Source organism: Amphibalanus amphitrite, unplaced genomic scaffold (assembly GCF_019059575.1).
Source record: "Amphibalanus amphitrite isolate SeventyFive unplaced genomic scaffold, NRLGWU_Aamphi_draft 001290F_arrow, whole genome shotgun sequence".
NCBI classification, from domain to species: Eukaryota; Metazoa; Arthropoda; class Thecostraca; order Balanomorpha; family Balanidae; genus Amphibalanus; species Amphibalanus amphitrite.
The window spans coordinates 40,069-104,402 of NW_024882783.1; the positions used below are offsets into that span (position 1 = coordinate 40,069).

General features: G+C 48.3%; 1 protein-coding gene across 1 annotated transcript; it reads left to right on the forward strand.

The window, feature by feature from the left end:
- The first annotated feature begins 6,197 nt into the window (after positions 1 to 6,197).
- LOC122371899 (nephrin-like) lies at positions 6,198 to 57,161 on the forward strand. Its single transcript, XM_043348670.1, has 13 exons — positions 6,198 to 6,625; positions 42,684 to 42,816; positions 43,286 to 43,494; positions 44,396 to 44,503; positions 45,384 to 45,587; positions 48,140 to 48,294; positions 49,594 to 49,738; positions 50,024 to 50,154; positions 52,185 to 52,356; positions 55,506 to 55,663; positions 56,019 to 56,140; positions 56,503 to 56,806; positions 57,132 to 57,161. The coding sequence occupies exons 1-13, from the start codon at positions 6,529 to 6,531 to the stop codon at positions 57,159 to 57,161; spliced, it is 1,968 nt and encodes a 655-aa protein (XP_043204605.1). The 5' UTR covers positions 6,198 to 6,528.
- The last annotated feature ends 7,173 nt before the right edge of the window (positions 57,162 to 64,334 follow it).

Sequence of the window (64,334 nt, forward strand, 5' to 3'; positions counted from 1 at the left end):
GAACAAGGTGGCGACGAGCTGCTGCTGCTGCTGGAACCTTACAAAAAGCTCATTGCAGTGATGCCCGGTTGTTTGCAGAGCCACTTCCTATCACATTTTATCTAGAACTGGCTTCAGTGTTGAGGCAGTGCAAAAGATGAAACTTGACACATTGACAGCGCATCGGTTCGTTAACTGTACCTAAGTAGGAAGCATTCTTCACCAAACAGCACTGCACAATCCCAATGCTAGAGTCAGTGGAATGATAGTGCATGTAATATGTATATTATAATATGCATATTATTTATTGATTTATAGTTGTTTGCATCTAATAATGCCATGCATTTTTCTACTAAATACCATTAAAAATGATACATCAACCTACGATAAAAATAACAGTCAAATTTGATAAACTTATATCTTTAGGCTTTATGTACTTCAGGGTATCTTCAGGTAGAGGCGAACTCCCACACACCAGACAAATAATGTTAGGCCTTGTTTGTGAGAGACCATGTGGTAATCTGTCAGTACTCTCTGGGGACCAGGGCCACTTACCATGGTGGCAGTCCCAGCTGGTCAGAGAGTCTGCCATTTGGGGACAGCCATTACCCCATTAGCGTGGGACGCAGCGGTCATATCTGCCCCGCACCCGACCAAGGCATCCGGACGATGGTATGTCCTATAGTCTGAGAGACCGCAGTGATGCCCAGGCGGTTACTGTCTGCCGGTGTCCTACCGTCCAGAATGAGAAAGCAATGTGCAACATCATTCCAATGCCAGTATATTGTGATAATTGTCTAAATGATGACTATGAAAAGCTTTATTTTATTGACGACCAAAATCGCATTACAGTTACTTGCTCTTTAGCAGAGAATCAGACTGTAGCAAGGATTACCATGTTCACGGCATTTGGATGGCATCCCACCTAAAATAAACTTGATATTTATCAGTAGCTTCCCTCCCAATTACCAAACGTCATATTCCAGCTTTGTTAAGTTAACCCTCGCACGACCAGGCCATTTCTCATAACACGAACGACCAGGGGGGGGGGGGGGTTGTTACGACCCCCCCCCCTGGCGTTTCGAAACGGAAGGTCGTAGAGCTTAGCGGAAAAAATCAACGGATTGCTCTCAACGAGACCTCGCGATTGGTGGTATATTTTTGGGTCCTAGGTCAACATTTGACCTACTTTTGACCGGTCAAAGGTCAAATTTTCGGAAAAATAGACTTTTTTCAACTTTCGGCGGCGATTGCGGCAAAACAGTGGGAGATATCGACTTGAAACCTTCACTATCGTGTTCCTTGATCAATTCTCTATCGTTTGGTATGTATTTCGTTTCCCTAGCTCTAAAAATGGCGCGTTGGGAGCGCCGGAAGTCGGCAAGGTCACAGTCGGCGGCAGAAATTCGAAAAATCAAAATTTAAATTTTTGAAATCTGATTGTATTTTTGGATTTGGGAGGTCCATTTGCTCCCTATAGAAGCTAATATTGCTGCATATTCCCATTGAGGTGACAAGAATTAGCAAAATAGTGGTTCGGGCGCTTTTCAAAAATAGTACCGGACGCTGTTCCTCTTGTGACGTCATAGCTCCGTGACCTGACCTGACCCGGTCAAATTTCTTATACCATATGATAGCCAATACTTGCCCCAACATGCATGGGAAGTTTCATCACGATCCATCAACCGATGTCCGTACCACCGGCAGGAAACCTCGGGCGTTGGCACTCAGTTTGTGAAAATCCGGCCGGAGGCTGTACCTCTTATGACGTCATAACTCCGTGACCTGACATGACCCGATCAATTTTTTTCGGCAAAAGATGCGCAAAGGTTGCCCCAGAGGGTATTGAAAATTTCAGCCCGCTACGACAAGCCGTTTAGCGTGCACTTCAAAAAACCTCAGGGGGGGGGGGGGTTGATACAACCCCCCCTAGGCGTTCTAGGGTTAACACAGACGCGTTAGGCGGCACGGGCGGACATCGATAGCAGCGCCTCTATCGGTCACTAGGGAAAGCTGGGCTGTAGGCGACGAAATACCGGCTGAGTTGTCACACGTTGAATGGGTTTATAGACATCCGTCTTGTGAAAAAGTTGAACTTTTGCCTTCAATATTTCTACAGGCAATTTTAGAAGTGTCTTCACATAGATTACAAAACCGTTTAGATTATTGTATTCACTTCAAGCCTTCCCTATTGTTCTTGATGATGCGGGAACTATTTCTAATTAGTGTTTCTAGCTTAGTAAAAGAGCATATTGTGCAAACAACGAAAAAAAGCATAGATGGAAGATTTTAAATGCAATTTTCTCTAGCAATTAATGGTATATTCTCTAAAGATCAAGGAAAAGGTGCATGCTAACTGATAATTTAAAGTTCTTGGGGCCAGTTGTTTTCTTCTTTTCTTACGTCGCCCCAATGGCCGCGAATGCACTTGTGATAACGCCTATCGGAGCTTTTCTAACCGCCCGTGCCCCGCTGCAGAATGTGTTTCCTATTCATTGCTCATGCATATTTGTGCGTTGGTCCCTCTCGAGACCGGCCCTGGATGCGGTTCCCCGCCCACCGGCAGCCGTTTGCCGTTCATCTAACGTTGTTTTGATCTGGCCCGCCTTTGGCGTTACTACACGGGGTATGAATTATACCCAGGTCAACATGTACGAATTCAACTCCGGAAAGCACCATTCGCTTGATAAAGGGCTTTGTTTTCACTGCATTGGAATTTGTAGGCACCTAGGGTGCCAGTCGAAATGGTTTTATTGGCCAGAGACCGGTAAGAGTTTGCGAGTTTTCGCAGTCAGGGCATTCAGAAGTGGAACTGAGCTGTATTGCAAGGCGATTGCAACGACGTTGGCACATAACATTGGCACTTGACATTTGACCTGGTGCAAATGTTCGGTGTGTGTGTGTGTGTGTGGAGGGGGAGGTCATTTTGGCAACATCCTTCAGGCTGTTCGACACATGCAGGGAAACACCTTTCGTTAGAATGGTAAACTGAATGGGGAAAAATAGCAGAATAGTTTCTTGAATTTGTTTCCTGAAACACTATCCGATGTGTTAGAAAATTATCTAGAAGCTAAAACTGTTTGCAACGTCTGGCAGCTACACTCGCATTCTCTGCCGTGAAAGCTCGCCTTTCCCTCACAGATCTAAATCGACGCTGACATAGAAAACCACTCGTGCAACTCCCCGCGGGCGGTTCTATTCAACAGCTCTGTGAATTTCGTGGTCTCCGGTGACGCACGACAAAATGCTGAGAAAGAATCGGCTCAGAAAAGGCTGAAGGCTGAGTGTCAAGAAATTAGCGGAATAAGGTCATTGGCGCACGGTAGGGTAAAATACAACGTGTAAAGTTGTTGCAATGGGTGCTCATTGTAAGGTTCATCGTCAGTAATGTGGAAACACTTGATGCATTTCTTATTACGCGGTGAACTAAATGAATATGGGAGTGAAATCACTATAGGCTCTACTAACCATGTCTCCAGTCTCTAACCATGAGATAGCCAGGATAAAATCTCGCGATTTTTCTTTTATTTCCGCCCTGTAGTGTGCCGAGGGATTTTCCGGGTACTTGCACCCAATTGAGTGTTCCCAGTACTCCATGTGTTCAGAAGACGCGATCCAGGTGGGGTAAGTGTCAGCTTCCCGGTACCATGGCACGTGCGGCACAATAATAATCGCCTCTTTTCCCACGCCACAGAGCCCTGCATCCCGGATGTGGCTATCGAATCGAATCCTCCCTAGTATCGGCAGGTTGACCCGCGCTCGGAACCAGCCTACACCGTAATTAATTCCGCACAGGCTCTGCTCGTGGCCATAATGAATCTCCGGCCGTTCGAATCAGCTTCAGGGCGAGTTATTTACGACTGGCCAAATGGATCACGGTGTCAGGCCATGTCCATGTCGTGCGTCGGTCGGGCGCGGCCGACCTGTTCTCGACGACCCCGAGTCAGGGACGGACTGGAGATCAGTGGTCAGTGCCCGGGGTCAGTGGGATGCAGGCAATCTTCCAATTCAGTTATCATGCGTGGATGTCTTGTTATAGTTATTTTTTAGGCTCGACCCTCACTGTAAACATCTTTTGAACATCTTTTTTTTACAGTGAGGGTCGAGCTTAGAAAAACGAACTATAGTATGGAAGCTGCAATAACAAATTAAGTTGTTTTATGCTCGATTAATCTTCCAGAATCTACACATTTTTTAATTCGTGTGTAACTGATGACACGTTTTGGCTTCTATTGAGGCAAATTTTCAATACAAAACTGAACTGCAAGTGATTTTTTTCGACGTTCCTTGATGATGGCCGAAATTTTTGCCACTCTCTACAAAAGTATAAACAAAAATACTCAGGAGGCATACGAGCAAAAGTGATTAAGTTACCCTCATAAGAAGAAGTATTATGACTTATTGTCCAGTACTTTACTTTCTTTCAACATTCCAATTATCCTTTCCGAATGAAACTAACTTAGCATACGCACAATGCCAGTTTTGCCGAGGTCTCTTTCCCCGATCGCTCACAGTCATGGGCCATTTGTTGCCTCGACATCCACAGTGTCCGGTCCTTGTTCTAATTTCGTTAAGTGGTAGCTCTAGGTCCAGCAACATTGAATAATGAATGATGTCTTGCAACGTTTGGATAAAACTGTAACTGAAGGCATTTTCTAAATGAGTTTATCAGCCAAGTTGCATTTATTTGATAGTTAATTTCAGCTGTCGGTAAAATTATTGGTGTCAAAACTGTGTGTTAGATAGCTAATTACCTATGCAACATAGGTCATAGGTGTCGTACCAACAGAGTCCCATAGACTGTGCACTGAGCAGTGTGTATCTCACCGCCGGGGTCGCTGGAAGCCTGCCGCACCGCGCAGGTCGCCGAGGACTGAGCCGCGAGGAATGCAGGCCGCCGCGCCGTACGTCACACCTTATTGAGGGAAGCGGCTCGTTCCACTTTTATCACCAATTTCAAAGGGACACCATTCTTCTTCCGTTCCATGTGTGACAAATGAACTGCCGCCGTCGGAGCAATAAACGGCGACCGTTTGGCGGTGCTGTGAGGGACGGACCGCCGCCGCCGCCGCCGCCGCGAGCTGCCCGTCACGGTACAAGACGCGTGCCAACCCTGGTTGGACACGAGGAAGATCATTGGCGTAGGCTTCCCGAAAAATAATCTAGAATGCATAAATCTGATATGTTATAGGGGTCAGGGGATCAGTAATAATTTGAATCGTAAGTGGTTTTGATTCGAATTGAAGAAATGTCCACTTATAATAATCATTGTAATGGAAACAAGTTGTAGCCTAATTTTGAGCCCTTCGATTATTTTGTAGGTATGTTTTTTAGGGGGGGGGCTAGGCCCTTTCGGTCTGACGAGACCATTTCAGAGCCGGAAGGATAGTAAGAATTAGGAAGAGACATTGGTCTAGGCGGGCACCCTAGTGAGTTACCTGGGCGCTGAGCCGCCATCCAATTGGACAGGCCACCCAGCCCACTGGTAGTCACTGCACCCGGCTACGGGCGTGCTCCTATGCAGAGCTCCCCGCATGGGACAAAGTTGCCCGTCTAGCTCGGAGCAGGGGTTTGAGGCTTGGAGGAGAAGGATTTGACTATCCTGAGGATGGAAAAGACTTAACGGTGGTGACCATTGGATTAGGCTGCACATTCTGATTGCATGGATAAAGTTGTTCTTAGGCTAGTTTGAGGTTCTACATATATTTTCTGCCATATGTTAGGTACATTATTTGCCTCCGCGGGCCAATAAAATAGCCTACCAATCCTCCTTTCTGCTAATCAATTCCCTTCACTGTCTTTCCTCAGTTTGCCTATTTTTCATATTCTCCAATTTTTAACGCAAATGTAATGCGAGCGGTAAAGCAGCACCACTGAAGTCTGCGATCAACCAAAACTGCCCACTGATCCCAATCGCGATAGCTAACCTAGTCACGCGCCTGTGGATATCGGCTAATGTGTCCTTTATCCCGGATGATAGCCTCAGTCGGCTCTCCACCAACCACTCGCTCTGAGGCAGCCGGCTTTCATCCTCTCATTTCTGAGCATCTTCCAGCTAATAACGGTGTAGTTAGTCCTAAGTACGCGCCCGGAACATACCGAATTCTAGCACCGCCGCCGACTGTGCTGCCGCCGCCCAGTGGCCGCGGACGGAACTATCCAGCCGCTCGGGCTGGTTGGCTGGTTTGCCTCCAGGCAGTGTTGCGCCCGCAGCGGCCGCGACCGCCCCCGGCAAGACGGGTCATCCCGGGCGCAATCAGGTGGACCCGCTGTGACCTGCCGCAGTCATCCCAGGTATCCAGAGGAGACTGGAGTTTGAAGACCGACAAGCGCAGGTCTTTATAGTGGCTGAGACTTTTGGATTGTTCGGCGAGGGCAGTTTGCTCCGGACCACGTGTTTTGGACATGAGTAGGAAGTGTCAGATGGCTGGCAAGGTAGGGTGACCAGGTTTACGGTTACATACTTTTTCTGGACCAGGCTAGGCTCAGGAGATTGACTGATTGATTGACCTAGAGCCGAAGGCTAGACGTCAAAACGAAGACGGAACCATGAAGCAATCTGCACCGGGTCTCCCTCGCCGCAGCCTGGCTGTTCTACACGTGCTCGTCATCTCAGTCATCGGCGTCGGTGGCATCACGGATAACGGTGAGTGACAGTTTGCATCCTGATCTCTCACCGTCGCACCGTCCCCGGAAACTTCGCGGGGAGTTACCGAACAAGTTCTTTGAGACGTGTCGAGTGGCCCTTCAAGCGTCCGTTCGCGTGGCCTTTCGGACCAAAGGCTCGCCGACCGGCTTAGTACGTGACATGCCCGGTCCGGACCAACTTTGGTTAGATGAGGCTATCGAAGTGGCTCTTTGTAGGGCTGCATCAGGTTCGGTGGCCAACTTTCTGTCGTTGAGGCCCGCTGTGGTCTGGTCATTGGCTCCGGGGAGCAAGTTTGAGGTATAAGAGGGTCACCACGATAAGAGAACTAGGTCTAAGTGATAGGTAGGGTCGTTAGTGCTAGTGCTAGAGCTGTTATGATTAGGAGATCGACCAGACGGCTCATGTGATTCAAAGTAGCTTAGTTAGGTGCGTTTGGACGTTTCTGATAATGTAAATTGGCGCTAAGTGCTAGGGTACGTATTGCGTACACTTTTTTGTTAACTTTTCCACACAGCTGTCTTTTGGGATCAGTTCAACACGCCGCATAACTCAGCTTCTTTCATAGGGAATTATGCTGATTCGGAAATCGTCAAGTGACTGTTCACGGAAAAGGTACCGGGACGGTGGCCGTTGGGAGGGCACCCTGACTCCAGCAGACCCTCGGACATTTTCGAGAGGTGGCCACATTTTGCCTCCAGTCACGCCGTTCCCATGCTACTTCAGATGCATTAAATGATGGCATTCTTGTGGTTTAGTTGATCCAATCGAAGCGTTATGTCAATACTTTTGTATCCATTCCCGTTTCTGTAACAGGTGACAAAGGTATCATTTGACTTTGAGCTTTCGACGGTAGCTACCGGCTAAATTTGCTGCGCACCTGTAAAATATGGATATTGGTTAGGTATACCTATTCTGACTAGCTGCCAAAAGCAGCAATCTTCAACTCTCACATTTACAATGTTTGCTGTACGATTCATCAGAGCGACTATATCAACATTCAGTGCAATATTGAGTCTGTAAAGACAAGCACTAGCAAAGCCTGGACATCTAGCCTATCCGTGAAAAGTCAAAACCTTTCGCAACCGCGTTGCCGTGGTTCCCGTCGCCCATCTCTGTTTTAGCACCGGAGCGGGGTCCACAGTTCTACCAACTTGACCGAAACGTTTGCTCTCGACGCTGATTGACACTACAAAATTCATGCGGGTCAGATGCCGTTCCGTCCGGTTCCCGGTTCACATGTTCCGTCACTTTTAGAGCCCTAGTTAGACTGGTCGATGACATTGCGTTGGCTGATTTTATCTTTCTGGGTATTTTTAGAGTTCTATCATCGTTGGATTAATAAGCTCGTCACGCTGCGTATTTATGTAATAGGGTCATATATGCAGATTGTGATAAGGCGTGGGTGCCATCACGACATATTTACGGCTGGAAAGTGATAATGGCATCGTTTGAAGCGGATTAACCTGGTTCAATAGTGCTGTGAACTACGTCACACTTTCATTTAAATATATGACTTGAAAACCAAATGAAATGCTTTTAATGATAATAAATGGTATCTATTCCATGCCGTCAACCACAAAAATTGCTTTTGAAATTCACAAACAATAAGCTATTTTACATTATGAAGCCGTTGGATTGAAAAAAATGATGCCAAAGTTTTAGTTTATTATTGACAACTTCCTGCATCCATCAACGTTACTCGACGCAATTAAGGTGCACTCGGACCTCATGAGGTCGCATACTGCAGTATGCGAACAAAGGCGAATGTTGCGTAGCGTAATTAACTTTGAAAGGATGTTATCTCTGTAAGCTTATTGTCGAGGGTGCACTGTGGAACGGTAAACGGTTACAACAGCATATTCTCGGGAGGCATCCTATCACACTATTGGGCATCATAACATGTCTCAGCGACTGGTAACCGCTACCGGTTTGTGTCACGGGCAGCACCATCGGCAATCGCCGCGGGGCTCATCGCTGGCGCTCCATCATTACTTCTGGCTGTGATTCGGCTTCAGAAAATCCGCAACGGCCCGCGAAACAGCGCAGCATTTGTCGCCATCGGTCGGCACAGCCCCAATATCGCCCTGATAGGCCGGCGTCATGAGAATCCCAATGGCATTACGTTCTCGGCGCCAATTCATTGAATGCCAGGCAGTGTGCCTGAAGTGATCCATATGGCAAGCCGCGAGAGACATGCATTGGTTTCGGTACGATGAGATAATTTACAACTGCTGGCTGGGGTGCAACGTTGCAAACTAGCATGAACTGAACTCTGCCGACTAGAAAATCGTTTTGGTAGGTGCAAGTATGGTTACAAGTTTTCCTAGTGTCGCTGTGGTAGAAATTGATAAAAACAGGCCGCTGTGCCCTAATTACAGTAAGTATGCTTGCGTTTTGTCGTTACTCTTGCAACTGGCTTGATGGGGTATATCTAAAAGCAAATAAATATGGGTGGAAATGCTTTATTTAGGAACTTTATGTAGAATTCCTTTCAGAACATATTCGTGGTCACCCAATTCATTAGACATAAAAACGTGTCCTTGGGAGAGTTACTCGCTCGTTACAAGTGCTAGCCCGGTTCACATCGCTGTGTGGCTTCCCGAAGCCTCGCAAAGTTCGTGCTGTGTCGACACATGTGTTAACCTTTCGGGGACTGCGCACTGGTCTCGTCTGTCAAGAGAACGTCGTCCACAGGACACGGTGGCTCCTCATTATTATTTAGAGGCGTTTCTGGCGAGTATGAGTCGCCAGTGAGTGGACTGGGAGTTTGAGACTCTGCCTCTGCTCCTTTGGGCATAGAAACTGGACAAGGGTTGAAGTCAGGCGGAAAGGAAGATAGCGACATATGGTGAGTGCGGGTCAAAAGTCCAGTTATGTCATATCCATCCATGGCTACAGTTTTCTAGCTATCTTTTTGCCAACGGTGCCACCTTTCGCCTCTTTTAACGGACTTAAATGCTCGAATGCGTCATTGTTTCTTATGTGTACAAAAGCATATAGAATAATGAGCCCTGGACGCACCGATCACGGCCAATGAAGTGACGTCAAGGAGCACCGACAGCGGATGTGAGGCGTGTCGAACACGTCCAAACTTATCCAATCTTGTCGCGGGACTGATGTTTGATGAGGCAATGATGACAGCGAACGCGGCTGGTGAACGTCCATAATGAAGAAACTAGGAAGGTGAAAGAGCATGAGACCTACCTCTTCTAACATTTTGGCATGCACATTGCACACATATCTTTTCTTAGTTACTGTGACTTTTCATCGTGTTGATTTTCATAAATGGTCAGATATAAATGTGAGTGACTTTACTATGGATGATAGCATGTGTTCAAGAAATAGAACTGGCTATACTTTAGTGGTGTAAAACTGCAAGACCGCGTTTGTCTTTGCACTTTAGGAATGTAATTAGCAGGTGGGAGTCAAAATGAAGCAAATCGTCGCACCACGCCTTCTTAGTTCCAATTTGGGCTAGCCCTACACATGCCTTCATTAGCCAGAGCTACTGAAGAGCCTCCGACGCCCCCAGACTCCGTCTCAGGTCGTTGTCGCGTCGGGTCCGGGGTCAGGGACGGGGACGGGGGCGGGGACGGACCGTGCCGTCACCGGCCACCGCCGGCTCGTTGCGACTGATGGTGGCTCGTCGGAACGACACCTCGCCGTCGCTCCGTCCGTGCCCGGCGGACGTACGTTTGGGCTCGTCGGCGTCGACAGCCCGTGTCGGGAACGACGACCGGTGTGTCACGGACGGCCGGATGTGGCCGAAGCGCGAGACGGAGAGCGGGAGGGGGAGGGAGACCGTAAACGAGTTCTAAATACAAATGGATCCGCCTGATCCGCAAACACTGCGTGAAAAGGTGTCATGGACATATTGGATAAGGATGCTCCATTGGAGACCCTCATCAATATTCCATTTTTGGCGTTAATTTTATATTACGTTTCTTAAGGCTTTCCCAAGGTTTTCTTACTACTCAACCAAATTCCGCTTTTTAATAAAGATTTATGTCAGCTTCACTATGTATTTGAGCACAACTGAAAACAAAAATACCTGAAAGGCTGCGCAGACAGAAATATAAATTTCAATATTCTTGCGAGCTGTTCTGAATTTAACTTCCGGAGCCTCGTCATCACATTTGAAACATATGAATCACATCTAAAGCTATCGTTTTGTCCGTCCGAGTTTAAATAAGGAGCATCATCGATTTATGAATGCAAGGTAAAAATCTTCTCGAGAAAGTGGTAAAAACATAGCTGGAGGCCATTGCTCTGAGTTGCTGTAACTCTTTAATATCAATAATATGGCTTTCAATGCCGACCTAATGTCCTTCAAATATGTTTTCGTCGTTGTCTTGCCTGAACTAGCCCGGTGTATTTGGGTTATTTTTCAATTAGGACGAATTACTGGTCGTCGCATAAAATACGACGGCGGCATATGGGACGAAACGATCCACTATTACCATCGAAATGAAATTTTTGGATCGTCCCATGGCCCAATTGAGATCAATATGGAATTTGCTATGACGCGGCGGTGCTATAGGTGCAACATCGTCCACATAAATCCCCGGCCGCGCGGCTAGAGGCCGGATATTAGGCCCACCTCGCCACCGCCGCTGACGGCAGCTCGGTGGCGACGGGACGGGTCGGACCGGGACGGGTCGGGTCGGGACAAACCCGCGGCCAATGGACGACTGTGCCAGTCTGAGTAATTTGTCTGGACACTAACAATAGTTGATGGAGACTGACTTTTTGTATTGCGCATCAGCTCGGAGAAAATAGTTTTGTCAAATTTCCTTGAAACAATGCATTCGCTCAATCGATACAGAGAAGTCTCTGATATATATTGGTCTACAAAGTCGAATCAATAATAAAGAAATGAAAAGACATACCAACTGTGCTTTCCCATTTATGTTTATACCTATCTTACTAAATCAGCAACACACTTGAAGCATTATTACGGTAGTTAGGGATCAGTGAAGAATGACAGCCCATCTCTCTGACTGACTCCGGCGGTCAGTCCTGCGACACGTGGCCTTTGTTAGGTGGCATTAACCGGAACACTCGCCTGCCGCGCTTGGAGCGAACGAGCTCCACGGCGCCGAGCCGCGGAATATACCCGAGGGCAATTTCGAACTGGCGCCGCCGGCGACGGGCGAGCCAGAGCGCGAGTCAGACGGGCCATCGCCGACATTTGAATCGGCCTCCGGAGGCTGACCGTCGCATAAGTTCCACGTGCAGAGTGGCCCGCACTAGAACCAAGGATGGAGATCACTTGGCGCAAAGAGTGGGGATGTCCGGTAACTTCAGTGGGATTTAACCTGCACTGGGCCAATGAATGAGTGACCGATTTCAGTTGAACCTTGTCCAACGCACTCTACATTACTCAGTTACATAAACTTTAGAATAGCTACATAAAGCCATGCATATATCTTGGAAATGAAAATATAACCGTGAGCATCGCGACGCTAACATCGTGTGAGAGGTATGTATCCATGAGCTAAATCCGTCGAAGAGCTGGGTTCGGCGTGTCGTTAATGCCTGTCTGACCTGGCGTTTTCCGCGGTCAGGTGCAAAGAGTTAGCTGGTAGGTCGGTGGAGCACCCCACTCTATCCGGCAGACTAACGGGACACAATACCGAGATATTCCTCCTCAGAGGAGGGCCACCTCCAGGAACTGGCCAACAGAAGTTAGAGCAGAAGTTAAACTGGACATTAGGGTGTTCTGTGCTCGTGTGACCAAAGGATCAGGCGTTTTCGTGGATCTACCACCGATGGATGTTTTTATTTGATGTCATGTTAAATGCAAGTACGTTCATATTTGGCTTGTGGGTCTAATGGACTGTTGAAAAGATAAACAGCACATATTATTTGATCAGCGATTTTTGTTCAAGGTTGAACCAGTAGTTGTGTATTATAATCTTCGAATATCAATAAGCTCTCAGCCAAGTTATTGCTTAGATCCTTTAGTTAACACTTTACAAAAAGACAGCCGTAAAAAATGCATTAAAGAAAAAAGTAATGCATTTGTTGAAAAAAGGATTAACAAGTAAATGTAGATTAGTAAGTGGTAAAAAGGGACCACCGCGTAATTTTGCCACCACTTCCTCATCACAGCTTATCAACAAGTAATATTAACGAGCAGTCACAGACGACACCAACAGAACTGGTTCATGGGAGGTGCTCCTCGGCTCAGACAAGCCAGCTCGTAGCTGCGAGCGTCCAGTCCAGTGGTCATCGGTGCGAACCAAGGTGTCCATCGAGCCTCAACCAACCGGGCCGGTCAGGACAGAACTTACTGTGGCATACTCCGAACTGGAAACTCCTTGGGGAAAGGTTCCGGGCGCCCGGCACATAGACAATGAAGCCCAGTCAATATTTGATGCCCGGAACAGTGTGGTCGATGCTAGGACAAATGGGTAACTGGAGAAGGGGCGGATGAAATATGTGCGAAGTCGTCACAGGGAGTTTGGGTGACACATCACTTGGTGTAAGAACTAGAGGAGTGGCAGATCTGTACTTACATGTGCAATTTTGATAAATTTATACCAAATTTTCAGGCGTTAATTGCATCCATTATCATGCTGTTGCCGTGATTAGCGTGAAGCGCTGGAGCGTTTTAATTTCGCTGAAGGGTCGCTAATTCGCATGAAATGTTTACTGTAGGCGAATAGGTGTCACGGAACGGACATATTTTTAAAAGGCCTGTTACATGCGAACAATGCAATAGATCAATCCTTTCAGCTTGTCATTATGGTCAGTCGGGTTACTCTACCCACTTACTCATTAAATGCTTCAGGGTTGTTACATGAAAGTACACAAAACAGGAATTATTATCTTACCAGTGACTGCTTTTAGCAACAGCATTTCATTCAGGGAAAATGATTAATAATACACTTCAATGCATGCAATCGTCTATATTGCAATCGATCTTACATAACAATCGAAGTGAAAATCGATTCGGTGAGTGCATTCATTTATTAAATACAGCACACTCTTTGTTTACCATATGTGTGGTATTTTATATCACCGACACATTGTACAGGGTGTCCCAGAAGTCTTGAAGCTTTTTTATTTTTGTCGTGTGACCTTGCTATGGCACCGATTAAGGCGAATCATGCCTCAAACGAAAGAGAAAGAACTGAAATTTTGTATTTTCATGCGTAGAGCACCACTTTAGTCAGGTGGCCCCCGTTGTGAGCCGCACAAGATTGAGCACGAGAGATCACGTTCTTCGCTGCCGCCAAGATCGTCCGGTTTGCGAAACACCGGTGTTGCCATGCCCGTTTCTTGTCAGCTTCAGAGTCTTATTCCCTGAAGCGAGGGACATAATATTAGCGACATATATTTCCGACGGGTTGATATTTGTTTTAGCCCCATAATAATGCGACGAATCGAAGGATTACAACGGGCTGTTGCTTAGCGTGCTCAAGCAGCTGAGCCTTATTTCCGTAATGGATGCGTGCAAACATGTCAGGAGACTTTCTGATCAGTAAATCATTATGTTGCTAATGTTTTCTCGGAGATCCAATACTCTGTTTCCTGGCGGCTGGCTCGCTTCATGAAATAAGGCTCTGAAGCTGACCAGAAACGGGCATGGCGACACCGGTGTTTCGCAAACCGGGAGATCTTGGCGGCAGCGAAGAACGTGATCTCTCGTGCTCAATCTTGTGCGACTCACAACGGGGGCCACCTGACTAAAGTGGTGTTCTACGCATGAAAATACAAAATTTCAGTTCATTCTCTTTCGTTTGAGGCGTCATTTGCCTTAATCGGTGGCATAGCAGGGTCACACGACAAAAATAAAAAAGCTTCAAGACTTCTGGGACACCCTGTACTTACACACGGCAATGACATAACCTACATGGCAATTGGCAACACTCCTGCCGAGATGGTCTGTTTAGGAGAGGGGGAATATTACATATTTGAAGTAGGGGCTTATCTAGAAGTGCTATTGCTAAAAGCATTGATGTTGCACTTTTAATTCGTTTAGGTTGTGTTTTTGTAAGTCATTTCTAGACGAACATCACAATGAAAAGTCGCAGCGGCAGGCGCGTTAGCTGTCGTTGTCTAACAGATCGAGTTAGTCTCGCAACATTAAGGTACCAAAACATGCGCAAAATTAGAATGCATCACATGATTCTAAAGCTTTCCAATAGCGCTTTTGATAAAACAGGTTGCGCTTGCGAACAACCGTCTTTTTCCAGGAATGAGAACGACTTCAGCCGGAAACGCTTTACATCAGCCAAGGAATAACACCAGCATTTCGGGTGTTGTTGCCTTTGTGCTTGATGCCACGGTGCGCCTCAAGTTCGACCATCATCGCAGCCATCGCGACAAGTAGTTCTTATCCGCCCTCCCTTTTTGCCTCTGTTTTGAACTGGCTCGAGCAAAACGACAACCACTTCGAGGCACCGCCTCCACCGTCGGCGGCGTGCCAGCGAGCCGGCCGATCGAGTCTTTTAGTCCGATATGAAATCGGGCTACTCTATTCGCCCTCTGATCCTGCCTTTGAACAATCTGCCACCACTGAAATATGGCTTCATAACAGCATACGCAATCGGGTGCTGCCACCAAGGACGCGATGGCTCGATGAAATCTGGATTTCCAAGTCGGAACTGACGCCAGCGAAAGGCGTCGAGTCCACCGGGCTGTTTGCATCTGCTCCGAATTTCATATCGCTGAGTGCGGCGCGCCCGACCCTGTCTGATGGCTCATCGATTCTGGCTGCCGTGGTAGGCTGTGGACCCGCATGACTTCGGCTTTACGGCTGCATATTTCAATAGCGTTTGTTCGAATGATGGGAATGGTAAGCCGCGCTATGGTATTAATGAGTGACACCGATATGTTAATTTGTTAATTATATCGATTCAGCGCCGTCATGAGGTACCATTGAATGATCATTTCAGCTCATATTTCCCTATAGCTCGCCATCTGAAGCGAACAGTTTGCAGGACCCTTTCCTCAAACATGGTGGTGAAGCCAAAAATACATAATTATTGCCTTCTCATTGAAGTTATTTTTTAAATGCATTTACCTTACTATCAGCAGCACGCATTTCCGTTTGGAATTTTCAACTCAAAATAAACCAGATTGACAAGCTTATGGTCATGATTCCATCAACAGAGAAGCCATTCCAACGGGAAAATGGCTATATGGCCATCACCAGAGATATGAGTTGCACACGAAGCTCGACCTTTTCTTCTAGATGTCAGTTAAACCAGCAATGGCCCGTTTCGCTGCATATTTATGTTCTGATTATCTCTCAGTGGTATAGTGGTTATGCTTACACCACACAAACGTCTTCAACAAATGTATTACATTGCTATGACCTACTTGTAAGTCGTCTATGGAATTTCTACGAATGGGTGATTGTTCGAAATTGACTTAACCCGCGCACCGACGGGGGGGGGGGGATATCCGCCCCCCTGAGGTTTTTCGCGAATAGCGGGAAAACCGCGGGAAATTTTGTATGCCTATTCCCTCATCAATTTTACACATGCTGTGCAAGTTTGAACCTCCTACCTTTCAAGGTCAGGTCACCAGGTCACTTTGAATGACCCAACCTCAAGTCACATTTTTGCAACTTTGTCACCGTGCCAGAGCTACAGTAGATGTCGGAGGCCTTTGAAAGTCGCAGGATGTTATTAGGTCATTAGTAGCTACAATTTGTTTATCTCGGAATTTTGATATCGGTGACCTAAGGTCAGGTCAATTTCGCGACCTCCCCATTATAAGTCAAAGGGGGAAAAATCAACTCCCTGTTTTTACCACTAAAACGGGTCAGAATGGCCCCATATACCATACATGACTTCATATACGATCAACCTTCACTACCTTGAGGTATGTTTTGCTGTTGGGCAGCTGTGAGGTCATGTGACGTCATCAAAGGTCACCAAAGGTTTTTGGCCAATAACTCCGTACAGGAACAAGATACAGACGCGTGGATGGTCTCATTGTGTTCAGCTCGTCAAGACGCATCGAATGATATACATGATGACCTCGAGGTCACGTGACCTGAGGTCAACCTTTGACCTTGACCTTTCGAGGTCAACTTATATATCATTCGATGCGGATTGACGAGAGGATTACGATGATGCCCTTAGTTTGTTCCTATCTTGACTAATTCGAAAGTTATTCGAGAAAAACTCTCTCCATATCTAGCGCCGCCATTTTGACTTTTTCGACCCCTGTGACGTCATCTTTGACCTGACCTGAAAATGACCTTAGTAAAGGTTGTAGATCTTGACCGTGCGTATCCGATGCCGTTTACCGCTTGTCGCTATCTTGCTTCCTTCTCGAGATCTCAGGGGGGGGGGCGGTCGTCCGCCCCCCCCCCGTCGGTGCGAAGTTGGCGCAGACCCCCGTCGGTGCGCGGGTTAACCCGCGCACCGACGGGGGGGGGCGGATATCCGCCCCCCCTGAGGTTTTTCGCGAATAGCGGGAAAACCGCGGCGCGTAGCGCCGCGAAATTTGGTATGACTATAACCTCATCAATTTTACACATGGTGTGCAAGTTTGAACCTCCTACCTTTTAAGGTCAGGTCACCAGGTCACTTTGAATGACCCAACCTCAAATCACTTTTTTGCAACTTTGTCACCGTGCCAGAGCTACAGTAGATGTCGGAGGCCTTTGAAAGTCGCAGGATATTATTAGGTCATTAGTAGCTACAATTTGTATATCTCGGAATTTTGATATCGGTGACCTAAGGTCAGGTCAATTTCGCGACCTCCCCATTATAAGTCAATGGGGGAAAATCAACTCCCTGTTTTTACCACTAAAACGGGTCGGAATGGCCCCATATACCACACATGACTTCATATACGATCAACCTTCACTACCTTGAGGTCTGTTTTGCTGTTGGGCAGCTGTGAGGTCATGTGACGTCATCAAAGGTCACCAAAGGTTTTTGGCCAATAACTCCGTACAGGAACAAGATAAAGACGCGTGGATGGTCTCATTGTGTTCAGCTCGTCAAGACGCATCGAATGATATAAATGATGACCTCGAGGTCACGTGACCTGAGGTCAACCTTTGACCTTGACCTTTCGAGGTCAACATATATATCATTCGATGCGGATTGACGAGAGGATCACGATGATGCCCTTAGTTTGTTCATATCTTGACTAATTCGAAAGTTATTCGAGAAAAACTCTCTCCATATCTAGCGCCGCCATTTTGACTTTTTCGACCCCTGTGACGTCATCTTTGACCTGACCTGAAAATGACCTTAGTAAAAATTGTAGATCTTGGCCGTGCGTATCCGATGCCGTTTACCGCTTGTCGCTATCTTGCTTCGTTCTCGAGATCTCAGGGGGGGGGGGCGGTCATCCGCCCCCCCCCGTCGGTGCGAAGTTGGCGCAGACCCCCGTCGGTGCGCGGGTTAAGATGCTCTAGTTCCCGACTGTGATTGAAATCGAAACCACTCCCCCGGAATTGCTCTCACCTCCTCGGAAGTATTAGCACGGCTTCGGAAGTATTCTCACCTTCCCGTTAGTGGTCTTGCCGGTCCGGAAGTGTTCTCACGGCTCCGGAAGTGACCGTTTCCGGTTGTGGACGCAGCCATTTCCGATGGCGTCGTCCAGTGACCGGCAGTAGTTGTATCGACATCCAGTCGATCAGAGCTCTGTTAGCCGAAGCTGTTGACCCATGCCCGGGATGTGCCCTGCCCCTGGCTACCCCCAGGCTTGGAGGCATAGGGCACAGCTGTGGCTCTGCTCGGCGGCTGGTCACGCGGGTAGTGAGAGAATTACTGATTGCTGATCAAACAGGCTGCTTGGTTTTCGGATAATTAGGTTAGTTTGTTTGGGTAACACCACCGCTGGAAAGGATGTCGATTGTCGGTGGTATACGTAGTTATAAATGAGCCTAGCTAATGCTTAACCCGCGCGGGGCTGGGGGGGGGTAAATTTTACCCCCCCTCGCGAATTTTTGCGATATCTCAAAAACGGCGGCGCGCAGCGCCGCCAAACTTTCAGTACCTTTTCTTACATCAATTTGACACGTTCCCTGAAAATTTGAGCGAAATCCGTCGGAAAATTTTTGAGAAATTGACGTTTTAGTGACGTCATGTTCGCCATTTTCGCCTCAAAAACGGCAAAAGTTCAAACGCCGCTAACATCTTCATTTTTAAAGGAATCAAGACGTAACAAAAAAGGTTATACGTAATTTTACTTTGTCTATCAAATGGCTATCTCGGTTTTTTGAAAATTTTGGATTTTGGCCTAAATTTTTTCAAAAAACTGACTTTTTTGGGAAAATCATTATAAAATCCAAAATTTTGAGTCTATCGAAAAAACCGGAATATATGTCAGAGAAGTGGTCTATGTGCACCTACATACCAAATTTTAGAAGAATCGGTTCAAAAATGTGGGAGTTATTCAAAATTTTATGACGTCACGACACACAATTTTTTTGAAAAATGACTTTTTTGGAAGTTCTAGACCTCGTACGGAAACAAAAATAGCACCATTCGATTCGCCGTGAAAAACTGCATCAGATAGACACCTTTTTAGGCCTTAACAACCAACTTCAAAATTTGACCTCACTTGACCTGACCTTGACCTGACCTCGACCTGAAATCCATCCAGCGGTGGTCCATATCACTTATTGAGTGTGCCTATTGAATTCTATGAGTAAAATGACCCATAAAACATGTGTCGCACATGCCCTTTTCTATATTTTGTTTTTTGGTGACCTGACCTGACCTGACCTGACCTTGACCTTGACCTCTGAATGATATTGTATGCAACGAATATTGTCTTGGTAGCCTAAGAACACGTTTTGGGCGATCAGTCTCAGTCCATGACTCCATTCTTCGGCAACTACGGTGCAAGGCCGATACTGTAGAAACTTGCAATTTGTACCCTTGACCTGACCTTGACCTTGACCTCAAACTTTAAATTAAGTACATGTTTTTAGTAGTTCGTGATGAGAGCTTTCGATTGGCGTTTGAATTTTTCAAATCGGACCATTAGTTCGGGAGATAACAGGGGGGGTAAAATTTACCCCCCCCCCAGCCCCGCGCGTTCGGCTGGAGACCCCAGCCCCGCGCGGGTTAAATGGTCCCAGAATGCTCACTTCTGATGGTTTACTTCTGATGAGTAATATGCTGTCATGTCTCTCATAATTCGTCAAAATGTATATATTTTGTACTGATAAACACCAAGCATAATGGTTTCTGTTCTAGTAAAACTCTCAGTAATGTTTGTGGTTGGCATTATTTATGCAACATTTTTTTTCGTATCATTCACCATAAAAACGTAATTATAGCCTGGGCCTGGATAAACAACACGTTTTTAGGTCTCCGCTTCCGTTCAAAGTTTCGCACTCAAACCTGGATTTAGAGATCGGATTGTCATCCACACGTGTAAACAATCTGATGAAAACTTATGTTTGAATATGCCCAGCAAACTCAACACAAAATCGTTGCAGTTGTCCCAACCTCTGTCTTTGACGATGGGTGCTGGATGAAAACTTTTCGCGACCGCAAAGTATGGAAGTGGAAGAGGAGGAGGAGGACCGTTCCGCGGAAGCTGTTTTTAGCAGAACATTACGGCCGGCCTAAGGGTGATGTATTGCCCGACCTCGTGGTGACTGGAAATGTGTTTACTCCACATCGCCTTTCGGCTCGTAAAGAACGCGCCCATTAGAGATGCCCCCATCCATATGTCTCCTGTTCCGCCGCTGCGAGCCCCCCTCGTGAAATACACTTCATTTCGGCGGCGGCGGGCGCTCTGCCGGCCTGCCGACCGGCCGTGGAGCGCAGCCCTGCAAAGACCGTGCGAAAATAGGTACTCTGGGCTGCGACCAGTTGAAGACCCGCGCCGTTTCTGTCTCTGATGACATGTCACGACGCTGATGCGCACCAGCGCAGCCAATTCTCGCCGTCTAACGACGACCACAACTCTCCCGACATGTCTGTCGCCGCAACCGGCGGTCGTATTGCTAATTGCGGACGCATGTAAATAATAGAACAGTGATGACCACTATCAATTACTCTAACAAGACAAGCGCTCCCGGTGAAGCGGCAATAACGCCGCAGCGGCGCGCAAAGGGCGCTCCTCATCACTTATCCGGTGCTGACGGCCGACGGCCGCCGGCCTCGGGCACAGAGGATCGGCCCCGGGACAGGCGGATGTCGGCAGCGAGCTGCACGGAGCCTGATTGGCGAACAATGGCTTTATTTTGGTATTTTAACTGTTCTTCATGTTTATATGAATGCCAGATTATGCAGCACTTTAAGCTCTGAAATGAAAGATGATATTTTTGTCGAAATCCTCCTTAGCAAAAAGCCAGGGAAAATGATTCAATAAGAAAACAACAATGGGACGTCCTAGCAGAGCGTAGCACAATGACGCAGCTGATATGTTGATCCAGCTCCTGACACACCATACAGGCCAGCCAATAAATACTTCCTTCCTATGATAAAATCCCAAGCTGTTCACCACCTCTCGCGCCCACAAACTCTCACAGATCCATTGGGTGATGGGTCTAAACGAGTTTACAAACCCAGCACGGCAGTACCATATGTCAAACTGGTCTCTGAAAAGGCGCCGGGGCCCAATAGGCGATGGTCATGATTGGCGCCGTTTGTTGGCCACTCTGAGACGGAGCGGCGCCGCGCTCTGGACACGATGAGCCGTCCCGATGACCTGCGATGTAGGCAGGTCACGCGCGCAGCGTTTGGCACGCCGCGGGCGGTTATCGCCTCTTCAATGTCGGCTGAGGTTTGGTGGCGGCCTCCGAGCCCGCAGATGGGCGACGCTGCACTGCCGAGCCGCCACCGCCGAGGATGGGGAACTTGTTTGGCTTTTGAGGCAGAGTGGTCTTGTTTTGATGTTTTTTAAGTGTAGGCATGCATGTAAGCACATAGTAAGACGGCACAGTCTAATCAGTCCTGAAATCAGTATGCCTTATAATGTGTTTTCATATTCACAAATAATGCTTTCATTTTCGTTCGACATAGCCATACGGTCTCGTGGTCGCGCCAGACCACCTATACGAATCATTGGAGGTAGGCTGTACCGCAGGACGTGGGTGTACACCGGTACAGCCTACCCTCCCTTCAGCCTGTCCTTGCAGGCTCGGCGCTGGTAAGCGTCGCGGAGAAGTCTAACGCATTATATCATTGAATTGAAATCAAAGACAACTCCGAAATAGGATATTGAACGATATTGAAACCAGCGTTGATCAATTCATCCATCTATCAATTAACATAACTTATTTGAAAATCAGCGAAATGCCTAATTCCCTGAAGGAGACCAAAGCGCCTATGTATCGACATCGGATCCATTCTGATATTCCAACAAAGAACCTGGTTTTAGCAAACGGGTGATGAATATGCATGACTAGATTAGATAAACGGAGGGCTGAGATTATCTTTCGTTTAGTGCTCTTCATATTTTGACCTTTTTCCAGGGCATTTACACCTGGCTGATGATTAGTACAACATTTCGGGGAGCCCTGTACCTGGCTTCATGCAAGTTCCAAGAAATTGTCAATGGATTTATGCAGATATCGAACATATACTTTAGACACATATATGTTACAGTTAGTATGCGAAATCCGTTAGTTTGCAACGCAACTAGTTTCGTTGCAAACTACCTGACCGGCCAGGTAGTTTGCAACGAAACTAGTTCCGTTGCAAACTAACTGACCGTCCAGTTAGTTTGCAAACTAACTAGTTAGGATGCAAACTACCTAGTTACTTTGCAACGGAACTAGGTGTGTTGCAACGTAACTAGTTGTAATGCGAAATCGACGAGGCAGTGGCTCTATTTGTCGTTTATATTCAACTTTTATGTAAATTTTAACAACGGTTGTTAAAACAAAGCTGTGTTTTTCTAACGGGTGACACTAGACATAAGACGGGTGGTCACATTTAGGATAGACATAGTGATTTAACCGGATTCGACTACATAACGTTACGATCACTGGCGGATCCAGAGGGGGGGGGGGGGCGCCCAAAATCGCTCCGCCATCCACGCAGCGCCCGAAAAGCGACAAATATTTACTTATTATGAGAATGAAACGAAAACTGAACAACTTTTATAATCAAATACTTGTTTTAGACTGCACAGCCGTGTGTAAGGATTGGAATCAAAATCCGAAAGGTTTTTGGAATTTGGAGAAACTTTTTGGGATTATGTCTCCCGCAACGTTTAACCCGCGCCCCGCTGGGGTCTGCCGACCAACGCGCCCTGCTGGGGGGGGGGGGGCAATTTGGCGCCCCCCTAAGATCTCGATAACCACGCAACATAGCGACAAGCGGCAAACGGTATTGGATAGCCCCATCAGGGAACTACCTTGTGACCCAATTTCGTTGACCTAGGTCAAACCGATGACGTTACAGGTCAGGTCAAATGTCGAATTTTCACCGTTTACAGGCATTTCAAGAAATGCGTTGTAAAATCGAGTTAAATGCATTTCATTTAAAATCATCGATGGGGAAATGTTCGTCAAACACATATTTTGCTATTTGAGGTCACTGATACCAGGTCAGGTCACAGAGGTTAGGTCACTGAGGGTCACAATATGAAAATATCATGTGATGCATGTTTTATGGTCCATTTTATATGCCAAATACGATTATGTGGGTCAGGCAGCCTTTGGGGTCAGTTTAGATTATGTTCCGATGAAGGTCAGGTCAAGGTCAGGTCAAATTAGGTCAAATTTCAAAGTTGATATTTTTGCATAAAATGGGTATCGATTCGATACAACTCGTCACGGGGAGTTCAATGGTGGTTTTGTTTTGCGCTACGTGGTCTAGAATTGCTAAAAAATGAGCTTAAAAATATGACGTCATCAATTTTGAACAGTTTTTTTTTTTTGCTATAACTTGGCCAAAAAAGGAGGTATCGATCTAAAATTTGGTATGTATATAGAAGAGCGCAGGGACTATCACATTTATTCCGGTTTTTCCGAAATTCAGAATAACATTGGGATTTTTTGAGTTTTTTCTAAATATTCTTTTTTTTTAATTTTTGGGGTTAAAATAAAAAATTGAGAATCTGAGATAGCAGTTTTGTAGCGCTGTCTTTTGTCTACATGACCATATAAAGAGCTTTGAAGTTGCTTGGTAACTGTAGCTTTTGTGAGCGTTTCAAGATTTCATGTTTTTTGCTCATTTTGCTCGAACATGACCTCAGTTTGAACTAAATAACTCCTGACCTAAGGTGACCTAGGACTTGAAATTTTGTGTGAAGGTGTCAAGTTAATGCCCGGAAAGGTACTGAAAATTTGACGGTGCTGCGCGCCGCCGTTTTCTTGCTATTTACCATCTTTCTGGAACCGCCAGTGATCACCATAAATGCGTAGACATAAGCGGAAAGTAAAGGTTCTGCTGCCGATTTAGGAATATTCCAGAACCGAGTCGCTGGCGAGCTCCTACCTCCACAACCGATCAGTCTGTGACGCAGCCTGCCCTTTGATCATTGGCTGTTACCGAATGGCCCGGCACCGCTAGGTCACCTGGCTAGGCAAGTCCCAGTAGGAATCGGCCGGTGAGACAGATTCTTGATCGCACGCTTACCCGGCTTACCCCGGATCACGGGACAATATGGGACAATACCGTTCAGTTCTGTTCTGTGCGGCGGCGGTGGTGACTGGTGTTAGTGTGTGTCGCAAAAAAAAAAATCGAAATCGCAAAATGCCCCCCCCCCCCCCGGAACTGCCCCTCCTCTGGATCCGCCAGTGATCGTCACATTATGTAGTCGAATCTGGTTAATTCACTGTTTCAATTTTCATCCATAAATGGACCACCCGTCCTATTCGTATGTCTAGTGTCACCCGTTAGAAAAACACAGCTTTGTTTTAACAACCGTTGTTAAAATTTACATAAAAGTTGAATATAAACGACAAATAGAGCCACTGCCTCGTCGATTTCGCATTACAACTAGTTCCGTTGCAACACACCTAGTTCCGTTGCAAAATAACTAGGTAGTTTGCATCCTAACTAGTTAGTTTGCAAACTAACTGGACGGCCAGTTAGTTTGCAACGGAACTAGTTTCGTTGCAAACTACCTGGCCGATCAGGTAGTTTGCAACGAAACTAGTTGCGTTGCAAACTAACGGATTTCGCATACTAACTGTAACATATACATTAGACAGCTACATCGTATCGTAACGCATCGCTGATGCAGGCGTTTCTCCAGAATCGGAGCCGGTGCCGCCCCCGCCACTACGGACGTGGACGCTCGAAACCGCCCTCGCCGCACTGGGCACGCTGTTCACCGTCCCACGCTACGCCCCCGTCCTTCAGCGCCGTGCCGTGCTTACTTCAACCAGATCCGTGTATACTGCCACCAATCCATGCCATGATTTGAATAGGAAAGTGTTGAATGCTCATGCTTAACAGATTTGGAACAGGTACTCCAACTCTGCTTAGTTTTCAAACAGTTTGAGTAGATTTTGTATTTTTTCTGGATCATAATTTGTTATCGGATACTTTCAATATAATGCTGCATTAGTATGATAGGTACTATGAACATGGTCTTTATTCGTCACCTGTAGATTTGACGAAGACGCTAGCACGAGTGACGCCGCACTCACAAAAGACAGTGGCATGTCACGTTCCCCTTCCATCTGTTATTTAGCACCACCACATGGCACAATTGGCTGTAAGCACACATAACCGAGGGCAAATGGCTTCCACAAATGACGGGTGTGGCTATGCAGCTCATTAACCCCACGGCAGCGGCCGTCGAGTGGCCTGAGAAACACGTGACAGATGAGAAATGGCCGGACGGCAGTGGTGCTAAAATGACTCCGATGATACCATTTCGAATAAAACTTGGCACGTCGATAGGGAGCATCCTGTTATGACGGTGCTTCCAGGGATATTTCTCTTGGTTGAGTTAGCTTTCAGGAAATAAATTTGTGCGTAATGTTTCCTAATCATACCCTTACGAAAAGCAGTAGTTAGTTATTGGTCGCGGCCATATGATATTGTTGTAGAAAAAAAAACACACATAAGAAAAGTTTGACATCGCGGAACAATAGTTGACTGTCAGACGACATTAGTCGAGTACTGAGTAGTTTTTTTACTTGGTTACTTAACTTGAATGTGCCATTTCAAATTATTGAAAAATTAAACTGCTTGTGGATATTTACTTATGATTGATGAAGGCATATATGAACATGCCCTATGAAAAACACAATAAGAACGGTTACGCCATGCATTTAACTCACTGTGATACGCCTTATTTATATAACTTTGGTGGCCTCCAGTGACCTCAGCGATGAGATGATCGAAAAAATGACTTGAATAAATCTGAAAGATCTTGTAGCGAGGTGCCTATTGCCTTTCCCACGTCTTTCTAGCTTTCTTAGCTTCGGGGTTTCGCTTTCTTAGCTGGTGTGACCAAACACTTCCTCCCCCTCCACACACACACACATAGCATGACGAAGTTGGCTGAGACCCCCCTTCCTTGGGCGCGGTTTAATTTCTTAATGATGCTATTCAACCAGTTCAATAAATACCTAAACAGCCAAATATACTTCGTGTCAATTATGCCTTGCATAGCAGCATAAACAAATCATCCGAATTAACTTTGGACGGCCTTGGTAGCAACACTGTTCCACGTGTTGCTTCTGGCAGAGTGTCAGCCCTCTGGTCGGCTAATATGCCGCACCACGGAGACCGCGGTGGCATATTTGCGAGACGTCTCCTTATGAATGCCTCGTCTAATCCTGTCGATCACAGCCCCTTTCATACTAGGGCCGGCTGAATTTAATAATCTGCCGCCCACCTCGCGGCTTACCATGGTACTGGTAATAAACCGCGGTGATTAAGTCATAATTCACGTGATAATGCACCGAGCGTGAGGCGCCGTCAGGAGCTGAGGGCATGCCAGTGCCAGAGGGGCCGACGACTCACCAATGCTCGGCACGGCAGGACCCGCCGGCGTGTCGCTGCCGGTGGCCGGGCTCCGTACTCACAAAACCAATGAGCTCGAAGACAAAGGAGACCGTCGAGGAGATTTCGCCTGCTGATGAGCCAGCTAAGAGCTGTGAAGGGATTTTTCGCGTTTGTCAGCATGGCCAGACTTCGGCTGAGAAGCAGCAACGCTACTGAAGGTGGATGAACCCGGTTTCGTCTACCGTCTCATACCATGCACCTTCAAAGGTCATTTGACGTTTCATTCGTCTTCGACGTCTGCAATAAAGCGAATGCATTTAAATAAGAAATGGTAGGTAAGTACATTTGCTACCTAGGCATTCTGCTCTCCTGAATGATCTCCAGCAGCTTCTCAGTTTTGTAGCGACCTTGGTGATTCATCTAGTCCCAGGACTCGAGTGTGGGTTTTGATAAATAGTCCTGATTCGCGCCCAATCTGGGACAAGTCACGACAGGTGTCACAGCTGCAGCCATGACGAACGTGCGCACTAGTGTGTCGCGACCAGCGACTGTCTGATTACCTTTAAAAGATCACCCAGATGGCAAAATTTCCAATCAAATGTGGTGCGCTTGGATGAACGTTTTTTTTGCGAGCCAATAACAGTGACAATAATGTTGCTGCTTCTCCATGTCAACACCACCTCACGCAACACTGCACACACGTACTGACGTGACAGACTCAGCTCAAACGTTGACCTGCCCTTATATCCCTGGCTTACAGTTGCAGTTTTCAGCAATGTCAATGGTCTGTAAATCATCTGGATAGCTCTAAAAATGACATTTAGTAGATGCTAACGACAATGAACTGAGAACTGTGTAATCGGCCACGAGCAGTAACACTCACTTTTTAGTAGAACTGACATTACAGTTGGACCTTGTCCTCAACTGTGGTCGTCCAGTCAGTCTGGTAGCACTTCATAGTCAGGGCTAATGAGAGAGAGAGGGGAGAGAGAGAGAGAGAGAGAGAGAGAGAGAGAGAGAGAGAGAGAGAGAGAGAGAGAGAGAGAGAGAGAGAGAGAGAGAGAGAAGAGAGACAGAGACAGAGACAGAGACAGAGACAGAGACAGAGACAGAGACAGAGAGACAGAGCTGGTGAGAGGGACGGGAGTGGACACCGGTGCTCAGCTAATGTCATCGAGCCGTCCGGCGCCATGCAGCTGGGAAGAGGAGCGGGAGCTGCAAATGGAGTCACCGCAATTACACGGCAGGAAGTTGGTCCCGTCTGTGTCTACCGCAGACGTCGAGCTGCATATGCGGTCCGAATGACAACGCGACGGCCGCCGACGGCCAGTGCCAGTGACGTTTGTATTTTCTAGGTGTTGTGCAGACTTGTTTTCCGTAAGGTATTGTGTTTGAGATGCTGTCAGATCTTTCGCCTCTGAACGAATTTAGAATGACATTGCACAGAGTCTCTAATTTATAGTTGTTTGACTTTTGCTGCTTCCTACAAGACAAGCTACCCCATTTCGTGTTGGCCTGGTGCCAAAGTCGGGCGCCACTCGGTGGTGCAACAGTTGGCTCCTAGCTAACCATGCATTAGCATTTGTTCCACCAAACCGCTGGGCGCTGCTGACGAACCACCAGCCCGTTTGGCGAGGCTCAGCACATTGCCGTCGCACGCCACCTCAAGACAACCGCACTCGTTACGGAAAGTTGTGCCGAACAAGAGGTCCGACGACATTTGATCAAACTTTGACGAGTTATTCAACAGCCGTTCGGCTAGGAGGGTCGTTGGGCGCGCTCGATGTGGCATTTACGAAGCCGTGGGCGGAGCTGCTGCCGCCGGGGAGGGGTAGCGGAGGGGGAGGGGGTGGGGGCAGGCGACTCGCATTCTGGCCAGAGGCACTCTCCAGCGACCCGTACTGCGGTCGATGGCACTCTAGAGCCGTGCCAAACAACCTTTTTTAAATGGACTCCCTTTAGAGACCCAGGCCAGGCGTCCGAGTCTCGGCCAAACCGGTTTGAATGTTTCGCTACGAGGTTTCTGCTTCGAGAGCTTTCCTATGTATAGATCTGTTTGGGTTTTAAATGCAGCCTGGCTATTCCGGCCAAAGGTGGGTAGGGCTCTTCACAATGCTTATCAAACATGGGATGTCCAAAAGTAACTGCACTCGTAATAATTGACGGAACTTGCTTTACGTTTTCCAAAAACGGTCTTACCAAATGCTCCAAAGGGTGTTATTGTGAATTCCATTTTGGCCTTGTTTCAGTTATAAGGCCAATTTAGCCCTGAAATGAGTGCGATACAATTCAGATGTGGTACAATTTGTTATTACCAATTTAACTCAATAGCTAAAGTAAAAGGCATCCTGCTTCAAAATGAGCTTAACACTTTCCAGATCAATGAAACACACACCTCGTATAGGTAAGCTAAGCCGGGCAACAGCTCTACCTTACAGCAGCCGCTCAACAATACATTCTGAATTTAAACGGACTCATCGCCCATCCGGCAAGTATTGCATATGCATCGGCAATCCTTCATCACGGGCTAATTTGAAACATTGAATATTCGGAGCTGTTCGGCCCGAGCTACGGATAACAGACCCAGATCCGACCGGGGGGAGGGGTGCGCGATCGAACTCAGCCGGACTGGCCAACCACGTCCGACAGCGTGTAAGACTTATGGCTCTCGGAGGCCGGGTGATGTAGTGACCCGACCGCGGCCCAGATGGATCTGCCACGGCCAGCGGCCGTTGGCCCGGCGCTGGTCGCAGCTCGCGCTGGTGACTGTACGACCCTCTCCAGGTTGATAGTAGTTCTGTGATGCATGATATTTGATGAATAACTGGCTGCATCTGATATTCGAACTGATAAATGTGCGGTGAAGTGTTCTGTTTTGTATATAAGGACTTGTTGGTTAGAATTTATGCAGTGACATTGCAGTTGAAAAGGCTCCTTCGTGTTTATCGTATTTTATGCGGCAAATATGCCAAATAATCGCGTTTTATATGGACTCGCTGTTGAACTGTATCATCAAGACGCGTCCTTGCTAAGGCGCTATTCAGTCCCCGCTCAGAGGTGGCTATATTGTGTTGTGCAGACGAATCTTCTGCAGCTGAAGCCCGGCAGGCATCCTCATTCACTTGCCGTCGGCACGGTAGCCTTTCATCTCAGTCGCACACCTCGTGATATCCCTCAGAGCGTCAACGGACGCTAAGGCGTGTTAATGGAATGATGTACACGAAAGGTGTTCGTCATCATGCACAATGAAGCAAGATGCTGCTCATATCACTCAGTAGTGAGTGTAGGTTTCCGTTTTTATCTGCTAGTTTTGCCTTTGGAGTCAGCGTCAATGTGTTCGTTGAAAACAGCATCGATGTCTGTTTGTACGTGAAATTCAGATAGGGATACTTGCGCGTTCCCAAATGCAGTTTCGATAAAATAATGTGCTGTCATATAGGTGACTATATAAATGAATCTATCACATACATTTCTATCAAGTTCGCTTTTTTGTACTTGGCATTTTTAATCCTGGCAGAAATTGTCCGCACACAAAGTTACCACAACATTTGATTACCATAGCACACAACATTTGATTTGGTTAGCCGAAATTCGTATGCTATTTCTTGGTGCGTCTATGATCTCCACAGATAGGTTCAGACATGACACCTGCGACGGCCGGGGCCTCGGGTGGTCTGCCACGGACTCCATTCAGAGAAATTCTGGGTCATGCAGTTCAACTGTGCTTGATGACATAAAGATCAACAACCCACTTTTTATTAGCATTGAACGAATTTACTGAAACATCCGATTAAGAAATAAATTGTAGAGCAATAGAATATTGATGTTTTGAGAATCGGTGTCCAAAAAAATTAGCCGTGATGCATAGTTTATCCCTCGCCGGCCGAGGGGGGGGGGGGGCGGGTGCCGCCCCCCCCCATAGGGTTTTTTCGCGATAGCTCCGAACACGCCGGCGGTAGAGAGCTGAAACTTGGCATACCTGACCTTTGATCCAAGCCGCATCTTTTGACACCAACCGCATTTTTGGGTCAGGTCAGGTCACTGACCTATGACGTCATAAGTGAACCTCTGCACGGTCTTCAGATGTCGCAACTTCGCAACGCCCTCACTGCCAGAGGAGATGTCACAGGGAAATGAAACTTGCAGGATCTAGTATCCATTATGAGTCTCACAACTTGTATATCTCGGATTTTTCCTAAAGGTCATATGAGGTCAGGTCATTTTCGTGACCTCACCATTATAAGTCAATGGGGAAAAATCCAAACTGCTATTCTGGCGCCGGGAACGATCTCCAACTATCTCAAGCACACAGAATCGTGATTTGATGCACTCCTTGCAAGGTCAGATGCGTCACTTTTGCAATGTTGACCTTTCGTGACGTCATTTATGACGTCATCAAGGTCATATTAGTTTTTCGTCAATAACTCTTGATCAAATTGAGCTAGTGAGCCGGGAAAGCCACCAATGGACTCAGGAAGACCTGCCGAATCGAATGATATGCGACATGACCCCTTTCGACCAACTTCGTGACCTTAGGGTGCTGACCTGACCTTGACCTGAGGTCAACACCCCAAGTTGACCTGACCCGAACAAAAAGTATATCATTCGACGCGCCTGAGCGAGGCGAACACGATGCTGCCAAAATCGCGGCTCTGCGGCCATTTTCCGCGAAGTTATTCACCAAAAACTGAACCGTACCTTTGGGCACTTGACCTGACCTCAGAGGTCACCGGTTGACCTAGGACCTTAAAATCGGGTACCAATCTCTGCGTCTCGTAACGGCGCACACGCTCGTTTTTTCCGCGACGCGCTAGCTCCACCAGGGGCGAAACGGCGAGGGGGGGTCGTACCCGCCCCCCCCCCCCCTCGGCCGGGGCGTATGTAGAAAACCAATAGGTCCGGCGAGGGTTATAGCTGCAACACGCCGATCACTATTTGATGCTGAGTAATGGTATATGCCATAGGCAACACAGGCATAAACTGTATAATAACTCGACCTTGCGAATAGAAACGATCTCTCTGTTTCTATATATGGTGATATGGGAAGTGTTGCATTAATTGTTAATCAGCGGCGGTGCGCTGACGACTGATTTTCCTTTAATGTCGGAAATTAGCAGCGAAACCGAGCGGACGATCTGCTGTTGTGTTTGCATATCCGCGGCAGCTCGGTAAACTGTAAGCGGGAACGACAGATGGAAATGTAAACGCTCATTTAGGTAGCGACACAAGAGATGCGTGTAGAGAGGGATGAGGGCAAGGTAAGCAATAACATAACGATTTTCTACACTTTTTTTTTAGAAATACATAATATTTATTTTTCCCGAATAGTTTTGCAGCCAAAAATGTTTCTGCAAATGTTGTTAGCAATAAATACAAACCTGATCCACAAGCATTGCCCAACTTCTGATAGGTATGATTGACAGTTTGCACGGATAGAGGATGGGCTTGAACATAACGAGTGTAAATACTCGGGCGGATAAAATCTCCATCCAATGGAGACGAAATTCGAGTGCAGGAGACTATAAGCATCGACGGAAAGAATCAACCAGAGGCTGAAAATGCTAAAATTGGTCGATACTCTCAAACACTTTCCATGAAGTGCCTCCAATCCCAGACACTGACATCTGAAAGGATTGCAGAGCTTTGGAGACGTCATCTGGCGAGAGACGTTCAACGACGATCCCTTGAAACGTCGTCGTGCTCGTGTCGTTTGCATGTCGAGATAAGAGCGAGACGATTCACTCAATATGGTTGAAACCGGTGCCAAAACGCAATCCATTCGTCAATAGGTCAAGATTTAAACTTTGGATGACGTTTTCAGAGCCATGTCCGCTAGCCCTCGCCCGCACATGCCATTTTCCCATCCTAGAACGCACATGGGGGGGGGGGGGTTGCCACCCCCCGCGCCATTTCGTTCCTGTTGGAGATAGAGCTTAGCGGTAAAGACCAAAAAGATTCTTTGGGAAGAGACGAATCCAATGATACCTAGTTTAACCTTCTCAGGTCATTTATTGACCTTCCAGGTCAGGTCAAACTAAAAAAATGTTGCTGTTTTGGGTCACCGTTGGATATCAAGTGCACTGCTTATCATATACCAATGACGATGCTGTTTTCTGGTGCCAAGCCAGCTAGAACCTCTTTGTCACACTACCCGACCAGATGTTTGCAGCTGAGGTCATTTCAGGTCAAGTTAGGTCAAGGTCAATTATATGTGTTTGTATGGCTGTGTGTGTCTGTGTGTATACTGATGTGTGCACCGATTGTTTTTGTGTCCATATTACATGAAATCATGATCTGAGAAGCTTTTACCAAAAATGCAGTAAAAAATCTTCACAAAAAGCAAATTCTGCTAGCCTAAAACGCAATTATCTTAGATGACCTAGGTTGACCTTGAACCTGACCTTGACAACTGTACATCGTCGAACAACATGTTCCATGATAGGTGGGATGTAAGACTGGCAAAAAATGCCGAAATCAAGGTGTCAAAAGCTCACAAGGCCCATGGCAAACGCAACATGTTGAGAATTCGCCATTTGAGTCATGACATGACCTAAAAAACAAGGTCATATCTCCGAAACCAAAAACCACAGAAATTTGAAATTTTTAGTGGACATCAAAAAAGGATAGAGGAGCAGCTATACGAAAAATCATCCTTCTAGCTCTAAAAATGTTGAGTGCAGAGCAGAAAGACTACCTGGGGGGGGGGGGGGTGGCAACCACCCCCCCCCCCATGTGCCAGCGAGGGCTAGGTATGGATTGTATGACAAGTATGACAGATAGGTGTCATATCTGTCATATATGACATCGCGCCAATACTCGGCCCTCTTTTAGGAATTATATTACATCCTTTGATATCTACGATCTTATTTTCACGCTCATCACCGCTCCCGCAGCTGCCCTTTTATCCCGTGTCGGATATTCGACCCGCCTTATGTGAACGTGGGAGTCGACCTGAGGGTACCTGGCGGGTCGACGGGCTGTCAGAGGGCTGCGCAGTAGAGGGATCTAGGTACTTCCTGCTGTCGCGGTCCCAGCCGAACCTCGGCGAGAAACCTAGCTGGACTTGACCCGGACCTCGACGATGAATTGGTGGCGGTTGAAGCTTGACATTTGAATTAGGTCAGAAGTCAGGCCAGGAAGGATGCATGCCAATACGATAACTTATGAATGGGTGGTTTGCAGGCTTTGGTACGTTGTATTTCTTTGTGGTGTAGCTGGGTTCATAGACAAATACTTTATTCCGTTACGTAGCCCCCGAAACATGGTATGCATAAGCATGTTTAATTTATATACATGCCTTTCATGCCTTTCAAACCCTACCAGTGTCTCTATCAACTCTGAACAAAACCACACGCTTTGCTCAACGTCTCAGCCACAAGCTTTGAAGTCCCTAACGACGCAGCCACAATCTTTGCTTCTTGCAACATCATGTCGCGACCGATCATCACGCCACCCTCCTCGGACTCTCCGTGCTCGGCATGTCAACAGTCACTACCGTCGCGTCGACACCGTCGCGTCGACACCGTCGCACGCCGCCCCGGGTCGGAGCTCGGTGTCGTCCGCGACCGTCCTGATGGAATGGCGTCAGTAACGGCCCTGGCCGGCTCCCCTTATCATGCCGGCTCGGACCGGTGCGCTCATTTACACGGTAACGTCGCTGTGCCGGCCGGCCGACGACGTCTAATGGAGCCGCGGACGGCGGACGGCAGTCGTGCGACCGCGAGTCGGCCCCGCGCGACAGCGCAGTGTTTGGGGGTGTAATTTTCCGTTGGTTTGGTAGCGTTGTGGTGGAGAGAAGACTACAGAGATAACCAGAAGTGTTTCCTAGTGTGATTGGTAATGTATTATTAGTTGTGATCGATCAGAGGCTCTTTGGCTGTATTGTGGCAGCTTGTTGGAACGAGAACAAGTGATACCGTAACATTTCCGAGCAGCGATCAAACATTCCGTGCTACAGCCGCCGGCTGTGGTGAGTCATCGAAACTCCGTCAGCACTGTTCTGCGCCACTCTCCACGCCCCCTCCCCCAGTGGTCGATAAAACTTCCAACGTGCCAACGCTCGTTGGAGCAAGATATTAGCAATATTTGGAAGAGCTGGAGACAGTCCGCCCGTCTACATGGATGCTTCCTTACGCCTAAAATACAGCATTGACTTATGACTTTCTAATCGTCCGGTGCTGTTATCGGCTGCTCGGTGCCGCGTGTATGTTCCCTCATTCACTCCTGGTCACCCTTTGGTCACCCCTCGCTGGGTCGGGCCAGTCGGCTATTTTTATCCTCTTTCCGGCTAGGCCACCCGCTGAGCTCCCGCCGTGCCGCGCCGTCTGCGAGGGACCTGACCCTTCTGCCGGCAGAGGTTTCTCCAGGTGTCTCCAAGGAGCCATCGTAGCGCTAAGGGTGTGCTCCGCATACACATACATTGATTTTCGCCCTTACTAGCAGGGCCGCTGGCACGCGTTGGCAGCGCCCCGCGGGCATTTTTTCGCTTAGGGTCATTCTGTGGTAAGAAGGATCAGAAAATCACCCTTCCAACTTTCTCCAGGCCTGGGTGTTTTATCGAGCGCGCCTGAAAACGCACAGTGGACCGGAATCACACTTCGATTGCGTTACTTCGTATTAGGTAATACGATCAAAAGTGCGCTCTTTTCTCAATCAATAAGGACAAGTGCGTTAAAACACACTTATAAACTTTTAAATTAAAAGCTTTAAGATGCTAAATTTCAACATTTCTACTCTGATGATAATCGTTAGTTGTTTCAGACTTTGGCATAAAAACGTAGGCATTCAGATCCACCGTGTGACCGGTCACCGTATGCAGTAGTGTGATGGTGTGAGTTGGGGAGTCAAGGCCGTGTGGGGAGAAGGTGAGGAGATACCGGTGTGCCGACGCGGCGGATGGCAGTGATTATAGACAGTTGTGCATGCATTGTTCATATAGCATATCATTTGCTTGGGCAAATCTATAGGCATGGCGCCTGTTTATCCGTCTAATTCAAAAGAAAGGTGTGAGTACCAATACTGGTCGTACTTTTCATAGTCTCAAAGAGAGCCTGAAGAAACACACGGAAGGATTACATAAGGACCGGCCTATTCGGAAAGAAAAATGCTGGCGTCGGCATTGTTGGGCACTGGCCAATATCAGTCTGGGACACAACCATCAGGTAAGAAGGACGTTTAAATTATCGTTGGTTGTATACGTGCATTCTTGCATTGTTGTGTTTTCTAATGGTGGTCATATGCAAGTTAGTGTAGTGTTGATGTTTGTATGCTGCTCCAGAACGTTTCGGTACCCAAGTAGATATCTTGGTCGAAACGACACCATCATTTAGGAATTAGTCACGGCTTAATTAACCCTCGCACTTAGAGAGGTGGGGCTTAAGGGGTGTGTCGAAAGCCCCCCTCGTTTTTTTCGCGAATAACTCGCGCAAACAGTGGCTGATCGCGACAAAACTTACAACATCTACAAGTGAATTCATTTTGTAGTTGTACATACCATAAATATTTCATGACCATGACCCAAATGACCTTTGACCAGTCACCTGCTTCTTCAGATTATTCAGGCCGGAAGCGAGATTAGCGCATATGTCAGCACACATATTCCGTGTGTTTTCTGTCTTTTTGTAGCTATTAACGTTGTAACATATAAGATGTTGTTTGTGCCATGCATAATAGTGGCTCCAAAGGTCACTTGAAGGTCAGGTCAAAGTCATTCACCTTAGATGACCTTAGATGACTTTTCGGGGTGTACATGCTTGTATAGGTAGTTTTTGGAGCTGATTTCGAATGAAGCGTCCATTCGAATATTTAGGAAGTAATTGTGGTGCCTATGTAACATGGCACTATAAAGTTTTAGCCCGATATCGTTGAAAATAGCTAAGGTATACGCGTCATAGTCAAAACTTCACTATAATTAACTTTTCAAATCGTACGTTTTTTTCGTACGTTTTTTACATCGTACACCAATATAAAAAGTACCAGCGAGTTACTGAGCTTAAATAGCATCCAATAGACATCCTTTTTGTTGAAAATTTTCAACTTTAAAATTTGACCTTTTCGACCCGAAAGTGACCTGACCTCAGCTATACCTATTAAGCTGAAGATGACCTCCAATGACACAAACGACACTTATTTCAAAATCTATGGCCTGAATGAACCATATAGGTCACGAAACATGTGACATGTGACCCGTGACCGAGTCATGATTTAAGCTTTCTGTTGTGATGACCTGGCCTTGACCTGAAAATCAAAGTACAAGTTTTTCAGCCTCAGGGTATCTTAACCCTCGCATGTGTAGGGGGATCGGATGGACCCCACCCCTCCCCCCATGGTTTTTCGCAAATAACTCGCGCAAAAAGCGGCCGAGCGCGACGAAACTTTCAGTAGCCTCGAGTTGATCAATTTTACACCTACCCTGAAAATTTCATGACCCTGACCCAAGTGACCTTTGACCTGTGACCTATTTCTCGAGGCCATGTTTGGCCGGAATCGCGATTCGGCGTATGTCGGCTCACATTAGCCGCGCGTTTGCAAGCTTCTCGTGGTTTCAAACGCTGAAACATGAGATTTGATGCTGCTCCCATGCATTTGGGTACATGTCAAGGTCACCTGAAGGTCAGGTCAGGTCATTGACCTTTGGTGACCTCGGTTCACTTTTTCGAGCTGTACATGTTTCTAGGCTAGTTTTTGGAGCTGAATTCGAATTTAGCATCCATTTGAACATCTACAAAGTAGTTTTAGTGCCTTTGTAACATGTTACGAAGCTGTGAGAGGCGGTTGACACGTACTACGAATACCCGTCACGACGCCTACTGGTTGACCTGGCCTGACCTGACCCGACCTGGTCTAAATGCTTGAAGACATCATTTGTGATCAGAACTAACACGATATTCGTGATCAGCACCCCGAAAAACACTTTAGCAGCCACACTTTACGACTTTCTAACAGGTCCCGATATTCCCGACTTTGGGTCATTGACCTGACCTGGAAGGTCAACTAATGACCTAGGACTTTAAAATCGGGTATCATCGGCTTCCTCTCGTCACGGGCAACAGGCTCGTTTTTTCTGCGAAGCTCTAGCTCTCTTTACTCTCAATCTCTACTCTCGCCAGCTGCGAGGGCCTTTTTCATAACGCGGACTGTGAGGGAAAGGGTTGATACGACCCCTCCCCCCTGGCGATTGGCTCCTATGACATTGTAGGTAAGACACCAAATTCACAGGGTAGGTGGGCCCATAGTGAATCTCGTCCTTGTGCAACGTTGGTGACTTTAGGCCAATACTTTAGGGGATTTTTTTTTGTGGGGGGCTGGTACCTATAAATGAATATTTTTCTAAAAGAGGGTAAACGATTTTCCCTAATTACTTTTTTCATATCGCAAATCATTCGACTCGGCGGATCACAAGGAATGCAATGACATCATTTCTAGCCTAGCGTAATGCTCTAGCCATGGTGTGCCAAGTCATTAGTAAAACCGTAGTTTGACCTCAGTCGACCTCAGTTGACCCGATTTAGTGTTCTTGCAGCATGCAAACACCAACTTGATGAATACTAAGGTATCACAACACACAAACGTTGAAATCGAGCATATGTCTCTCAAGTTTTCACAGTTGGAGCCATTCGGGAAAATTTATTTAGACTTCGTCATGACCTCTAGATGACCTCAGGTCAACCGAATCGGAAAAAACGGGATGCATGTGATGGTATGCGGTGAGCTTAGCATATCCTGAAAGTTGGAATACATCGATGAACAACTCTAGATTTTATGGAAAGAAATAGTGTTTTTCGCAGGCATTTTGACAATGTACCGGTTGTTTACCTTGGGATTTGACCTGAGGTCACCGGAGCTCAGTGCTCCCAGGACACGTGTCAAATGAATGCTTCAAATTGTGTCTGATATTTGGTAGCGCTACGTTCCACGGCACTCACGTCGAAAAGCTCTTCATTCGGTTTCCGCTCAATATGTTGTTTAACCTGACATTGTACCGATTTGTACCGGTTTTTGTGACAGCTGGTGTCCTGTCCTGAAATGACTGACACCTGAAATTTTCAGGATATGTGGCAAAAGGCTCATTCCCAGACGTTGTGCCAAATTTTGCGGCGCTACGCGACACCACCTTTTACGCTATTCGCGAAAAAAAAAACTTAGGGAGGCTGCATCCCCCCTCCCGCCAGGCGAGGGCTAAGTTGGAGACAGTGATGGGACTAAGATGTTCGTTGGAGCAACTCCAAGCATTTTATCGACCTCTGCCCTCCCCCCTCCCTCGGAGCACCACCCGAGCACAGCCAACTCCTGCCTCGACGCATTACCCCGCTGTCTCGAGTAATCGCGAACTATGGCTATTGTGGCGTCCGCCCCGCCCGCCGGCTTTCTTAGGTTTCCGCAGGCCCAGTGAAAGAGCGAGAGTGAGGAATCGACCCTGCCAAACGGAAGCTCTATTCGAGACAGAGGGTTGGTGAAATGGAGCATGTTATGCGTGAAGAAACTGCGCGTGTATTATGCCTAATTATGAATGCATTTCTGGATTTTTGGCGTGTGTGCCCGTAACTATGCAGTACCTATACTCGCATGCAATATGCATATTACGCTGTATTATGCAGCTGAACTTCATGAATCTACTTCAAATCGTTTTCCGCTACGACATCTATTACATCCTTACCTCGTTTGATCATACTAGTTAGGTAATTAAGCAATGTGTCACGCGGTCATTCATCATCGCCTTAGGGGCTGTTGCATCTTGATCTAACCGCCCAACAATAGTCCTCAACGGAAGCTTGATTGAAGCGCAGAATTAGTGCCTTCCGGCGGATTAGCAGTGGTCTTCGCCTGTCAGATTTAGATTATCAGTCTATTTGTCACTGGAAGTTGCTTCTCTGGGAGCTTCATTTCAGTGACAAATATTCCAAAGAGATTTACATGCTTAGCTGCAGTGGTGAAGTTTTGAAGTTCTACTTTTTGATACTTTGGATAAGTTGAACGGCACTATATACTGAAGACGCTTACACAGCCCACTCCAAACAAACCAACCTTTGTCTCATCATATGATTCTTTGTTTCTGCCGGTCCTGTAACCGTCAAGCAATGGTCATACTTTTCAGAATCATGGACCATGTGTTCATCACGAGCCATGCTATGAAACCCCCTCCAGCTTTCGGACAGCCTTTTTTCAGTTAGGGAACAGCGGGGTCTGTTCCCTAACCCACGCAGGTTCGGCCGGATCCGCCATTCTTCCAACACTACTCCCTACCATCGCTAGTCCACTGTGGTCCGCGGAGTGGCCGCAGCCCGCCGGTCTGGCAAGAATTTACATTAATAATTTCCTCTGCGGCGGGTGTCGGACGAGCCTCATTGGAATGGCGATCGTATCAGAGTGGCGCGCACCGGACAAGGAATCGTGACTCATACGGAAATATTACGACTTAATAACTTTGAAAATGGCCGGAAACTGAGGTTCCATCTATGTCGAATGGTTTGATTCGAGTGAGCGGGCTGGCTCGTCGAAATGCTTGTCAGTGTATCCGAACACATATTTTTCCACAAAAGGTGAAACTAAAGACATGTTTTACATGTTACCACGTGAAATTATTTGCTGTCTAGGAGCAGCTAAATCCTGTGCGCAGTTTCCGTACATATTGCCATTCTCGCTCGAACCAATTTTCTTGACCAGGATTTTTTATCGTGTCGTGAATGACGCCCCTGGTCAGTGGACGGTTTAGGCGACCATCGGCCTACCAGCTGAGTGTTTCTGCTCGAACGAAGAACCCATCATCGATAACGCCCTACACTCCCTCTCGCCAACCCCTCCGCTACGGGCCGCCGAGCGGCGGCTCCTTCCCCCTTCCCTCTCCGCGATGCCTCTTGCTCAACTGTCGGTCGTCCACCCCTTACGGCAAAACAGGTCCGTCGTAAAGAAAGCCAATTTTCGCCGACGCCGCGAACAAGAGTTTAGTGTCGGCTCAAGGGCCGCGCTGGAGAGAGCGCGAGTAAGCTCGTGCTGTCATATGCCATAAATGGTAAGCGGCTGAAAATTCTGAAGAGAGGTGAGTGGAGGACAAGGCATACAATTTGTGCCTTATGGATATTGTAATAGCTTGACTATTTTCCACTTGGTTCCGTAAATACTTCAACTTTTATCATATTTGGGTCTAATATAAGCCCATTACCAAATGCTCACAAACACTTTATAAAACATACATTGGCCTTTGACACATTCTATATTCATCGAGAGTGAAAAAGGATCAATTGCTTTCCTTTTCAAATGTATACCGGCATGCCAGCTAGCTGTAACCGAATGCGGCATTCGCCATGAACTGTCACTTACCCGACAGCACGACTTTCCGTCGACTCCTATCGCCGCTTTCGACGCACCGACCTCTCGTGCTGTCGGCAATTTCGGCGGGCGGGCGGCATCCCTGCCGTTAGGAGACGTCGTCGACTGTCCACGCCTGGAGGTCTTCCGGTGCTCGGTAACCGTCTATTGGTCCGACACCCGACAGCCAATGCCCGTCAGTCGACTGTGCGCCGTGGAATTTTTCGGCGTAACGCGACCGTTCAAATCACCCTGGTATAGTGGTAGGCGCTTGAACCGGTTATGTTTGCTTTATTTTTGATATTTTATAGTTCGCGTTAAAACAAAAACGTTTCTTTTTCATTTAAAGGACTGTGCTTTCGTTTCTAATATTTTATCAGAGACATTTTCTGTCTAACAAAATGTTGATGCATTCCGATTTCTATCGTTGGATATAGTAGATTTCTTTCCAAAAGAAAAATAGCAGCATTGGATTATTTCTAAGCAGCCCTGCTTTCTCGTAGCTCATAGTTTCTCGTGAATATTTGAGAGCTCTCGCAACTTCTACTTCAATACAGCTGTCTGAAATTACGCAACGTGTGCTGCATTGCTACTCTCAACTAGAGCGCCCTCGGTGGGCCGGTTTGAGCCTCCCGGGTCCAATTCAGCCGGTAGACTCTGCTATTGAGACAGTGTACCCGATCACCTACGGTCATCATTTGACCTCTGCTCGGCAAGATCAACTGGACAACGGGGAACGATTGGGCGACCATATGACTGTGCTTCCACGTGTGTCGCAGAATTAGGGGACCTGATATCGTGCATCAAAATTGACTATGGTAGAGTTTTTGGATTATATGTATTTTGCTTTGTCAATAAATTGGACCAAGAGCACCACTGTATTCATCCGGATATGCAACGAAATCGAATTACGAAATAATAAGGCATGCTGATTTCTAAATCTTCTAAGGGGATCAAATGATCAGTTGCCAATCGTTTATGTCAAGTAAAATCATTTTTCTTGCACGTTATATATTATTTGAAATCTGGATGTAGGGATATCGGTATTCCTCTATACCTTCAACATCTGATTCACGGCAGAGGGCTGGAGAATGCGACAGCAGGTCTCCCCCCTCCGCCAGTCAGCAGTCTGTCCCGAGGGACCGGGGTCATTCCGATCGACAGTTGGAGCCATTTATTTTCCCGCCCCCGCGGACCTTTCCACATCCCATGCGACCGGCGGCAATTGTACGGGAGAACACTTTTCTGCCGTCGCTGGCAGCGGGAGCAAACGACCAGAGAATGACTTCTGTTGGTAGGTCGCGGCATTTCTACTGGAACATGTGCTGGATTGTGCTGGTTGCGGTACATTTGGAATATATCCAAAGGTCTAGTGTGCGTGACAGAGATAGTGTAAATTGCTATGAAAGGGCTGATTTCTACGTAACACGTGTTAAAATGGCAATAGAAGCTCACTTCATAATTTGCCCTGCATTTCTGAAGGTTCACTCAACCAGCTTACATGCTCTGACAAGCGATGCCGTCGCTTCTTCAGCCGACCTCCGGAATGCTGCGATAGCCGCGTGTCTTGCGGTACAGCATAACGTTCAGGCGCTAACCACTACTGCCATCTATGAACAGGACAGTGAAACAACTGACCTTCTGCTGATAGAAGTGGCGCAGCGCACAACGCGTTGACTTTATCAATAACCTTTCCAGATATTTAGTATGATACTTTTTAGGGAACCGTCGTCAATCTGTATAAATGTGTTAAATATTTCTATTTTTCGCCGCCCAGCAGCCGACGCCGTGGCAGGGTGGTTTGGGTGCTGAACACCAAATGGCGTATGATTTAGGTGTTCAATAAATAGTGTTACAACTGTCTGAGGTGTCGCGGCCCTTTGTGTCGGCAGGCTTTGTGATCGAGGTGGAGGGAGTGGCTGGCCACAGCGTGGACCTGCCGTGCGACACGAGCACCATCAGCGCCGGCGACCAGGCTGTGCTCGTGCTCTGGTATAAGGACGACGACGGCACGCCACTGTACAAGTGAGACAGGATTGGGAATGATCAGTAGACGATTTTGGGTAAAAACAGAACAGTGTAAAATAGTGCTGAAAAACTTTGTGAAGTGATCTATAGTTTTTAGCAGCATAAAGTTAAAAACGTCATTTTGTAAAGTTTTACACAAATACTTTCTTACTCCTCCCTAAGTAAGCTTTTTGTGCGCAGTACCTTGACTCCTTTGTTTCTAACGGACAGCTCGACTGCTAAATTACATGAATTAACCGATTATGGACCTCATCGCCTCCCACCTCGCCTCCTTCATATCAGAGCTCATTGCTGGCCATCATCGCTCCCACATTATCTACCGCAGCCAACTTCCGAGGCTCATTTTCTCTACGCCCACACCACTACCACCCTCCCTAACCCACCCACATCGCTGTTACGGCCCGCCTCAAACGACCCCGCTTATATCACGGCACTCAACCCCACCCCTACCCGTCTACACCGGCAGTTTTGACGCGCGAGGCGAGCGCTCATTCTCCGAGGGCTCAGTGGAGCAGGATCGGTTTCGTGGAGGACGAGCTCAGTTTGTGACCAACCGTGACCCCCCTGCGCTGCGGCTACACGCTGTGACGGCGGCCGACGAGGCGCTCTACCGGTGTCGGGTGGATTTCCGATCGAGCCCCACGCGAAACCAGCGCGTCAATCTCACCGTCATCAGTAAGTCGTGTGCAGAGGTATGTGTGGTTTGTGATACAGAGCAGAGTATGGTGGGAAATAGTCTTCTTGACGTCATTCGTCAGTGCAACATCTCAATATCTAGAAAAAAAGATGACAGTAAATGTTTACAGTGTATCTGAAACAACGACTTTTGGGAGAAAGGCGGAAGGTGATATGTTCCAGCGCATGTGTTTGTTATCCACTCTGATGTATTTATTATCCGTTCTCACGTGTTTATTAGCCACTCTCATGTGTTTAGTAGCTGGAGACCCAGCAGGCTGCGCGCCGCCATGACACCGGAAGGTTCACGGTCGGTCGTCGAGGTGTCGCGTAAATCTACGCTGACGTTTAATTTTGTAAAGTTTCCCGTCCCTCAGACGCCGGTTGAGTGTTAACAACTACAATGTGCCATAATAGGCGAGCTCGCCTCATTTGGATACGCTGTTTCCTAGTCTTGTGGCGTTAAATTCGAATTTATTGACTCCACATTGCGCAAGTTCCAACATAAATTACACCAATGACCTTGTTGGTGGACGTAATGTGTCCTGCAAAACTTTGCGACGCCTGAATTCACGACAGCCCCATATGTCCACATCAAAATTTTAAATACAGAAGGAAACAAAAATACTGAAAAATATGTTGCAGTTTATTTGTTCACAATGTGAAATGCGTTTCACAACAAAATTTCCTTGAGTACAAACAAATATTTGAAATGATGTTTCGCTTGAAAACAGCACCACGGAACACAATGCAAGAAGCATGACGCTATTCCTATATTTCTTTCTCATCTCTCTCTCTCTCTCTCTCTCTCTCTCTCTCTCTCTCTCTCTCTCTCTCTCTCTCTCTCTCTCTCTCTCTCTCTCTTTCTCTCTCTCTCTCTCTATCTCTCCCTGCGTTCCAGTACCACCGAACCCGCCGGAGATTCTGCACCGTGGCCGTCAGGTGATTGGCAGAATCGGACCCCTGGAGGAGGGCGCACCGCTGCACCTCACATGCCAGTCAGACGGAGGTATGTCCATTGTCCAATTCAGAAAGGAGGGGTTGAGCGAGATATGGTGCTGTACAGAATGACGAATTTGTATGCGAACTACGCATCTGAAAACTTCTCCGGCCGGTTTGAAGAAGGTAGTTATGTAACAAACTAAATGCTTGTAAGAGCACTTCATAGAAATGTGGGCGAGAATAAAAATATCACGGGTATGTTCCTTCTGACATGTTGTGCGATATATCCAGAAATTATCGTTACTTCAGTGGTAAATGAATGTCACGAACGTCACGAATAACACAAAATTGGCATATCACCCCATCAGGAAAATAAAACAACGTTATCACTTGTTCCATCGAGGCGTCACACCCTCTCTCTCCCTGTACGCGGTCACACCTGCGCAAAGTCCCACCCACACTTTCCGGCCGCGTTAACAATGCAGCGCCGTTCGCCGCGCGCGTCTCCGCCGTCGTCCGGTCACGCCGCGGCGCTGTCGCCGCCGACGGGAGGCGACGTTCGTCGTTTGCGGCGGTGGGGTCACGCGGTCACCGTAGGACGACGGCGGCTCAGTTTAGCAGGGGCGTCACGCACCGCCGTGACCAGCCCTGATGGAGTGGCCAGCTTCACAGCCGGGCTGCTCATGCATGGCAACGCGCCGCCGGCCGCGCTCCGCAGAGAGATTCACGCACTGTGGTGAACGGAGTGGTGCCGTGGTAACAACGTGCGGGGGTGGCCGCGGCGGGGCGACAGGGACTTACTTGAAATGCTCTACTGATCTTGTGCAAATGTTTCAATGATTGGTACGAAAATGCTTAGATTAGGAAAGACAAATGATAGCTGCTGCTCTATAACTGCGAATTTATCACAAGTCATGACGATTCAGAGGCGTATATCCTATCCTCAGGAACCCCGACTCCTCGGTTGGCCTGGATGTGGGACGGCCGAGAGGTCAACGCATCAGCAGTGCCATCTAGCGACGGTCGAGTGTACTGTGAGTTACACCTGCCACCGCTGATCCGCGACAACCTACACGCTCGTCTTACATGCATTGCTTCGAACACCAACGCCAGCAAGCCGGCGACATCAGATGTGGAGCTCGACATTTACTGTGAGTATAATCATCATGAACACCCACATATGTTTATCAGTAAATGGTGTTGAGGGTAAGTATAGAATCACTATTTTGCTTTTGAGAACCATAAGCGGCGTCACGTACCCATGGCTCTCCTGCCTGGTAACCCCAGCCCATCAGGACTGTCTGAAATCAACGGAGAATATCTGACTATCCAAGCGTTTCCAAATGACCCGATAAGCGCAGCAGACACCTCAAGCTGCATGGAGGGCCATATGCGAGTCGAAAATACCAGAAGCATGTGCCTGACAGTTACAAACGGATCGTGACGCTTGAGCTGGTTTTGATCCGGATCGTTTGTACGAGGTGGTAATAAAAGTGGTGATACTACGCGTCACTTGCAGTTAATTAGCGACTTGACGAGTCTATTTGCAATTCAATACTACAGTTTTAGGTCAGGGTTAAGCGCAAAAGGCTGCCGAGTTTTTAGAAGACAAGGAACAGTGCTACAGTGGCTCGATTTTCTCTATTACAGATATATTTAACCCGCGCACCGACGGGGGTCTGCGCCAACTTAGTACCGACGGGGGGGGGGGGCGGATGACCGCCCCCCCCCCCCTGAGATCTCGAGAACGAAGCAAGATAGCGACAAGCGGTAAACGGCATCGGATACGCACGGACAAGGTCTACAATTTTTACTAAGGTCATTTTCAGGTCAGGTCAAAGATGACGTCACAGGGGTCGAAAAAGTCAAAATGGCGGCGCGAGATATGGAGAGGGTTTTTCTCGAATAACTTTCGAAGTAGTCAAGATAGGAACAAACTAAGGGCATCATCGTGATCCTCTCGTCAATCTGCATCGAATGATATATATGTTGACCTCGAAAGGTCAAGGTCAAAGGTTGACCTCAGGTCACGTGACCTCGAGGTCATCATGTATATCATTCGATGCGTCTTGACGAGCTGAACACAATGAGACCATCCGCGTGGCTGTATCTTGTTCCTGTAAGGAGTTATTGGCAAAAAACCTTTGGTGACCTTTGATGACGTCACATGACCTTACAGCTGCCCAACAGCAAAACAGACCTCAAGGTAGTGAGGGTTGATCGTATGTGAAGTCATATATGGTATATGGGGCCATTCTGACCCGTTTTAGTGGTAAAAACAGGGAGTTGATTTTTCGCCCATTGACTTATAATGGGGAGGTCGCGAAATTGACCTGACCTTAGGTCACCGACATCAAAATTCGGAGATATACAAATTGTAGCTACTAATGACCTAATAACATCCTGCGACTTTCAAAGGCCTCCGACATCTACTGTAGCTCTGGCACGGTGACAAAGTTGCAAAAAAGTGACTTGAGGTTGGGTCATTCAAAGTGACCTGGTGACCTGACCTTAAAAGTTAGGAGGTTCAAACTTGCACACCATGTGTAAAATTGATGAGAGAATAGTCATACCAAATTTCGCGGCGCTACGCGCCGCGGTTTTCCCGCTATCCGCGAAAAACCTCAGGGGGGGGCGGATATCCGCCCCCCCCCGTCGGTGCGCGGGTTAACATGTCAAGCTGCTTTTATGACGTGCAGTAGTAAATAAGTACTAAATAAGTACTAAAATAAATATAATAAATAAGTACTAAATAAGTACAAAAATAGTAACAAATAAACATGAGCAAAAGAGGTGGTGCACGTAACGCGCTGGAGCCTAGGTGTAGGGCCCGTTCTCTGCGTTTTTCCACACCATCTCCTCCCTGAGCACCCCATCCCGTCCACTAATATCCATCTCAGTGATCGTGGTACCGCAAAAAGGCCTCTCGCAGCGCCCCCAGTATTCATCTTCATAGCGGCCGACAATCCGGCGCGGCCGCCGCAATACCGGTGACCGATCCGCAGTGATGGGCCGCGCCGCCTATCGCCGCCGCCACGCCGCCGCCGCCGCCGCCGCGCCATCGGCTGCCGTGCACCGTAATGGCCGGCGCCGCGCCGCATATGTCAGCCGGCGCCGCGCTAATACAGGGTGTCGGCACGCCATCCGGCGCGGGGGCGGCGCACGGGGCCCGGGCGGCCGTCCGTGCGGCCTGGGACCGCCGGGATGGGTTCATGGCGCGTCACGCGGCGCACAGCGATACGGCGCACTGCTCTCTGGGTAATTGTCCGGATCAGCTCCCGGTGCTCAGGAAAATGACGGTCGCAGGGCGGAGAAAGAGATGGAGAAATAATAATAGACTGGCAATCCGTTCAGCATCTATGACAATCGAGCTTAGTGAATGTCCGTCCGGATATTGTGTGCTCAGAATAACAGATACCACCATCGCAGCCTCGTGATGAAAGTATTGCTGCTGTTTCTCTAAAAAAAAGCATGGAGAACATCTATGTAATGTGGTCTGGGAACAACTGGACTGCCTTTTATTGTTGCGATCTTTTTATTTATTTAGGTCGACTTACATCCAACCGATATGTCATTCATTAACAATACACTGATACGGTGTGTTATCTTGTCCGTAATTTAGTAAGATTAGGCAGCGGGGAACTCAGTGTTAAACTCCTCTTATGAAGATGACCGCGGTGACGACAGCTGTTCCTCGTTCCAGTTCGACCACTGAGTGTGGAGATGCTGGGCTCCTCGCTGAACTCCATGTCATCGGAGCAGTCGTACGACCTCCTGTGTCGTACTTACGGCTCGCGGCCCCCTGCCAATATCACCTGGTGGATCGGGAGCAGACGCCTCACCGGACACAAACACGCGGTTAGTGACCTGACCGTGACCTGACCTGACGCGGTCGGAGACCCGACTGTCCATCGTCTACTGTTCACCTTAACTCATCAGGTTTTGCTCTTAAACTATAACTGCGCTTTTTATGGTAAGAGTTTTTAGTTTATCCAGCTTCTAAACCAGTGCAGTGGCGAATAATTATGAATATGAGGGATAGCTCCAAGACCATTCCAGTTTCGAACAGCTGCAGCTTTTCAGGCAGTTGCTTATAAACCAATGTAATTACACAGCTAAACATGCTGACAGTCTCAAGCATACGTGACCCTTTTGTGTGCACCCTGATGCTGTTTTCACCTCCATACATGGTTGAAAGAAGCACATTTTGTCAGCTCTCTGCCCTGCATAGCGATGGTTTGGCTCGTCTCACCTGAGAATACGAAACAGAACGGCCGGGCTCTCTCGGCGACAGTGGCGGGGGAAGGAAAAATGTCGCATCGTTTAGCCACTTTCATTTGTCATCTGGAAGGCGGCAAAATAAACGAAACCGGCTGTTCCATCAGCAGTTGGCGTGCATTCAGGGCGATAGGCACCATCACTTACCGTTATCGCTCAGCCTAGCCTGATATATGACAATAATTCAATGGCTTACGTCTCGCCCCTTGTGAGTCTGGTGATTTGGAGATTGAGAAGTCCTGATAATTCTCGCGTTGCAACGCTGTGCTGGCTGGTTGGAAGCGATAAGGTAATCTGACTACTGTAATTCCAATGTGATATCACTCACATCGCTAAAACCTCGCAGTGGTGTTGTGAACGTTTTCTTGATCTATTGTTATTTTTTCCTCGTAAAGCGGTATGGGATTTCGTTCTCACTACAGACCGCTGCAGCGGTCTAGCCATACAAACAACGCCGTCCTCCGCTTCCTACAAGAAGGTAGAAACCGGAAGTCTAAACGTTTTTTTGCCAGCTCAATATTTGTGATATGGTTCTCAACACATAAAGAACACCACCATAGATATGTCTTGTAATCAAGGGTGTAATGAAGCGTTATCCATGCGTATCTGTTAGGTGTATTTTCATAGAATGTCATTCTCCCCAATCTGCCTTTTTTATATCGTTCCCTTCAACTAGTGAGAGTCATCTTCGTCCTCCCGATATCCTTCAGATTGTGCAATCCGCATCCATTCGCCGTCCATTTTGCTAAAACCACAATCACCGTTCACTTCTTTCTGAGGGCACCTACTCCCCTTGCCAGTCACATTCCAGCTGATCACGCTCACCGTCCACCTCCCCCCTTTCGAGCGTGTCACCTCCGTTGTTCTCTTCCCGGCCAGGCGGTGAGCCGAGGTAACGTCAGCAGCAGCTCCGTATCGTTCCGACCCAGCGCCTCTCAGCACGGCCTGCCGCTCGTCTGTCGAGCCGAGAACGACCTCGTCTCCAACGGCATCATCGAGGACAGGAGGACTCTCAACGTCCGATGTGAGATGGTGCTGCTCCTGCAGTAGTGGGAGGGCTTGGTAGATTTTCTGAGCTTCGAATTATATGTTGCCTGTTGCTGAAGTGAGAATATTTATTGAGTAACACCGAAATGCCCGCAATATCTTATCAAGGACCTTGTCTAATTCATGTTAAACATCCACAAGTAGCATGTTTCTGCAGCGTTTGAAAATAATGGTGCACCTGTTCATGCACAATTGTTTTATTAAATACGTCAGGCATCTCCCTTGGGTAGCAAAGAGTGACGAATGCTCCTTTTTCCCGCAGATGCTCCACAAGTCAACCTTCGCTTGGGAAACGCCTTGGACCCGAATAAAATACAAGAAGGAGCTGATGCTTACTTTGATTGTGAAATACAAGCAAATCCCAAAATTTACAGCGTCAAATGGAATCATAAGGTAGGAAAACTGTTTCAGCCATGCATTGCGGATTGCTGTTGATTGTTTCTAACATTGACAACACGTTTCCGATACAAGCTCTGTCATCTTATCAGCGAAATTTTAACAGCTCGGAGCCTAAATATGACAAGCTGCTTCAAAGCATAATGCGCCCTCCGCCTCCAAGCTACGTAACTGTTATCGACGTATATGTTATCGACGTATATGTTATCGTTAGCTGTATCGACAGCCTGCATAGCGCGAGTCGCTACCCACTACAGTCAGTTCAACCGAAGCCGCTTTCCTCGCCCCAGCTGCCGGCTGCGTTGCTTTATGATCTTCGGATGCGAGTGTGGTCATTTGTCACTGCTGCGCCACAAATGCATCAGCCGGGGTGACAGGGCGCTCATTTGGAGCGCGGCGCGACGGTGACAATCGGAGTTAGCGGGCCCGAGGCTGTGCTAATCACACGACAGACTTGGTGGCGGTGGCGAATGCGATGCTCTGCGGTCGATCTGAGCTCGTTATCTGTTGGCCACTCAGAATTTGTCTTTGGCTGGACTACAGTTTTGCCGTACTGAGTAAATATGTGTGTTCATGTATCTCAAGATTAGTGTCGTTCTATTCTATGTACACCTGGTCAGCAGCCGCCTCACAGTACTGGTAAATTACTAAACTGATTCTTTCATGGTAAAATCATAGCCGACTGCGAACGTCGTACTTCTCTAACTTTGGCAAACACCGTGTTCTCCAGTCAGCTTATCTATGGCCAGTTTGCAGCCAGTCCACGGTCAGTCTTATACAGTCACCTGAGGTCAGTCCACACTGACCTGAGGTCACCTAACGTCTCCCGCAGCCAGTCCAGCGTCACCTGAGGTCAGTCCACCCTTGTCACCTGAGGTCAATCTGCGGTCGGAGGCGCAGTTTGCCGCAATGAATCACTGCTGCAGCCACCGGCCGGTGTTTGAATGTCGCCCGCCGGGGCTCCGGTCTGACAAAGAAGAATTATAAGCCACTGATTGCTCTCCGGACCCTCCATTTGTCATGTGCTCGTCGCTCCTGCCCGCTGCCGCCGCGCCGGGGGCTGGCCGGTCCTGTCCGTGGTTTATTGCCTGCGGGATATGCATCGGAGTCCCTTAGAAGTTGTTCGCTTGGTGTCGGAATTCCAAGTATTTTGTTAAGTTCTTCTTTAGTTAACAGCTGATGAATGTGTGCTAAGTTTTGCATAGGTACCTACAATGAAATAAATACGTGCCAAGAGGAATACAAACGGAATACAAACTGAACAGTTGTAATCACTTGCATCTAATAGTTCATTCTCCCAACTGACAAGCCGCACGAATGTTTGCTCAGTTTCGGTCTTGATATATGTAATGCAACTATACTAGCCCGTCGCGGTAGCCGCCACCTGCCCCGGTGGCTGCTATGGCCGATCGTCGCCGCCGGAGGCCGGCCCACGTGCCCAGGCCACCGGTCGAGAGGTCGGCCGCTCGATAGACCGTTCATCCTCCGCTGGACTCCGGTCAGAGGCGCGCCCACAAAGGGACCGCAGACATGACAGCCACTCAGGAGAGAAGGCATGCCGCTCGATTGCGTGGGAGCGCTGGTCATTGTCAGAGGCAGAGATGCGATTATGAAATTAACCGAAAAGAGAGACGGAAGTTTGGCGTCGATAGGCATTCCATGCGCTGAAAGAACGACGTGAGGCATTTTTTATTTCAATTTTACAGCGGCTGTCGTTGGACAGATATTCTGGGCTGTGCGGAAATATATCAAACACTTGACGCCAATTATGTGCCATAAATTGACACACATGGCACGCCATTTGATTGATTCTTGATAATTCATAAGCGTAAGCAATCCGTGCAGTTTCTTCTCAAGTCCCTGTCCCTATACTTCCTGCTGCATTCTTTATTACGAGCTGCTCTAAGTACTTCGTCATCTTTTGCCTGTTCTTCTTTTTCTTCGTCTTTCGAAACCCTATGTCGTGTTATCATGGACGTGGTTATTGCTCGTTTTACCTCACGTCTGTGTGTTTTTTTTCCGTGCAGGGTATGCCGGTGGAGCCGAGCTCCCAGCTGGGGGTCAGTGACATGGTCACTATCAGCGACCGGAGCCTGGTGATCCGCAACCTCAGCCGGCGCGCCTCTGGGCCCTACAGCTGCAGCGCTTCCAACCCGGAGGGCGAGGGCGTCAGCCGGCCGGTCCATCTCAGCGTCAGGTGTAAGGAGGGACTAGGGAGAGAGGGAGAGAGAGAGAGAGAGAGAGAGAGAGAGAGAGAGAGAGAGAGAGAGAGAGAGAGAGAGAGAGAGAGAGAGAGAGGAGAGAGAGAGAGAGGAGAGAGAGAGAGAGAGGAGAGAGAGTGGGAGGGTACAGGGCGAGGGTGTCAGTCGGCCGGTCCATCTCAGCGTCAGGTGTAAGGAGGAAGGGAAGGGGGTCTGGGGAGAGAGTGGGAGGGCAGAGGGGAGGGAGTCAGTCGGCCGGTCCATCTCAGCGTCAGGTGTAAGGAGGAAGGGAAGGGGGTCTGGGGAGAGAGTGGGAGGGCAGAGGGGAGGGGAGTCAGTCGGCCGGTCCATCTCAGCGTCAGGTGTAAGGAGGAAGGGAAGGGGGTCTGGGGAGAGAGTGGGAGGGCAGAGGGGAGGGCGTCAGCCGGCCGGTCCATCTCAGCGCCAGGTGTAAGGAGGAAGGGAAGGGAGGGGAGGGAGGTGGAAGGGGGGAAGAAAGTTGTGCTTATTTTCTGCTATACCTTGGCAGCGCATGGCTTTAAAAATAGTGGAGGATTCTTAAATGTGGGTTTGCAGCAAAGTTTTAGTATGTTAGAATGTTGGAATGACTAAAGTATTTATGAATTTAGGGGAGAGTGGGGAAAGATGCCCAGGGTTTGACTATGTCATATATTATTCGAAAATGACGATCGGAAAGCCAAAACTTGGAGTTTCAACGGAAGCCGACATCATTTTTCTCCAAAAATATCACACTTCCGTGCCTGAAATATGATAACTTTTTTTGCTATTAAGCATTTTCCTGAAGAAGTGAAAGGGGGCATCTTACTCCACAGGGTGGAAAAGACGCCCCCTGGCGCTGGGTAAGATGCCCCCTGCACTAAAAGTGACATAAATAGGCACGTGAATCGCCTGAACGAATCAGTAGTCCCTTCGAGCCTGCAGTAGACACCAAACGTCATCGTAAGGGCCCTCAAAAGTAGTCGTAAGGGGCTTCAGAGGTCATCGTTAGGGCCATCATAGTCCAGCGTGGCCAAACAAGCATCCGTGGTGGCGTTCGGAGACCACTGTGGGGCCCTTATAGGTCTTCATGATGCTTGAGGGCCCTCGAGCCCATCGTGGGGACCTCAGATGCCAGCGCGGCCCGTGGAGCCAACGCGTGGGAGCCCTCAAAGGATGTCGTGAGGGGCCCTAGAACCAAAAAATGGGGCCCACAGAGGCCGTCGTGAGGGCTCTCAGAGTCAGATGCCGCCCAAAAAGTCGCTGTGTGGGCCGAGAGACCGGCATGGGGAGCACCCGACCGTACCGGACTCTCAATAGTCCCAGATCGGCTTTTGTCTCTCATCACAAGTATGTAATAAATGATTTGACGGGCTGCTTGAAGGACAGCCTACGGATTTAGGGGGGCGTCTTTCCCCATCAGCACAGGGGGCATCTTACCCCAAGGTACCGAAGTAACATTAAATCAGCACAATTTGTTAGCCAGAAAACTACACCCTGAAACAAACTGTTTGGGACACAGTACACGCATGTTAATGTATCACGACTATAGCAAGGGACGCAAAAATTATCTACCTTTTTTGATATTTACAATGTTTTGACGCCAAAATATTTTTTGAAAGCAGCAAATAAAAAACATGCAATCGCCAGCCAGCCGTTGCCCAACTGAGCTTCGCAAATTTTTGTGCAGTTAACAAGGCAGGCTTCTGCTTTACGCTAAGAACATTAATTTCCAGATTCGATTCTTTGTTTCCCCGCTAGAGGGGGTGGGGCGTCTTTCCCACCCTGGGCATCTTACCCCACTCTCCCCTATAAGCAGGTGTTCCATTCAACGCTTATAAAGATTACTTCGTATATTAGAAGAGGTGTCAAAGTTTTTCAATCATTGTGTGCTCTGACCATCTATCCCTGGCGTCGGGGCCATCTTCCGGCAGCGGTCCATCTTTGCTGTGACATTAGCGTCCAAAGTCCGTCCACGGCTAAAACAACAGCTGTCTGATCCCCGGTGAAGCCGGGCTTACACGAGATTTGCTGTCAGAGACCCGGCTCAGGTCCGGTGCGCAGGCCGCCCCACTGGCGGTGCTCCCACGCCCCGAGCAGGCAGTCTATCTTGTCGGCAGTTGGGGCCGTTTTTGAGGAGGCCCACACTTAATAACACATCGCTCCGTGCCGAAAGGTGGAAATTAAATTTGGCTCCCCGTGGTGCTGATAGATGGGCAAATAAGCGCCGGCGCCGGTGGGAACTAGTGCCGGAAAGATGTTGGAGTTTTAGATCGGCCCGGGGCGCGGGATTGGACAGGGGGCTGCGCTAGGGTGTGAAAAATAAAGTATTTCAAGGGTTGTAAAAGCGATGAATTGTTTTTATCCGAAGGCCCCATGAAGATAAATGATATATTCTGAAAACAAATGCCTATTGCAATTCATCCAGGTCGACACTCTCGCAAACCAATGTCCTAAATGCATTGGCAAGGTACCATATATTATCGCTCTAAAATGTTGTATCTGACAGAAGTGGCATCACTTTGAAAAGTCATTTTCACTAAATCCTTACAACCTTACGAGCTGTTGCGTCTTTCTTAGCAAAACCATAGCTGGAACTGGAAACTGTCTACCACCGATGCCTGCGCGAAAAACTGCGTCAAGAGCTATAGCAAATCGGATCGTTTCAATGCTTATCATGCAGCTGCCATCCGCCCGCACTCCTGTCCAATGTCCATATCCAGTTCTTCGTCTGCTGTATAGACTGTACCGCAACACAGCCGTGTGTTGCGGCACAGCATACCCATCTGCTGAGCCGTCGTTGACTTGGTAATGGAGAGATGTGCCCCCTAAGCGTGCAGCAAGGCGCACATCCGCTCTAAAGAGTATGTAAGCAGTAAAACTGCACATTGCACAAGCACACACGCCACGATGCCAACTACACTTGCAATGACAATAGCGAACTATCAACTGTCCGAGTACAAATCAAGAAGGAACTAAAAAACTAAAATTACACAAAATGCTGCCACAGCCAGACTGCCAATTTACACCATCTGTTTTGCATCCGACGTCTGCGGTCTGAGCCTTCACATCTGACCAATGAGCCCTGCCCTCCAAAGTCGGTACCCTGTGTGACCTCTGACCTCTGTATAACCTCTGCCCTCTCTGCAGACGCGCCCGTGTGTCGGCCGGGTCAGCCGCGGCGCTATGGGGTGACCCGCAGCCAGCCGACCCCGGTCACATGTCAGGTGGACGCTGACCCGCCCCAGGTCACCTTCGCCTGGCGCTTCAACACGTCGCTGGAGACGCTGGACCTCACCAACTCAGCGGTACGTCAGTTCTCCGAACTGGGAGACTGGGGTAAATGTAAATTTATCGTCCTATTGCAGTTATGGACGACGGATGCATTTGCCATCAATTGACTGGTAGTCGAATTCCAATATGTGTTTCAATCCTGAAGGATGACTTGGGGGCGGGGCGTAAACAGGGTTTTCTGTGTCGTAGCAAGCACGCACTTTGATGGGAGGATAAGTTCACGACTTAATAGTAGTCATTACTACGACGGCAACCAATAAGATCCACTTGCTGGTTGTCAAAGTTCATGATGTCCCTCACTCGGACCTATTCTCTCAATGTTCTGATGGTATTTCAACCCCACTTCAAACCCGCGCTCATCTCTTTCAGGCCACCTCTGATGGCTTGGCAAGCACTATATCGTTTTTGCCTCGAGCGGACCAGGATTATGGCCAGATGATCTGCATGGCTACTAACAGCATCGGCCGAATGGTGCGGCCCGTGTGTTCAACGTGGTCGCCGCCGGTGAGTTGGAATGCTTGTCTCGTCAGAAATTATTGTTTTGTTGTTGCTCTGAATCTGACATATCTTTTAACCAATTGACTCAAATATGCAATTGACCAACATTTCATGCAGTTGGCTCTAATGGTTCAAAGAGTACGGGCCTACGGCTCATTTATTCTTATCGGTTCAAGAAGGTCTCAAGAGGCGTATTTCTTGTGATCAAAAGCTTAGCATAGACGCAGCATTGTGTCATAAAGTGACCTCTTCTTTCAAGTTCTTCGTTTCTCGTCTTTCAATGATGCAAACAAATGGTTGGCACTACCACACAACACACCGTGGCACCTTCACCGGACCGTTGGTTTATCCTCAGGCCGTCCGGAGCCCTGCACGACTGCCTCGTGCTCAACCAGAGCTCCGAGTCCCTGTCAGTCCGCTGCAAGGCCGGCTTCGACGGCGGACTGGCACAGCGCTTCGTGGCGGAGCTTCGCGAAGCGGCCGGTCGCCGACTGCTGCGCAACCTGACCCAGGCTAAGCCTGATTTCTCGGTGCGCCACCTGCCTGCCGGACTGCGACTGCGACTAGAGCTTTATGCAGAGAACGACAGAGGACGCAGCGAGCCGGTTACCATCGACGGTCTGACGCTGCAGGCGGCAGAGAAACGCGTCAGCAACGACGCTGGTGGGTGGGGGGAGAGAGAGAGGGAGAGGGAGAGGGAGAGGGAGATGGAGAGGGAGAGAGAGAGAGAGAGAGAGGAGGAGAGAGAGAGAGAGAGAGAGAGGAGGGAGAGGGAGAGGTAGAGGGATAGGGAGATGGAGAGGGAGAGAGAGACTCGGGGAGAAAAAAGAACACTACCACAGGGGTTCATGGGTGAAAAGTGGAGACAATGGTGAAAAATTGCGGAAAATTGAAGGACATGTGTTTCTGTGAATATATTTATGGAACCCCTCCCCCAATCGCCCCTGTCCAGCGCTGACCTGTTGCCTTTGTGTGTGCCCTCAGGCTCCACCCATCTGCAGGAGGTGTCCATGACCCCTGTGATCGGAGTGCTGATCGGAGGCGTGCTCTCCCTCCTGCTGATCGCTGTGGAGTAGTGGCCTGTCTACGGAGCAGGTAGGAATGGTGCAGGAGAGGGGTGGGGGTTCAGCTACTGCAGGTCCATGCTGGTGACAGGGTCACAGGAGAGAGGGGTGGTGACTGATCGCTATAGCAGCTGATGAATGTAGGCATTAGGTAAAAAATAAAAACAAGAGATGTGTTTAGCGTATCTGGTCAAGGAAAAATCGATGTTGAAATCAGGCATTGAACTCCGTTCCAAGTGACTGCAATTTGCTTAATCATATGCTTCTCTGTATTTTATATAGTTTACCGTGGTCCACTTTTACGGAATATTTTCTTTACGACCATTGCTGCTAGGCTGAATCTATGTAAAATAGTCGTATTCAATTTGTTTTACAAGCATTATTGGATACTTTTTATCGCGCTTATAACATCGAACGCCTGTTTCTGTGACGTATTACATGCATGACCATTTGATTTATTTATTATTTGTTGATCGCATGCGCTTCGCCATGCTCAGAGTCTGACCCTAACAGGTCCCGTTTGTGACATGCCGGCAGCCACGCCGCGGGCAAGTCGGAGACCCCGGCTGACCTGGTGACCTCTGCGCTGCCGGTCAAGGTCGGGCCGGGGCCAGGGCCGGGCCCGGCACCGGGGGGTGCGGCGGGCTCTGCCGCGGCCTCCTACCGACCGTTGGACACCTATCAGTGCGAGACAGACGACAGAAATCCCGATGTTGTGCCCACTGAGCATGGTAAGTGAACACACGCTTCCTGCCGCATATCAACTAATTTTCGTACACCCACGCCGTAGCGCTGCAGATCTCGCAGATACTTCGAATCATGCTCATCGCAGAGCTTCTGAACCTCGTTTTCTATTTAGTTATTGACTCCTGACTCGCACCCGTGATGGTCATTGGTCAGTTTCCCTCGAATAATGCATTACATGGGCACGCCTGACGCGGTCCGAGCCACCCAACTCTGTGTCTGACATTTCAATTTGACACTCTGAACGTTCGGAGGTCACTGTGAGCCCTGAACTTTCACACTCGTGCATTCAATATGTCGGATAGTGCCGCTGGAACTGGGTTTTGTCATATTCTGTGGGCGATGCGAGGCTGGGGAGGTATGAGAGCATGTAATGTTTGCACCGACTGTCATCGATCAGCCGTCCCACGCAGCTTTTGGTCGGCAATGCTGATGCCAAACCATCGTCCATTGTTCGACTCCTGGCTGACTGATCTGGGTCACAAGTGACCTGGTAGCACTGTTACAACAAAGAGCTCTAAGACACTTAAACGTTTGGCTTGTTAACGTCTCCATTACGCCCTTCTCTGTATTCCGCCACATCCCAAGCGCATTTGCGATGCAGATTTTGAAATTTGCTCTGGTACTATTTCCACAGAGTACGGCGTTTCTGAGATGACAGGAATGACGCGTTATCGTGCCGAAGATGCTGAAATGAATGCTTCTCTACCTCCTTTCCGCACGTTGGGCTATCCAGTTGAAAACGGCTGTGAGCAGGTAAAAAGAACCGTGTTACAAAATTTTCCTGAATTTGTCATTCAATGAAAGATTTAATAAATATGTGAAATGTTAGCCTTTTAGCTATAGGTACTTACATAACTTTTTTTGCAGGAATTGATGCATGTTATATAATGTTAAAATGTCAAACAAGAAAACGACATGCTGCGAAAATGTAGGACAACAATTAGTATACTGGCGAACCCCATTGACCCTGTTTACTATAAACGGTTTCCACTTTCCAGCCGCACTCGACATCAGCGTTTTCCGAGTTGACCCTCCCCCGCTGCCGTGGCGGCGAGCCCTACCCCCGGGAACGGCCGCAGCGGTACGGCGACGAGTACGACCGGCAGCACGACGGCGCCGTGCTCTACGCCACGCTACGCCGCGGCCGGGGCGCGTCGGACGCGTACAGCTCCCTAACGCGCACTGTGCGGCCTGACACTGACCAAGAGAGTGTGGTGTGATGGAATCGCTCTCCGGTGGGAGGATGCTTCAGGATTGTGAAATGTTGAAGAGTAATGTAGTCATCGCAGGGGCGTGAACTTATGATGGATTCCCGGCGGAAAAGGTGCATCCAATGCACCAAAGCGGGACAAAATGGACGAAGTGTGACGGATGGGGTCTGATGAAAAAGTGTAAATGGTAGGTACTGCTGTTTGTCGTTGGAATGCTGATGAGATTCTGAACCATGGTGGACTTACGAGGCATAAGTGGCCAAAGTTCGATGGATATCAAACTCGGCTATAGACACTCAGCGGACCGTGAAATGAATTTCAATTTACTCAGTGGGTAAATTGAAGAGTGTTAACGTTCCATGACGCTGCTTCCTTCGTTCACTTTTATCGTTCTAGTGAACGGTGATAAGTGATAATTACAATGCGTATGACACTAAACGCTGACAAACGGAAAGCGATGTGTGATAGAATGTAGGATGTTCTGTGCACATGGAATCAGAAATGTACATAATCAGCTCGGCGCGCACATGTGGCGCGGGGGAACCATGGACCCTAAGGTGGTGAATTTGTCGGCGCCGCATCACGCCGATTATCATGTTACAGAAGCTGCGTTACCAAATGTGTGGGATAAACCCATAGCGACATCAAAATGTGCAGCACATTTTTGTGCGAGATACATAACCATCGAGAGTAATGAACTTTGTGTGCTGATCATTTCTTAGTCAGTCAGATGGTGTGGTTATAATGGCATCAGTGTAGGAGATCGAACATTCATTGTGAGTGTGTGTGTAATTCGTCATACTCGTTGTTCATGTGTAAAATAAACAAATATCTGTTATCTTTGTAAGGTGACAAGATCTGCCAGTTGATTCAACAACGCTTACGGGATAATAAAATGCGTTCGTGGCTAAGTTACCTGCAACTAGAAAAGTTGTGGACCAATTTACTTATTGCTTGCACAGCATGGTGCGCAATTCAATTCTAGGCAAGTACTAAAAATTTTGACGTTAATATAATGGTTACGGCGTGAGTTATTTGCGAAAAATAGGAGGTTGGCCGATATCCCCCCCCCCCGTTTCACTGCTCCTGTTATGAGTCTTGGTGTTCATTAGGACGTAGCCGGTCAATAAGGTAATATGTTCATGTCACGCAATGACAGCATAGCGCTGCATACCTACGATTTTTTTGAGTCCGTCATGCTAAAAGATGATAACTAATACCCATTTATTGCGTCCTAGACGAGAGACGTGGATAATTTCGCACTGTAGTGTGAAATGTGAATACTAGCATAACGTGAGCAGCCAAAAGTCAAAGGCAATGGAACGGTTTTCAAAATGGTTACCGAACTTAAAAAATGGTTTTTAGCCCTGTATCAAACTTCATAAAAAATTTACTTTCATGACAGGCATTACTGATTTGTGGATTAGCTCGTGCAAAATCAGTCCATCCAGTCGGGAATCGGCACGAGGACAAAGACGGCAATTCAAACTTTTCACATATCATCACCAGCGACAGCAATAACAGCAACTGTGGCTGTTTCAAGGCCTCTTCACCTTTTCATAAGCCAACGTCTGGCTACAACATCTCCACACGACAAAATTAGCCAAAGCTCGTCACCGATACGACGCTCGTCTTCGTCTCGACGTTGTCCTTGTCTTCAGTGGTGTTGCGCGACTGGACAGACGTTGTGCCCGAGCTTTGGGTTACCAGATTGCAGCCGCCCACCTTCTTGTCGCAACCCGCCTCCACCTTGGAGGTGCGCTCGGTGGTGGAGCCTCCCATTGCCTCCTCGTTCAGCATGGTGCCGTTCAGCTCCGTCCGGGTGCGGCCCACCAGGTCGAGCCTCTTGCCGCCGGCGGCAGTGGACGTTTTCACCGTGGTGTCGTCAAACTCGCTGTTGGCGACGACCAGCTGACCCTTGAGGTCCTTGCTGAGCGTGACCTCGGTACCGGAGCTGGCGCAGTTCTTGCACTCGGTGTTCTGGGTACGCTTGACGAGCTTCTCCTCAGTGTCGGTCGTCTGTGTCGTGTTGCCCTGATTACCGATGGTGTTGTTCTTCTCTTGCGTGATGGAGCCGACGCCTTCTTTGGAGACGGTGACTGCGTCGGTGTTGATCACTGCCTGGCCGCCAGACCTGGAGGACTGGGACGTGGTACCACCCACATCCACCGTCTCCGTCCGCAGCTGCGCACCTCCTCTGGTCTGGTCAAGACGAGCCGTGGTCTCCCGACCTTGTCGCTCGATATCCCGTCTGCCGCTTCCCGAATTATTGATGACGCCTCTGCCGCGAGTGACTGTGGTGTCAACATTGCGTGTGATGTCGCCGATGCCGCTGATGTCTCCGGCCTTGTCCCCGAGCAGGCTTCCCGAAGGGCCCTGGGCGTCACCACGCACAGAGACGCTCGTCCTGTTGATGTTGCTGACGATCCTGCGGTTGTTGACGTCGCGGCCGTCGGTGAGAGTAGTGCCGTCCGCGACTCTGGTCAGCACACTACGGTCTCCGTTGGGCCCTCTCAGTTCCTGGGAGCCGTCGGAAGCCGTATCAACTCTGAGTCTCGTGCCGATGACGGAGCTGGTATTTCTACCCGTTATGCCGATGGTTTGCGTTAAGTTGGCTGACCCCGTTCGGCCGACATTGATCTGTAGGCTGTCGCCAATAATAGTGCTCTGGCCTCCGCCAAACTCCCTGGTCTGGCCAGTCAGTCGGGTGGTTCCCAGAAGGCCTTCTCTGGTCACACCAATGTCCACCTTCCTGATTCCAGACTCCTTTCGGATGTCTCGGACGGAGCCACCGATCAGCGCCCGGTCGCGGATCGTCGTGTCCTTGGTTATCGTGTCGGTGGCGACAGTGTCCGATCCAGATGACTTACGTAGTGATTCCTCCTTCCGTGTAATAAAGAACGACAGGGGGTAAAGCCGGAAGTAGCCGGCAATGCTAGCGAAGGGGCTCTCGCAGAAGGATTTCGCCACACCAGAGCACTTGTAGCCAGCCGTCGGTGCGCATAGCCACGCGCCCTTGAGGAACACGGGGCTGCCATACTCGTTGGTCTCGCAGAACTTCTTGCACTGATCCAGGCTGACAACATCCTTGGGAGTGCTCAGGAACTGCGCGGATGCGTCCTGGCAGCACTGGTAGCTGCCATCGGGCGGCACAATGCCAGACGGCGGCGCGCCGACGCCGACAGTCAGGACCAGCAGCAGCAGCAGCGCTCCCCTCCGAGTCATGGCCGCTAGTGACGGCCCCCGGGGTCCGCACTCTCGCGGCTGGCCTCGGGTGCACCCACGTGGCTGCCGACACCGACAGCCGGACGGCAGCCAAAGGTCAGTCGATCTCGCCGGGTCAACGTCGCACTGCAACGCCACTGTGTCGAGCAGCCGCGCCGTCCTGTCAGCTCACACACTCCCGTGGGCGAAAGGGTCAGTCCCGGCGGGCGATCAGCTCTGCACGACTGTCGTTCAAACAACCGGAGCAACGTCAACCGATTATGTCGGTCGGACTTGTGTCTTCCGTCCGACACGTCGGGCTGATCCACAGCTCGCTGGACGGCAGACGGCAGGTCACGCTTGCGTTACCACATTTGACGGCTAACGGCTGACTAGCAGAGCCACGGGCCGCTCGGTATCGTTCCACGTGGGTCACCCTCCCGGCGGCGTGTCCGGGAGGCGAGCTGTATGTACATATGTACTGTGCGCTAATCATGCTGACAGTCAAGGTTATGCGTAATGTACGCCCATGTGTGCCGGCATAGAAGGGCGAGTGGTATCGTCCACAGTTTTCGCTATGGTGAGGAGATCGCATCATCAAAAGCCCGGGTGCAAACTGCAAACGCAACTTGATACTAGTGCTAAACTATTGAGGACTACTTCTCACCCCAATCTGAAGGCGTCACACAACTGCGGTAGCGCATACTGTTTCCGTAACACACACCTCGTAGATATTGCAAGGTATTGACATCTTGCGTAGGTATTATTTTACCTACCTACAATGGAAGTGACTGTATATACCAAAATGATCAATTGCGATCTTTGATGTCGCTGGTATTGATCTGACCCTAAAACGATGGAAGCGTTTGCCGCTTACATAACGTTCACCGGTGCGGGCTCCCAAATGTCATTTACTGTGTGCAGTGTTTTCGATTCAACACGTGCTCATCGCAACATTGGAGCCCAGAGCTCTATGTACAGGGTGGCGACTGACGCAGATAAAATGTCCGCCGCAGTTTCATAATGTACCTACGCATAAAACGTAACAACTTATGCTGCAGTCTTTTTTTTGCGCCATTAGAGATGTCTTTCCCTAACGTCGATGGCACCAAGTAAAGTTTGTCGTTCTACTGAAAAAATTCACTCGAATTGAAGGCAATTTCTTTAACCTTCGCCCCAGTGGGGGGGGGGGGGGGGCATATGTTACCACCCTGTCGCGTTTTTTGCGTGTGAATAAAAAACCGCGGCGCGTAGTTGGGGTAGCTTTTGGTACATCAATTTTGGACAATGTGTGAAATTTTTGACCCCAGGTTATGTCAGGTCAGGTCACCAGGTCAAGTTAACTGACCAAGCCTAAAAAAGTTTGCAATCATGTCCAGCCTGCAGTGTTTGTCAAAAAGGTTTTAAACTTGGTGGACTGCATGCTGTTATGGGCGCCTACAATTTGTATATCTCGGATTTTTTATATCCGTGACCTAAGGTCAGGTCAGTGGCGTGACCTTTCCATTACAAGTCAATGGAGAAAAATGAAAATGCCTCTAGATCCGTGTGTACGCATCGGAACAGTCCAAATATTTCAGAATCACAATGGTTTAGTCCACTCGTGATGACCAAGGTGTCATTTTTGCTGATAGCCTCTAGACAGGTCATCCGAGGTCACTTGAGGCTACAAACAGTTTTTTGCCAATAACTCGCGATTGAAAAGAAATAGAACGCTGGGGATGGTCTTATTGTGTTTGTCTTGTTGAGACGCATCGATTGATATGCAACATGACCTTTTCCGGTAAGGTCATGACCTTGACCTGAGGTCAAATTTTCAAGTTGACCTTTCAAGGTCAAATTATAGTTCATTCGACGCGTCTCGGCGAGGGGAACACGATTCTGGCAATAGAAATGTCGTGGCTTTTTGTAGTCGAAAGTTATTGTCGAAAAACATTTTTCGTAAAAACAGCTATTTTTGG

Coding starts and splice junctions, on each gene's coding strand:
- LOC122371899 (XM_043348670.1), top strand. CDS start 6,529: ATGAAGCAATCTGCACCGGGTCTCCCTCGCCGCAGCCTGGCTGTTCTA. Junction 6,626..42,683: donor CGGTGGCATCACGGATAACG/GTGAGTGACAGT, acceptor TTGTGTCGGCAG/GCTTTGTGATCGAGGTGGAG. Junction 48,295..49,593: donor TCACCGGACACAAACACGCG/GTTAGTGACCTG, acceptor CTTCCCGGCCAG/GCGGTGAGCCGAGGTAACGT.